This window comes from Uloborus diversus, chromosome 6 (genome assembly GCF_026930045.1).
Source record: "Uloborus diversus isolate 005 chromosome 6, Udiv.v.3.1, whole genome shotgun sequence".
NCBI lineage: Eukaryota > Metazoa > Arthropoda > Arachnida > Araneae > Uloboridae > Uloborus > Uloborus diversus.
In genome coordinates this window covers 876,307-930,984 of record NC_072736.1, presented here as the reverse complement: position 1 = coordinate 930,984, position 54,678 = coordinate 876,307, and the positions used below count along the sequence as shown (strand labels likewise).

Here is a 54,678-nt window from a genome sequence, read left to right as displayed (position 1 = left end):
TGACCGCCCTGTATTATTCAACTTAAATTCATAGAAATAATTAAGATTAAAAATGAACTTACGTGTGCTTATAAAATGACATTAATGTACACTGGAACCTCAATTTTAAGTTTTCTGTCAGACTAGTGATAAGACTTACCAAGCGGGAAACCGTTAATTTTGGGACAGGATTAGATATCGAAGTATATTGTTTAAAAATAGACATTTACACAGTGCACTAGTGTTGATTGATTCTTTGTTTTTGTTTGTTAATGGGTTTCTTGGTTGGGGGGCATTTGCAAATAAAAATTGAGAGATTTTATGCTTTGAATCATTTGATCAGCTGTGGCATTATTCCTTTGTCTATCCTCAGTAGGTTCCTTCAATAAGGTATTATATCCAATATCGAAGGAATTCGTGAGGTATTGAGATAATACATGCGTTATATCAATTTCTGGGAGATTTTCAAGAAGAATATTAGCAGTTCTGTTCCTCAATTCGCATGAAGTAAGATTGCCCGTGAGGGGAGTTCCCTCTGATTGTTCAAAGGATACTAAGACAGAACAAAAAATATGCCACAGTGCCTTTAAACAGCTGTACAACAAATCTACCTTCAAAAAATTGTAAAAAAAGTTTGTGATTCTCATTGATTGAAAATGTTTTTGATCTGTTTATAAAGAAAGAAATTAAACAGAATTTTTGAAAAAGGGTAATGTAAAATCTGAAAATTTTTACTATTATCAGTATATAGCAGAGTTTCCCAAACTGACATTTTAACTCAAACGACATTTTAACTCAAAAAGAAAGCTCATTTATATGGAATAAAACAGTTCTTGCTTAAGTACATGCAGGGAGCGCCCCCCCCCCCCCTCGCTTCCCTGGAACTCGTGGTACTAAACACACTACACATTAATTAATTTTGTGTACATGACGAAATTCATATTGTTACAAAACTATATTAAGTAAAATGCAAATATTAAGGCACATTTTTACAGCTGGGATATCACTTTGAATAAAACTTTTGCTCAAAAATTTTCAAGGCTAAATTAAATAGTCAACATTCAAAATTTCAAGCGAAGGCTGAGATAGATCAAATACTACAGTAACATGTAAATTAATAGGAATACCATATAAATTAATAGTAATGTATAAATTAATAGTAATGCATAAATTTAAAGGAAAAAAGGCGTAAAAATATATTACAAAAACATAGATTTAACTGTGTCAAATTATTTATGTTTTTCTTTTCTTTTTGCTTATGCCGGGGTGGAGGGGTCCGCGGAGGTCTGAAGTTTGGGAACCTCTGGTACATAGTAACTACTAGCTGCGTCACCTGGCTTTGCACGGTCTACCTCAAAAATAAAAGTTATGTCAAGTGACGCAAGTTCAACACTCATGCTTGAACCAAAAAAAACATCAGTAAAAGTTTGCAGCAAATTGCGGAGATATAACCAAAGAGTAAACATTTGAAATTCCCCCGATTACAGGAAAAGCCTTTAAAACAAAAACATGAATTTTATTTGTTTATATTCGAGGAAAAAAATGGCAACAGATCTTTCATCTCGATGATTTTCTTCACGCTATAAATTTTAGTAAAAGCATTGTTGCGGAAAGTTGAGATGAAGCACTGAATAATAATTTGAATGAAAGAAAGCCGTCGAAAAATAGGGATTTTATGTCGAAATCTAAGTGTCATAATTAAGAGTTTTTAATTGATATCTCCGCTAGTTATTATCGGAAGATTATGTTAAATAGCCAAACATAAAGACGGGAAGATTACGAATTCATCAATACCTGGTTCGATGGTCAGTTGACTGTTGTTTGGGAGAAGAAACTTGGACATAGATACATAGATACTTTACGCTCAGTTTTTAATTATATAAGATGACTGACCAACAGAGAATGAATGGTGTCGTTAGCGAGATAAGGTATGAAACGGACAACATAAAATTGGGGTTCCACTGTATTTATATTTCTGGCATCAACCTCATTGTTTTTCACTATATTAGGCAGCGATAAACAATGGGGGGCGAGCATCCCCATACCAAAGTTCATTTTTAATCTTAGTTATATCTGTGTATGTAAGTTAAAAACCCGGGAAGGTTCTTTACTGAAGATCTGCTCTGCACTTCTGACTGTGCTACACATGTGGGTCATTGGAGTTATACGTCATACCCTGGTTTTACGCCAAAAAATAAATGAAATGTTTGTAAAGCAAACCCCCAGGGAAAAAAATGATTCTGACGACTGTTTAAATATTGAGGAGGGAGGAGGAGGGGACTATCCCCATAAGTCTCCCGACTTGCTCCAAATATTCATGCTTTTGAACTTTGCACCTCTCAAGCCCCTCAGAAGAATGTTAATGGTTAATACAATACTCCCTTCTTTTACAAAAAAAAAAAAAAAAAAAGGCTATGTAACTCAAAAACGGAAAGAAAAAAAAATTAGTCGCTATTTCCAAAAAGTGGGGTGAGGTAAAACATAGGTCATATTTGGATTTCACAGGGAGTTCATTTTGCTTAAACATCGGCAAGAAAGGTGTTGGAAGTATTTTTAAGGGTTTTTTTTCTGTACAGTGATTTTTGTTGCAGTGGTCTAGTTGCAAAAGTGTATGATCTTTAAAAAAAAAAAATTTAAACGTTTATTTTCTAAACAATTTCTAGTTTTTCTTTCACAAGACTTTCTTTTCTTGAGTAATCAAACTAGTTTAACTTAATTTCCTTCATATATAGATATTTATTTACTACTTTATACATGTAGAATGTTTTCTGTAATTAAAACCTTTTTTCCCCCCAGGTGTGCAAAATGTGCCGGTTTATTACGGCCTCACGTCGTCTGGTTCGGTGAATCTTTAGATCCTGATATTTTGATGGCTGCCCAGCACGAATTGGACCAGTGTGATTTATGTTTAGTTGTAAGTTGTTTACCATTGTCACCATGAATAATGTGCAGGGCATAATGCATACAAAAAAGTAAATTTATTTTACATGTATTACAAAATTCTTTCATATTTTCCAATTTCACTGTGTATACATACTAGCTTTATCATTGTATCGAAATGTGAAACCATTGTGCAAATTTAATTTTATACTGTGTGACACAATTTTCATAATATTAATAATGTTACGTGCAATGAATGTGCTAATCATATGTGTGATCATCGAAGGAAAAACTTATTTGATAAGAAAAAATCTGTTTTTTCTAATGGTATTAATGAAAAGAATATTCGAGGTGACAAACTTGAGCTACGGCACTTTGAAAATATGAGCGGTTTTGATAGCCACTTTGGATGACAAAATCTTTTAGAAAATAGAGATTTAAGCTCTGAAACTGTAACCCATTATAAACAAGTATTTTTACAAAAAATCACGTAGTACGAGCCTTTGAATTATTTTTGTTCAGATTTTATGACAACTTTAAATCCATGAAAAAATTTCCCTGCCCTACTTTTCCACGAGTTTACAAGCGGGCTATAAAAATTCTAAGGAGGATTTGGGTCTCGGAAGCTAAAAATTTGCATAGTTTAGTTTCAAAGGCATCTCTACACCTCTATAAAAATTTTATCTAATTCAGAAATGGTTGAGCTGGGACGATTTGAAAAATTAGGTCAGTTGACACGGAATAATAACAGCATCTCATAAAAAAACTGACTATACTGTAAGCTAATGTGAGCAATTGATGGTGTGTTTTTCTCTTCTCCTTCCTTGCTCTTTTTCTCCCAATTAATGTCTTTGATTTGTCACATCATGAGCAAATTTCATTTTAATTCAACTTAAATTGCAAAGGAATGTATAACTGTTAAAAATGTATAGTTTAATTTATTCCTGGTAATTTCGTAGTCTTAATAACCCCGTATAAGGTCTCGAATTTTATGCTTATTTTTCAAAAAAATTTCCATGGGATAAACCCACGTACCCCCTGAAATTTGAACACTCTATACCTCACTTAACCCGTTCGGGATGGCAGCCCGCAGAAGATAGCTCTTCCTTCGGAAAGTACGCATTACATAATCATGGATAAAATGTACACTTTTCAAAGAATCAAAACCAATTTTTAATATATGATAAAATATATCATAATTTCAATCATAAAAAAAAAATTTATGAAAATAATTGATATTTAACAATAAAATTATAAAATATACTATTTTACTATAACTAAAAGTACCAAACTTAAATAATATTGTGTTGCAAAATAGGAAAAATATTTCCGCTTAATATTATGAAATACTTGAAGAATTTTGTGACAGTTAATATTTCAAAGCTGCATGAAAAATTTCAAAGCATGGGTCAATGCGCATCAAGCATTTTACACTCATAGGTAGCGTTAGGTCTTTTATTGTGCTTTGAGCAAACTACACATCTCCTTCTAAATTCTTAGCCTTCTTTTTCAGCGTATGATTTTGGAAAGTAACTACTGTATGAAAAACTCCAATAATTCATAGTTGTTTCACTGTCGGCCAAAAGATCCATAGATAAATCGGTCATAAATTTAGATATTTCCTCCTCAGAAAGGTAGCATGTTCACCACAGCTACACAAATGAATATAAAAGTAAAATCCCTTGCTGGAATATCTCCCATTAAATCCCATTATAAATGGAAACAAAACTACAAACAACCGCTTCAAAATAAGTTTGCGTTTCCCTTTTCACTTGCTAGCATGCTGTCTGATAGTAAACATTTCATTCCGAAAGCAAGACGCAAACTAGCGATGTTCACATGGCTTGTTAGATAAAAATGCTATATTATGTTTTTCACCGATTCCTAATCGGAAATTTATCGGATGTTATCTTGTTCTCTTTTCGTCCGCACGTTTGAAGGTCATTGAAGGGGAGTGGCACGAGTGTGACGCTGAAGAAGGAGTGGCTTATCTTGTCATTACTGACTCGAGCCAATAGCGTTATCCACGTGTAGTGGGCGTTGGCATCTAGTCATACGCGGCTTTAGTGAATGATATGGTAATTAGGTGGAAGATAAAAGAATCTGGTCTTCGTCTCTTCGCCACTTGCACTCCGCGATCTAATTCACGATGTTTGGGTAGTCGAAAGACTTCGCTCTTTTTCCCTCCCACTGGGATTGTATTAGAAGATAGTTTTTACAGAGTTAGTCTATTGGATAATAGGGAAAATGATTATTACCGGTGATATTCATTTTATCCCGGCAACTCATATTAATAGTGCAATAGTTTTATAAAGCTTTTTACTTCGGATTCAATTGGTCATCGTAGAAATATTTCTTTAAAATGATTATGTTTTTATTTTAAGTGTTGATAGCAAATAAAGCTATTTCTTCTTTTACAAAAGTTTAAAGTCATTTATTATACTCTGCTTATTTACGAATTTATTAGAGATGGGTTTCATCCCATCATCATGGCTGCGTAGTATTTGCTGTAACACAGGGAAGCGTCTTTCATCTTTGAAGAGCATCTAGCGCTGATGCAGAAATGTGTCGTTCGTCCCGAACAGGTTAAAGCGGTCGCTGCATCATTCTCCTAATTTGAGGAGCATCTGTGGTGATCTTGAGGAGCATTTTGAAATTTTTCGGAGAAACTCTGTATTTTGCATAAAATTCAGTAAAAAACTAAAACCACTTATCTAAAATTGTTTTTGAGCTTTGATAATCACTTTAAGCACTAGCATAAAAATGAAAAACAGCTTTAACCCTTTAAGCGGTCAATTGTTTTACCAGAAATGCTTCCAAAAAAGGCATATTTTTTTATTGCAGTTTAGCATATTTATTTGTCTCTTCCACAATTTTACTCATGAGTGAAAAATTAATGAATGTTTCATAAAATTGTAGAACAATCAGAAGTGTCGCACAGAGGGAATACCAGAAAATTTATATTGAGGACACGGAAAACAGGTGGATTTTTCACAGCAACCTCTGTAAAAATTCTTGCACAACTCAAATCTTCATTAGAGCTGAGCTCACTGCACGAGTCATCTGAGGAATAATCCAAATAGTTAGAAGAAATATCTGTATCAGAATGTAGTTCATCATCTAACAAGAAAGTATTTTCGTCGTCTATTCCATCCATAATTTCCATAAGATTCACAAGCATGGCATACAGTCAAACAAAAATTTCCTGCTACATAGAAAACCCCCGATGAAAAGCATTTCATTTACATGGACAAGCCACGCCATCTGTTGAAAAATAATAATATTAGAGTCTCTTTCAATAATGAAAAATGCGGGCAAACCAGAAAAGAAAAGGAGAAAAAATTGATGCCCGTACGCCGTACGGGCAAACCACATGAGGCCACTTTCGGGTAGCATTTACACTATACGGGCAAGCTGCTTAAAGGGTTAAACATTGTCAGCAACTTTGTCATGCTTGAAAACGCTCAACCAGGACATGTGGAGCAAAACAACTTTTTTGCGGAGCTGCAGAGTTTCGCTATTTTTGAGGAGCAACTCTGCAAAATGCGGAGCAGTTGGCAACTCTGTAATACCCATCCCAATCCGAGATCAATGGAAAAAATGGAGGCTTTAAAAAAGGGAGAAAACAAAGGTTTCTCTTTCTGTATCAGCAAAAAATACATTTAAAAAATGGATTTCATGTAAATTTCGAGACTCTAGTTCTTGAAATAGCTTAGGGCTCCATTAGATCTAAATCCGGCCCTGTGTGTGTCTTGTGGACTCACTCATTAAGAATTTTAAAAAGAATTCACCCCAAAATACTGATCTAGTATTTATACGCAGGCATGTATAATAATTTTTTATAAACTAAATCTTTTCTCATCAAAAAAATCTTTCAGCTGTGCCTTGCTCACATCGAGGCAATTTATCAAACAAATGATTTTTGTGTACAGAAATAAATTATGTATGTTTCATTTCGTTTGTTTATTGATTGCACATTTTTTTTACATTACTTATTGATTTATTTCATCTAGACATGCTTTCCCATGTATAAGACCATTTTTTAATTTTCAGATCGGTACTTCATCTGTCGTTTACCCAGCCGCCATGTTTGCTCCAGCCGTGGCGGACAGGGGTGTTCCAGTAGCAGAATTCAACATTGAATCCACGCCAGGAACTGAAAATTTTGGGTTTGTTTTTGTGATACTTTAGCTCACTGTCATTTTAAACCATTTGATCTAATATTTGTTTCTTTCCTTTCTTTTAAAAAGTTAAATTACAGCTATCACTCATTCATGCATATATTAAAATGATGAACCAATTGAAAAGAATAAAAGATGCATAAATAGAATTTTTCTTAACGAATTTAGAAACAGCAGCAGTGTTCTGAATTGGATTATTCATCAAAATTCTTTTTAAAGGGTTCCTAGGAGTTCTTAATTACAAAGAGCTATTGATTTTAAATTGAAATGTTCCAATTATTACTGCATAATAATTTCTTCTTCTATTATTTGTATTTTCCTGTATAAGTCCTTAAAAAGGAAATATAATCAAAATGCATTTTCTCCCCTTTTTTCTCAATCATATCTCTCTCCTTTTATTTTTAATTTTAAAAACTTATTGTTCAATATCATTTGCAAAATTTAGCGTTTTTACCAGGCTTATTAAAGATATTGTTTATGAAGGTTTTAATAAAATTAGTTTTATCCTATGAGTATTAAAATGTTTAAGATTGTATTAGATTTTGGAAGTAGAAGAATTCTATTGTTCTGGAAAAAATTAGGTTGAAGACTGAAAATTTTCTGAGTTATTCAAATGCAGGAATTATTTTTAGCCTTTCTTTAAAAAGTCTCTTTTTAAATTTAGTATACAAATATTCTACACACTAGAGATGAGTTCGGGCATCATTTGACCGAGCCTGAGTGATAATGTCTCGAACCAAAATCCGAGCCCGAAGGAAACTTTCTTGTATCAAAAACCGAGCCTTCTACAGTCTGACATGATCTCTCTGTTAATGAAAAATGTTACGTCAAATGTTCTTCATTAACAGAGAGAAGTTTAAATTTTCTTAAAATGCTCCACGTCAAATGCATTACTGTATTACATATTGCAGTAGCAATCGCAAGAAAACACTATCAATAAGAGTTTTTTTTTTGGGGGGGGGGGAATTTGACATTGATTGAACTGATTTAAATGTTCCTTTCATTTTCTCACAGTTAGGAAAATGTTTATTTGCTTTGAATTTGTATGGAGATTGACGATTGAATATCTGCTTGAACCCAAGCCCGAAACCTATTTTCAGTTCTAGAGCCCGGGTTGAGTCCGTCTCATCTCTACTACACACAGTTCATAAATTTTCTAAAACTGAGTTATGCGTTTGTTATTGAATCATAAGTATTTTACGCTTTGAGATTTTCTCAAGTTGACAAGTAATTAACATTTTTGTCTTTAATTAAAATGCATCAAATGATTATTTTTATATTTATTTCAAAAATGGATGTGCAAATATTTACACTTTCAAGACCACAAAATAAATTTTGTGCAACATTGATTCACAAAGGGGCATTGTTTAAACGGAAAAAAATATTTCTTTTTTTTTCCTAATTGTGTGTCAGCTTACATTTTGACTTCATTTGTTTTATCTCCCAGATTCCACTTTGAGGGCTTCTGCGGCAGCACATTACCCAAGGCGCTGGCAGTTTAGCCGAGAACACCCGCCACCATGCTAACACAGCTATAGGACAATGTAGCAATCTCCAACCCAGACTGGCATCCGGTCCGGCCGGGAAAATTCCTGCCAGTCGAAAGACTAGACTATCTCATGGTGCCTACGTGGATCGAGCTTGCTAGCATTCACAACACTCGCGCCGATTCGTCGAAAAACGCGAGCGGTCGTTTTCTCGAGTTTTAGGAAGGTATTTTGGAGAAGAATAAAAAAAAAACTTTTGCAGTTCAAAATTTTAATGCCTAAGACTTGTGCCTGAAGAAAAGATTCAAAAAGAAATTTTTGTTTTTATTTTACAAGACTATGTCAAGAGAACATGCCTTCGTTGCAAGAAAAAAGGATGCAGTTATTTCCACTAGTCGCCAGAAGTCGGTTGGTGTGTGTTTATGTAGATAATGTTTCTTTAGTCAGCAATATATGATCTATTTGAAATAAAATACAGCTTTCATTTCATAGCATTCTCTTGTTTATGTTCTGTGGTCTGTGTTATTATAAAATGCGACTCAGCCGTAAGTGGAAGAAACATTGTAATCTCATTTACATTTTTTTCTTCTCTCACGAATTTGTAATTAGTTTTCAAAAAATATTTCTCTTGAAAGATTGAGAAACTGGGTTTTTGTGTTTGTAAAACAATGATATGAAAAGACAATTTGAAACAGGGGTTCTCAACCTTTCAGGCTCTGCACCCCCCTTTAAGTAATACTGGCATTAGGTCATGCCCCCTTCCCCATCATATGTTGTTAATACAATAAGAAACTGAAGCTGATAGCTAGAACTAGTTCATGAGTAATATGTAATCCAGATTCACACACTAAATTTAACACTACTACACAAAACTTTAATTTGAACATATTGTTACTAGAATATATAAAATCCAAGAAGCAAAGAAATAAATTCAATTTTTTTAAAGGTTATTTAAGTTCTAGGCGAGGTTGGAGTATACAATAGTCACTTTTCACAACATTAATGAGAGTGCGGCCACAAAATTGGATTAAATTATTGTTTGTTTCATTTTTATTTTATCAGACATATCCTCTTGCCCCTTTGAAAATCTTCTACCCCTCCCCCCCCCCCCTCCTAAGCTGAGAACTGCTGATCTAAGACACGATAGTTGGGGCAAATTTAACCTGGCAGCATTGTGAAGGCTATGCAGATCATATCGCAGCATTATGACGCTATCAGGTCAGGTTTGCTTTAACTATAGTCTTGTTGGAAATCATTTATGCCAATAGGATGTAATAGCCGAAATCATACATTAAAAGGCCATTATTTTTAACGCTAAAGACTAATTTTAGAAAAAAGTATATTTAATAATGAACTGGCTATATTTAAGAATGAACTTTCACTTCTAGTCAGGGTTTGATAAAACCTAGCCCACCTGGGTTTTTGATCAAATACCCCGATTTTTTCAGGTTTTTTAATGAAAAGCCCAAGTTTTTTTTTTTTTTTTTCAAAACCTGATTTATTGAAACATTGTACTAAACTATTGCTTTGATGCTTTTACTTTTCATAGAGCTGTGTATAATTTTCAACTGTGCATTTATTTTCACCCAAATTTAATGTAAAAAATGATACATTCGCTATGGGCATATGCATCTTGCGATAATCGTTCAAATTCTTACTGTTTACTTCTAATTTGTTTTAAACTGATATTATTTAATTAATTTGTAAAAGTTATAGATAGTATATGCGCAAGCGCGTAATAGATAGTATATGCGCAAGCGCGTAAGATGGATACTTTCGCTGCTGTGCAGATACATTCACTGCGGAGATGCGATAATCGTTCAAGTTCTTAACTGATATTATTTAATTTGTAAAAATTATTAATAGATAGTATATACACGAGCTCGTAAGGTGAATATATTCGCTGTTGTATGGATAGGATACATTCGTTAGGACCAATTTAGAACAGTTTTGAAATTTAGCTTGGGTCTTTGCATCCATTGGCTCATATAATCGGCATGAAAATTAGTTCCTTGTAACCTCAAAGCATATACCTCTAAGTACTAATTTCTTATAATTAAATTTTTTTTTGGAATCTGAACAATTGCCCCCCCCCCCCCCCTTCCCTTTTTTTAAAAAATTTGTAACGTGATAGATAATGATTAGCTTGCCGATACTTTTGAGTTGCGTGCGCAGATACTTTATATTTTTCTCTGACTCTGCTTATAAATATTCAGATATGGTTCAAGTTCAAGGAATGGATTGCACTCATCACATAAGTTGGCTACTTTTGGCTGATTTCATGTGATTATTACTGTCTCACTTGGCAACCTTGCATTTTTAGCTATTGTTAAAAAAGACACTCCCTGTTTATCAAAGCATTTTTCCCAACAATGCATAAAAATAATTTTTAAAAAATCACAATGAATTTAAATATTTGCATATTTTGGTCTCCTAAATATTTGAAAAAATAACAATGGGGTTGTTTCCTTCAGTCAAGAGTACTACTTTTAGTCACTGAAATTGATAGAATAAGCAAAAAAAAAAACATACACCCAGAAAATATTTTTAATTTCCAAAAAAATGTTTTTTAATTTATTTTTTTTAAATGTCCGATTTTTCAAACAAAGCACGGTCTTGATGTCGTCACAAATGATGCATTTCGGCGCATCTTTCTACCACGTTATGATAATCAAGAAGCGAATTAAAATTGTGCTCTACGCTTGCTATCAACCATATTGTTGCCAATACATGTGAGTAAAGATGCGAAATTAAATACTTTAGTCTGTGAATGGCAACACTAAATGGCATTTCATCATTTGTGATGTCATCGGGCAGAAACATAAACAATGAAAGCACACCGATTTAAGTAATTTTTCCAAAATATTAAACTTAAACAAATTATTTTAAGAATGGTCATATCCCATGTTTTTAAGCATACTCTTTCAGAAAAAAAATACTTTTAAAATTTTCATAAACGACCCCATTGTGAACTTCATGCATTACAACATGCATTCAACATTAATTTCTAATTCTAATAAATTAAGCCCAAAAAGAAATATGGTAATTTTTAGACCTAGTTTAACCAATATAGTTTTATTACTTAGTTTGTTTCTGAAGTAAATGTATTTAATATTCAGTAAATTTTGAAAAAAACCCACTTTACCAAGATGGCGAGTTTTTTCTGTCAAAAGTAGCATGAAACAAAGACCTATCTACACACCCCTCAACCCCAGATTCCTTATGAGTTTCGTAGCAACCTGTAGTGAACATAATTTTCTCCCCTAACCTTTATTTTTCATGAGAGTCTAAAATGGAAAAAAAATCTACTAATGTCTAGAAAAAAAATTCGATATATAGAGAGTTTTTCGATATATAGAAACAATTTTTCTATGTAATGAACAAAGAAATTTACTGGGATTTCGATATGTAGAAAATTTTGAAATGTGGAAGTTCGATATATGGAGGTTCGACTGTATATATTTATTAAAATATTTGCCTTCAATTTAAATGTTAAATGCAAGAGTTATTTTAACTTCTATAGAATAAGTTAGAAATATCTTGTTTTATGTAAATATGGTCATAATTTCAGTCATCACAGCTCATGTTTGATCAAAAGTTTCAAAAAAATATCTTGACTATAAGAATTCAGCTGGCATTTTTTACTTTAGGAGAATCTTTCATTTTTTTCTGTGATTTGCTTGTTCCACTAGAAGTTTTCTGGAAGAAAAGAGATTTTTAATGTAAGGTTAAAAGAATTAATTATATTCAACTTTCAATCATAATTCACACCATTTAAAAAATAAAATTGCATTAAAAAAATACAAAAAGATAGAGGGCACTAACTGTGCATAAATTACGCAGTTAAAGCTAACTCCAAAATATGTACCAACCATAGACTAATAATAAGAATAGACTAGTGATGGGCATAATCGAGTTCTCATAATCGAATCACTCGATTATTCAAGATCATTCGAGAACTCGATTACCACGAGTTCTCGATTATCACTTCTCGAGTTCTCGAGCGATGAACTTCTCGAGTACTCGATTATCACTTTTCGAGTTCTCGAGCGATGAGCTTCTCGAGTTCTCGATTATCACTTTTCGAGTTCTCGAGAGATGAACTTCTCGAGTTCTCGATTATCACTTTCTGAGAACTCGAGCGATCAACTGCTCGAGTTCTCGCTTTGAACTTCTCGAGATGTTGAGTTCTCGAGATGTTGAGTTCTCGAGATATTGAGTTCTCGAGATGTCAATCACTCGAGCAGTGTAATCTTCGATCGATTTGATAATCGAATGAACCTCTCAATATAGTTGACTTCTGACAAGGGTGCCCACCTATGGAGGGGGGGGGGGTCATGGCGCAGACTGCGCTATTGACATTTGGGGGGGGGGGGTGTTTTAAGGGGTATTTTTCTCATTTGTTGGGTGGAGGTCTCTGCGATATTGAGGGTGGGGGGCTTGACCTCAGGGCGGGTGGGCAACCTTGCTTCTGAAGTGTTTTAGTTACAGGGGCGGATACGTCATTTAGGCGGTCAAAGTTAATGATTTTACTTATGAATGAGCATGGTTTTTTCCTGTCTTCCGAAAAAATTTGCATTGAAACCTTTTAACCCTTCCCCCAGAAAGACGGGCTGCGCTGAGGAGCCCACAGGGGAGGTGGGTCATTGCGCAGACTGCGCCATTGAAATTCCTAATGGACGTTAGACTTTTTTATGGAGTGTCCTTCTTGAGGGGGAAAGAGGATCCCTAATTTTAAAAAGTGTGCCAGCACACTTGAGGAATAGATACCCTTGCGATCTAAATGGTATTACAATCAAATAATTGTCTTTCTAATGTTTCATTCGAATAGTGTTATAATTGAATGTATACTGTTGAATGCTTGATTATCAAATGATTCTTTGGGGATGCTTGGTAGTCTAATGATATGTTTTTAGCGAAAGGTGTTAATGAATGAACACATGGACGGGTCTGTGGGAGACATGTGTTGTGTGTCCCGGTGGTGGAAGTAAAAGTTGGAGGCGCTTATAAGGTTCTAACTTGAGAGGCATTAAAATTATAGTTCAGGTAAAAAGGGGAATACTAAAGTTGAAAACCTGAGGGGACGTCTTCCCCCTTAAGTTCACCTTCGACTATACTATTGGGTAATGATACAAGTGTAATAGGCAATAACAAACATTTTAGAGCCCAAATATACAGATCACTGCAGACACGTGTTTCGGGGTTTCAAGGAACCCTTTTTTCAACGCAAAATAGTGAGATTGTGGATGTAAGGACATTACTGGATGTCTTTCCGAACCATTCATTAATTACGTAAGGGTCCCGAGGGGGTGGGGTTGGAAAAATGTCTACATACTTTGAGAGGGGGGAGGGGTTCAAACGCATTCTTACGCAGTATTTTCCAAGCCGATGTTTCATTTGCGTCTGGAAAATAAAAACGTATTAGGATGACTGTTTTTTATTTGTTTTACGAAGAATTAATTATGTAAAACATAATAAAAGAATTGCACTATGTATGGCATGTTTTATTTTTAACTACTATCGCATCATATACAAAAAAATGTCGAAAACACATTCAGTCTAGATTCCAACTTTTTAGTAAATATTGCTTCACACAAAAAGGTTTAATTTAATAATAGTGATTCCAGTGATATTAGATTAGTTATTTCATTATTTCGAAAAACGAAATGGAATCTTACGTAAGAATACGGGGAGGGGTTTGAAAAACCTTACGTACCCTTACATGGGGGGAAGGGGTCAATAATGGACAAAATCATCCATACGTAACAAAGGAATGGCCCCCTATATGTAAGAGCTTACTATTTTGTTGAAAAAAGGGTACCTTAAAACTCCAAAACACGTTTCTGCAGTACTCTGTACATTTGGGATACAAAACGTTTGTTATTTCATGTTACTTCTCGGCACAAAGGTACTTAGTTATTTCTTACTAAAACAAGTGGTTAACTTCTCGTGTAATTCATTCCTATGGGTGCAAATAAGAGGGGAGGTGGGGGGGGGGAGTTTTGACGTAAACTGCGGGATTGTAATTTTTAGGGGATTTTGTCTCTTTTGGGGATATTGCTCTTGGGGGAAGAGCTTCATAGGTGGTGATCTTTGCTCTTGGAATGGATAGATTTGGAATGATTTTTAAAATCGAATGATTGCTTTTCTCTTGCTTTATTCGAATGGGGTAATAGTTGAATGTTTGGCTTCGAATTTTCGATAATTTTGAGATTCCTTAATAATCGAACGATATTTTTAGAACGAAAATTGTTAATTATCATATGAGCAGATTTATGGAGGGGCATGTGTTGTGTGAGTGGCGGATACAGTGGAGGGTCGTGGGGGTCATGACCCCCTCCCCCTGAACTCTCGAGAACAGTATCCGTACACATTGTGTTCAAATAATTTATGCATAAAATGCAAACGATGACAGTATCTTATCTTTTCAATACATCAATTATTTTTCAAAGAAAATATTTGAACAACTACTTTGTTTTATTGCTTATGAAATTAATTTGCAACGTTTATCCCCAATTATGTGCCTTATTCCTGACCGATTTGGGGCTTTTTATTGACCCCCAAAAAGTTTCAGAATTTTTTCGTACTTAAAACGGGAATTTCGTTCACGGGGGAGGGCTTTCTTCATCATGATCCCCATCCCCCTTCAAATGGTTTTCTGTATCCGCCCCTGGTGAGATCCGGTGGTGAAATTTTGAAACAAAGGATAGAGAAACGCTTTCCATATTGTTTTGAACTTGACAGTTATTAAGATTAAATACGTACGTATGTACAATTTTTATTAAAAAGTGAGGGATAATGATAATATGGGCAAGTCGTTGGGCGACACTAGCAGGTTTAAAATTGAGAGTTGTTAAACTTAAAAATATATTAAACCGGTATCAAGGGCTTCCATATAGAGGGGGGGGGGGCAAGTGGGGGCTCAAGCCCCCTCCCTCTTCTTTGAAATTAGGACAACCTTGCTTTTAGTACTTTTTTTTTTGCGAAAATGTAAAATCATTTCTTCCCCAGCAATTAATCAATAAGTTATTAAAATTGTCAAATTTTAATAACTCTAATCTGTACTGAAATCGGTTTCTATGGGGAAAATATCCTATTAAACCATGGGGAAAATATCTGAGCCCCCCCCCCCCCTTTAAAATTTTGCATATGGGCGCTCTTGACTGCTATGGTACAAACCGTGTAATTGAAAATTTAATGTAGTCTTAGCCTTTTCGGATTATCGTTTCTTGGGGGAGGGGGGATTGTCATAAAAAGCGCGCCATTGCTCACAGGGACGGACGGACACCCCTGTCATTCTATAAGGTTTTAAAATCAAATAATAGCTTCTCAAATGTGTCACCCCAGCACACTTCGTTGAGTAAACGTTTTAAAGCGATTGTTAACGCTGTGGCAGCTATGTTAAAACGTTTATGAAATGTTTAAACGCAAGGTTTTATAATGCAGTGGTGCCCCCCCCCCCCATGGCGATGACACTCATCCTTCAAATGCGACATTGAACCCCCTAAAATAAATTAAAGCCCGCTTAAGTTACCCTCTCCTCTTCAAAACTTCAATGGCGCGGTCTGCGCCATTTACCCCCCTCTCCCGCGCTCTCTCTTGTATAATATGTTGTTTGTTGTGGTATGCTCGGTTATCGAGCATCTCGGATGATTTGAAAACAGAATACATAATCTGCTTTTCAGAGAAACTTGACCAATTTTAACCTTTTTGAGGACCAGCGTACGGAAAATGAAACGTAGCTACGGAACCTTAAGTTCCCAAATGGACCATTGCGAGCCTAAGCATTTTCAGCAGTATTGCCTCAACTTTACAAAAAAAAAAAAAAAAAAAAACCCCATAAAATCAGCACATTAATTGACTGAAAATTTTTAAGTTGAGTAAATAATATACTAATCAACATTTACGAAACTATAAGGAATATGACATAAACAGAAGCAAGTAAAACAAGCAAAATACTTAAATTTAACTACCCACGCGAAAATAAATGCTACGCACACAAGAAGTCACAAATATCTTGCGTATGGAATTTCAAAAAAAAAAAAAAAAGCAATCTGTATAAAATGTAATTTTTATTTAAAAATTGGGCCGAAGAGTGGAAGCTAATCCTACCAATCCCACACGACAAGCTTCAATATTTTTTTTTAATGCACTCAGAAACATTTCAACTTCACTCCCAACACTTTTACTGTTATTGCATATTCCTAAAGTCGATGAATGAAAAATAAAAAAAAAAAGAGCGGATCAAGAAAGAAAAAAAATAATCATGAACTTCAATGCACTTCAAGCTACACTTGTACACTTTTCAATGGCTCGGGAATCCCAATCCTCTGGAAAACGTAATCAGAAATATTTTACCCTCCCTCCTCATATATTAGTCAGATAAATATACTTAATTACTCTCAACAAGAACATCAAAAAAAAAAAAAAAGCAAAGCTATAAACTAGGAAAGAATGAGTACTTTTGCGCAGAGCAACTATTCCCCTACTTGTTTACATTATTAACTTCGTGTTTGCGAGTCCGAAACCATTCGAAATAATCACGTGATAACTGAAAATCATTAGTTTAAATGCATAACCGTTCGAATAAATCACTCAGTCGCCCAAATGCCGAGCTCCTAGTTTCTGACAAGCTAACAGGGAATCTAGTCGAACCTGCATCCCCCAAGGATTGCGACCCCAAAATGAAGACTAAAATCTATCGAATCGACCCCCTAAAACAAGCTTGCATTTCGAACTTTACCGGAGGGTAAGGGGACAAAAGGTGTATCTGCTCATTTTATCGGAAAACAACAAAAAACTAAACCCACTTAAATGTAAAAACTAGAATTTTTCATGGAATTTGGGGGGAGTGGTATTGATCCCCCTTCTAAATGGGGGGTGTCAATGCCCCCCCCCCCAACTTAACCTAAAACTTCTAAAAGCCAGGAGGGTTCACCCCTTATTATACCCCTCAATGGTAGGCTAAATGTCACATTCCTATCTCGAGCGCACCCCTGCCAAACCAACTCGGGAATTCAACTGAAGTCAAGGGAGTCCACCTCCCCCCTTTCGCAATGCGATGGCGCACCCTCTCAAATGTTACGGAGCATCTGTCTAGAAAGAGCTCTCCCCCCCCCCCTCCCAAAATGAGATTTAAAAAAAATCTCAAAAAACCGCTTCTAAGAATTTCGGTTTCGCAGGCTGCGCCATGGACCCCCTCCCCCCTTCCGAAAATGAGATTAAAAAAACCCTCTTAAAAAACCGGCTCTAAAAAGTTTAGTTGCACAGGCTGCGCCATGCCCCACCCCCTTTTAGTGGGCACCCCCGTAGCAGTCAACTCAATTTTGGAAAAGCTCAGAAAATGAACTACTCGAGTACTCGATTCAAACGTCTCGAGATCTCGATTTAAAACATCTCGAGATCTCGATTTAAAACATCTCGAGATCTCGATTCAAAAGATCTCGAGAAGTCAATCGCTCGAGTACTCGATTCAAAAGATCTCGAGAAGTCAATCGCTCGAGTACTCGATTTCAAAGATCTCGAGAAGTCAATCGCTCGAGTACTCGATTCGGAAGATCTCGAGAAGTCAATCGCTCGAGTTCTCGATTTCAAAAGATCTCGATTATCAATCACTCGAGTGATCGACTTAAAAAGATCTCGATTATTAATCACTCGATTATCAGAAGCACTCGATTCCCGAGATCTCGATTATCAAAAGATCTCGATTATGCCCATCACTAGAATAGACCGAGCTATGGCAACCCTTTTGCTGCTCACAAACCAAACCATGTGACCATGGGCGCCTATATGCAAAGTTGCAAGGGGGGGGGCTCAAACATTTTCCCCGTGGAAACTGATTTCAGGACATATTAGAGTCATTAAAATATGACATTTTTAATAACTTATTCATTAATGGCTGGAGGAGAAATGTTTTTACATTTTTGCAAAGAAAAAAGTACTAAAAGCAAGGAAGTTCTAACTTCAAAGGGGGGGACTCGAGCCCCCCCCCCTTGCCCCCCTATATGGCACCCTTGCATGTGACTGGTGGATATCCTAGCAACAGCGGGCGTGGATAGTAGCAGATGATCAACGCCCGCGAGAAATAAAATAAATAGAATTGATAGAACACGGAAGAATGATCTTTCATGGAGTCTGATTTGTAAATCTGTTATTCTAGGGTGTAAATATTTTGTTAATATAGTGAGTTTTTCGTTTAGATAGTACTGTGCATTTTCTATAGTCAATTTCAATAACTCTCTAAGCAATTAAAGATGCAAGCGCCCAAAAAAAATCGGCAAACGGTAAGATTTTTACCTACAATTTCAATTTAAGATACCGATTAGTACATTTTTGCGTTAACGCAAAACGTTTACGCCATTACGTTTACGCAACACGCTGACGTAGCAGTTCCCAATGCAATAAAAGTTACTGAAAACTGATCAAAAACTGATTACTAATGTCAAAATAATGCATAACTAAAAGAAAAACAGTTCAATCTCTGCACCTGGAAAAAAAAAATATAATAAAAACACACTACGTCTTAAAATACATGTCCAGTGCCAAACTATAGATAATGTTGCCATCTAGCAACCATGCTGCCAAAGTTTTCGCCAAGCCTCCCACCAGTCACATGATGTATCCATGAACCAATTTTTTCGTCAGCAAGTCTGGGAAAACTCGGTCTTACTCTTATTATTAGTCTATGGTACCAACGAAAAATTGCATTCAACTCTCTTAAATTTCAAGTCTGAACCTCACAGACACTGAACCTTTTCTCTGTGTAGCTAAATGTTAGGAAACTCATTCTAATAACTTAGATGTCTACTAGACATTCTCTCGGGTTCAAAGAAACAAATCTACTACTCTGATTGAAATCTTTTACATGTTTGTTTGCGGCTAAGAAATCTATAAAAAAAAGGAAGACTTATCCAACCTATGCTCTGGTTGATTTTGCCATGCTAAATTTAATATGGAACGAATTCTTGTAGGCTTGGAATGAGGAACAAACAACTTTGAAAAGTATTATATATTTTTCAAATACATGTTAGTACAATACATCTAAAGTAATAAAAGCATTATACAGGGCTTGCATCGACGTTTTTAGCATTCTAAATTAACTTGAAAGCAATATCTACCGTCAACTGAAAACATAACATTAGCCGGGGATAGAGATGTAAAATTTCCAGAAATTTTGAAGTGGTGGAAAAAAAAAACGTTTTTTTTCGGGAAAAATTGAAAAAAAAAAATAGAAAGCTTGATTTTTTTTTATGAATAAAAATAGGGTTTCTTAATAGCTCTGTGTTTCTTGGAACATATAAAGGGTTAAGCATTGAAACATATATGCAATCCACACATCTTCTTTTTCTGCTTGACAGAAATACACATAAAGGGAAGTTTAATTAGAAAAAAAAAACTTTTTTCTTATAACTGAGAGTTTTCTTGATCAAACACCAGAAAAGTCATGTCGTCGTTCAACCAATAATATTGAGTAAGGTGTGTCTAATCATAACAATTACATTTTCTATTTTAGATTGGTTTTGAAACTTGAAATAACAATTAAAATTTTTGACTTTTTCAAACATGATTGTTTGAAAGAAAAATAAGTATGATTTCCCTTCCATACAATGTAACTTTTCTATCTGAAAATGAAAGCTATTGAGTTTTAATTTTTTCCAATCCAGTCTAGGTTCAAACCAAAACTGCGTAATGGTTTCTAAAGCTGAACCAAAATTTAAACCGGAGTTTCAGTTTATTCAAACGGCCATGCTAAGCACAGTGGTAAAAGTAGTTATGTGCACTTTTGAAATAAACTGAGTTATTATAACCAAGTTTTCTCTATTTCGTAATTTTTTTAATAGATAAAATGCTTTAGGGTCATTTGATCAGGAACTATTTTTTTACAAAATTCTGGGGAAAAAAAGAAAGGTCTGAATCGATATGGAAAAGCCAAACATTAAAACACAATATCTCAGCTTGAGCTCAACTGCAGATTCCACTTTTGTGCTTAGCACTGCAGTATACAGGGTGTGGCAAAAAAAAAAATCTCACAAAGATTGCATCATCAAATGGAAGTAATTTCCTTTTAATGAGTGTTATTTTTGTCTCTCACTTTATTCGAAAATAATTTACACTATCTCTCCTAGTTTATGTATTGTTTTTCGGTTTTCTTACAAGTTTAAGCAAAAGACCTGCTATTTTAAACTTGTTTATGTTATATATGCGTTGTTGAATTAATATGGTTATGGAATAAAGAGATAGATGTGATTAAACCAGATTATGTTTATTCGTGCTACGTTGTAAGCACGCACGGCATGATGGATGATGTAAACAACCGAACATCTCAGTCAGGGAGCGGTTGCAGTTACAGTGGTACAAAGCGATTACGATTAAGATACATGATATCTCCCCCTTTTTTTTTACGCATATATAATGAACAGATACAAAGTACATTTTATAGAAAAGAAAATAAAAGAAAAAATTATCTAAATATGACAAGGTTAATCTATGAAAAGAGAGAGAGAAAAAAAAAGAAATGTCCATATTGACTTAGTCCTTAAATCTTGATGGGGGTTTAATTATTCGGCCCGTGCGGGTCGTTAAGGCTATAGCAGACGGAGGAGTATGACTTGGAGCCACTGGAGCAGAGCTAGTTGTTGGAATAATGGGTTGTTGGTTTGTGATGTTCTTGCTAGTTGGAACCATGAAAAGATCCTCTGCTGTTGATTTATTGTTGACAGGCTGTGTAGAATTGAAAATTTTAATATGAAAAGGATTCCTACGATATACTCTACCGTTTTTAGCTCTTATGCAGTAAGACCTAGGCTGAGGTCCAACCTGGCAAATTTTCCCATTACACCACTTTTTATTAAGCCGAAACACTACTTCTTGATTATTTTGCAATGGCTCTAATAGATGTGTGTGCAGGTCATATTTATGTTGACGTTGCTGTACGATTTTGGACAGCACTGCAATCGTAATGAGGTGTAAGCAGTGATGGTAGGACAGGAATCAGGGTGCGAATTCGGCGACCCATTAAAATCTCAGCTGGAGAAGGCAAGCCATCCATGGGAGTGTTTCTGTACTCCATCAAAACTAGATGAGGATCCTTCTTGTCTTGAGCAGCTTTGTTGAGGCTTGATTTGATGGTTTGAACACATCTTTCAACCTGTCCATTTGATTGGGGGTATCCTGGGCTAGATGGGTTGTGGAATATATCCCAGCTTGTACAGAATTCACTGAAATCCTTGGAATCAAATGGTGGTCCATTGTCTCCGACTATTTCTTCAGGAACTCCAAAACGAGCAAAACAAGTTTTCAAAGCATTAATAACTGTGCTAGCTGTTGTGTGGTGCAAATGTTGCAATTCAATATATTTGGAAAAATAATCAACAATTAAAAGATATGTTACTGATGAGAGATGAAAAAAATCAATTGCGGCCTTTTGCCATGGTCGCTCAGCAAGTTTTCTGTCCAACAGTGGTTCTTTGATGTTAGACCTTTGGTTTTGTTGGCAGATGGTACAGTGTGAAACCATATTTTCGATGTCAGTGTTCATACCTGGCCAGTAGAGAGATTGACGAGCAAGATTTTTGCATGAGACTATGCCTCTGTGCCCAACATGGAGATGTTGCAAAATATCTTCACGACAAGACTTAGGAATCAGCAATCGCTGTCCACGACAGATGAGGCCATTCTCTATATGCAGTTCAGATTGGCAATGCCAATATGGTTGTGCTTGTAGAGTCACACTGTGTTTATTCTGAGGCCATCCATTTGTGATGTAATTTCTTACACTTTGAAGTTCTGCATCATTCTGCGATTCTAGACTGATTTTATCGAGCTTGGATTGTGATGCTTGTACCAGTAAGGAAACCATTAGCTGAGCAGAGTCAATATCCAATGTTGAGACAGGATGTGCTGGCAAGGGTGCTCTGGACAAGGCATCAGCGACAGCCAAATATTTCCCAGGAACGTGTGTTAGTTTGAAAGAATATCTCTGAAGCCTCAATAACAGTCTTTGCAGTCTAGGTGATATGTTCTCAAATGGTTTGTGGATTAACCCTAGGAGGGGCTTGTGGTCGGTTTCAATTTCTACATGCTGACCGAAAACAAAATAATGAAAATGTTCACAAGCATGAACAATAGCAAGGAGTTCTTTCTCGATTTGAGAATACCTTGACTGAGCCTCGGAAAGGGTTGCAGAAGTATATGCAACTGCTTGGCGATTCTGGAGAAGAACTCCACCAATCCCAAAAGAACTTGCATCTACAGAGAGCACTATGGGTTTATCTCTGTCAAAAAATTGGAGAATTGTAGGCGACTGTAGCAAGTCTTTAACTTTTGAGAATGCTTAATCGTGATGAGAGTCCCAAATCCAATTTGTGTCTTTTTTCAGCAGATCCCTTAAGATAGAAGTTTCCTGGGAGAACTTAGGCACGAATTTCATAAGATATGTGGCCATACCTAAGAATCTCATTAATTCTTGTTTGTTAGTAGGTACAGGAAAGTCGGATATTGCTGAAACTTTTTTAGGATCGGGAGAAATACCATCTGGTGAAATGATGTGGCCTAGATATTGTAACTTAGAAACAGCAATCTGGGTCTTATCTTGGTTTAGTTTCAAACCACTTTGCCTAGCAATTTGAAATACCTTTCTTACCTTTTCACAATGGTCTTCTAGGTTTGCACTATACACCATAATATCATCAAAATATGGAGCGATGTCTGGACAACCTTCAAAAATATTGTCCATGGCCATTTGGTACACTTCCGGCGCACAAGATAGACCAAAAGGCATTACAAGAAAACGGAATCGACCAAATGGTGTTATGAAGGTACAAAGATTGGAGCTTTCTTCATCTAGCTGAATATGATAAAAAGCATTTTTGGCATCAATAAGGGAAAAGATTTTGGAACCCTTGATTTTGGACAACAGTTGGTCTTGGGTTGGTATCTGATAGTGCTGTCTTTTGATGAACTTGTTAAGGGGACGAGGATCAAGACAAACTCTCAATGAGCCGTCTTTCTTGGGAACTACAACGATTGGATATACCCAATCAGTAGGTTTTGTAACTTTCTCGATGATTCCATTTTCTTCCATTCTTAACAGTTCATCTTTAAGTTTTTTTTCTAACGCTAAAGGTATTTTGCGTGAAGCAGCTATGACAGGTGTTGCATTATCGTGTAAAACTATTTTGTGTTTGCCAGGTAGACGTCCTACACCCTCAAATATGTCGCTGTATTCTTCAATAATTTTAGACAACTTAGGATCATCAACATTATCAGATTTGTTAGGGCAAGCACTAATAGATGAATTTTTATTTACAGGATGAACATTAATAGATGAATTGACACTTGCACAAAAATTGGTATTTACAGTATTGACACACCTTTCGCTAACTTGTATGCGGGTATCCAATCTTTTTATAAGATTGTGCAGGCAGCTGCACCTAACATAAGTTGAACATTAAGATTTACAATGTGAAACTTTAAATCATAACTGCGATTGTTCACTACACACTGTAAAATGCTCTCACCCACAACTGGTAAGGCATCACCAGTATAGGTGCACACTTGAAGGGATGTTGGCAGAAGTGCTGGTGAATTTTTCAGATATTTAAATGAATTAAAAGGAAGCACATTTACTTGGGCACCAGTATCCAACTTGAAGATAACTGGGCAGCTATTGACACAAATCTCTTGTAGCCAATCACACTCGGTTGATGTTGAAATTGACCCAATGTATACTGTGTTGGGGTTGCAATCGATAGCAGAAACCTGATGTTGTTTTGGTTTTCTTGGTTGTCTACAAACACTAGAGAAGTGGTTTTGCATTTGGCAATTATGACAGGTTTTCCCAAAGGCTGGGCAATTCCTAGGTGGGTGTTGACAACCACATCTGGAGCATGGTCGCTTACGTTGTAGTTGTAGAGATGATGATGAATTCTTGTTTGTAGGAGTTTGTTTACTGCTGATTTGGTGTTTGCCTGAGTTTCCCTTGATCCTGAATTTCTTTGAATTTTTGGTGGCTAATTGCATCGACTTGCATAGATGATGGTGATGATGGTTGAGACATTGCAAGAGAATGTAATTTGGACAGTTCAGCTGACTTGCATATCTCCACAGTTTTCTTCAATGACAGTTCAGGTTCTCTGAGGAGGCGTTCGCGCAAGACATCATCGAGTAGCCCTTGGATGATACGATCTTTAATGTTGCGATCATAAGCAGCATTGAATTCACACTGATCGGCTTGTAACTTTATTTCGGTGACGAAGGAATCGAAGTTTTGTCCCGGCTTTTGTTGCATGTTGTTGAACACAAATGTTGCAAGAGTGATATTACGATAAGGTTTGTAATGTTCGTCAAATTTGTCCAAAACGTGTTTAATGGTTCTGGTCTGCCCTGTTGCAAGAGTGGGAAAGTCAAACGTCAGATAGTCCTTGTAAGATAATTTACCAATTACGCTCAGCAACAACGCGATACGCGTTTCGTCATCTTCTTTGTTGTACTTGACGGCAGTTTCAAAAAGTTCATACTTTTGTCTCCAGTCGTTCCATGCTTCAGCTGGGTTGTCACCAGGAACAAACGTTTCCATCTGGAGAAATTGATGGGCCATGCTGTATAGATGTTAGATGGTCAAAAAACTAATAATATGGAAAAATTACTGCGCTTCCGGAAAAATATGCGTTCGAAATACTTCTGACACCATGTTATATATGCGTTGTTGAATTAAAATGGTTATGGAATAAAGAGATAGATGCGATTAAACCAGATTATGTTTATTCGTGCTACGTTGTAAGCACGGCATGATGGATGATGTAAACAACCGAACATCTCAGCCAGGGAGCGGTTGCAGTTGTACAAAGCGATTACGATTAAGATACATGACAGTTTAATCAAGTAACCCCCCGTCTCTGTTACAGTGTTTAAGTATCCAGAAGGATATTGTATACATAATTAGTTCATAAATAGAAGATTCATTAATGTTTAAAAAAGGTTTTTTTCATAGAAACACATAAGACAGTAATAAAACATGTCTCACCTCATCGTTAGTCAATCCTAATTCACATAACAGAATTCTTGCTGCATTATTGATATGTTTGAATCTGTCAGGACCCAAGTGAATGCCTCCATACCATCGAGATACAACCACCAAAACATTGACAACATTCAAAATCTGAGCAGATCAAATAAATAAATATTAGAGTTTTTTTTTTTTTTTTTTAATTTGAAAATATGATATTTTCAAACTTAAGCTAAATTAAGACTGATATTTTTTTCTTGATTAAGGCTCAACTGTTCCCTGGTTTGTATTTTTAATGTTATTCCTACAAAAATTATGTGGGTCAGGGGCGGATGCAGACTACCATTCGAGAGGTGGGGTCATGCAGAGGAATGACTCCCGCTCCTCCCCTAGGAACGAACCAAAAGTTGTGGATGCAAAAATTTTTTTAAATTACTTGGGTGTCAATTAAAAGCACCAAATCGACCAGGAATATTGCACTAATAGGGCAGAGACGTTACTAATTAATTTCAAAAGCAATGAAAAGAAGTAGTATTTCAAATGTTTAATGAATTAAAAAGATTATTGCAATTGTTTATCTTTTATTCATAAATTTTTTGAATACAATGAGGATGTATATTAGTGTCAAGAGTTTAGGGGGAGTTATGACTCCAATGACCCTCCCCCAATATCCGAACCCGATGGATGTGGGGATATGTTATAACTTGTGATTGTACACCACATACAATTCTGCATAAAGACTTATAAATAAGTATTGGCAGGAAAGATTACTGCATGACTAAATTTTACTTGGCTTTCATTTTATATGTGGATTATTTTATGTGTCATGCAGTTATGATATTGAATATCATTTTAAAAGACGGGCAATAAATTTGTTAATGTATCAATTTTATAAGCCAAACTTTAGATATTCAGGGAAGAAGACAGTTTAGAAGGACTGCTAGCAAATGAGTATAGTAAAAAGTTTAAATTCATACCTATTTTCCCATGAACAAATGATTTTAAAAGTTTTTTTGAGCAATCACGATTGCTTATTGCTTTCATTTGACTGTTTTTTGGCGTCCTATCATTTTATTTTTTCCCCGCCTCCCTCTGCAGCATCACCGTCGACCGACTCCTCACGATGCTGCTCCTCTAGCGAAAACCGTCTCTAGGTTGCGTGAATATCCTACACACACACACTCATGCACACAAGTACCCATACATTCATGCCTGCATACAGACACAAACACATATGCCTACACACACATACACATTCCCCACCACACACAAACAATCATACACACAACTACCCACACACTCATACCTGCACACAGGACACAAACACACATGCCTACACACACATACACATACCCCCTACACACAAACACATACCCCCCACACACACAAACACACATGCCTACATACACACACTCGTGATTGCGAAAAACATAATTTAAATTCAAGAGGTCAAAATTCAAATTATTTTTTTTTTTCTAATTTTAAAGAAGGTTTTAGATATTGAACCTGCAGTAAATGTAAAAGAATGGATCCTGCTTTTGGTTTCTACCGTCATCTTCACAATCTTGAAGAAATGTTCCTTTTTTCTCTTGCTATCCTGAAAGAAAATGAAAGAATTTTGTAAAATGGCACACGAAACTTTTGTAAAAAAAAAAAAAAATCTAACAGAAATTGGCCTCTACTTCACACTTTTGCCTTTTTTTGCCAAAATTTAGCAATAATAGGCAAGAAAATTTTGCTTGAGGGTTGCTTCTATTTTCCTTGTTTGAAATATTTATCATAAATATTTCAGTTGTCTAAAACGAGCATGACAAAAGTACTGAATCTACTTGCATAAAACATATTCAGAACTGCATTTTAGGTATTTAATTATTTGTAAGACTGTTTCTAATGGTGGAATTATATGCAACAGATGACTTTTCCAATATGTTCTTGGAGTTATATTAATTATATTACAGTAGAGTCTCGAAAATCCGAGTCCCAAAAGTCCGAGGTTTCGCTTAATTTGAGGCGTTTGGGTTGAAAATTTTAGGGTATACTTTTTACAGACAAAGCATACTTTAATCTGAAAATCGAAATATTTTGCGATGTAGAACTTTTCTAACAACATACAATAAGGTAATAACATGATATTGAAAGGTTTATGTCAATAACAGTCGCCAAGGAAATATTCATTGACTGTTAGAGATGGATTAAGAAATGCCTTGGAGAAAATAAGAAGTTGGTTGATTCAAAAAATAACTTGAAATCAAAACATTGTTTTGGCTCAAAGAATGAACAAACATCTCTTTTAGAATATCCGATTGCAATTAAAAAGGGAAGTGCAAAACTTGGCGCTGTACGATTCGTATATACGAAATTTTCTCCTTCTATGCCTAACGTTTTTGTATTATGCGAGCAGGGCCGATCCTAGGGTGTCGGCCGCCCGTGTGCAAAGACCTAATGTGCCGCCCCTGAAGAGCAATTTGCATGTTTTGACTAATACTTAACGCCCATATAAATCTTTCTTCAAATTTCTGTATCAAGTTCTAATTTAAAAGAAAAAAAAACAGAAGAAGGATGAATTTATGTAAAAAGATAGAAACTCCTTAGGTACAATTTATATCTTTGAAGAAAGTAACAGGTACCGAAATTTACTAGTCATAAAAACACATTTTATAGTCTGTCTTTGGTGACATCAGAGGAAGGGGAGGGAGGGATCGCCCCCAGAAAATATACGAAATTGGCATATGAAACATTGCTGTAATTAATCTTTGGTTGTAAATACAAAAGAGTCGGGAACATTCAAGGTCCATGAAGAAATTTTCAATATTGACGTCAAAAATTGCAATTTTAGGAAATTTTTCGAAACTTGAGGGGAAAGTAATGTTGGAGGTCTTTCCTGAAATTCTTTCAAAATTGATGTCAAATTGCAGCTATTTTTTGTGGCCTTAGTTTAGGAAGGATTGGCGCTCTTCCCGAAAATTTTCTGAAACAGAAGTTTTAAACACGCAATTTCGGGTTATCTTTGTTGAAATTGCTGGAGGGAGGAAGATTTGGTCGTCTCCAATCGAAAGCTTTCGAAATTGAAGTTTAAAACTCAAATTTAGGCTGTCTTTGGTGACGTTAGGGGGTCTGGCATCTTTCTTCCGGTAATTTATCGGCACTATTGTTTCAAAAACACATTTTTGGCTAGATTTGGACACGATAGGGAAAACGGGAAAGTATTCCAAACTGAAATATTTTTCGGAATTAAAATCAATTTTTGGCTATTTTTGTGAAGGAATGATTTTATGGCTTAAAAAAGCAAAATTTTGTGTTATCTTTAGTGACTTTAAGGAAACCGGGAAGCTTCAGCAGATCTTTCTGAATATTTTTCGATATTAATATCTGAAAAATACAACTAAAGACATTTCTCCACTTCACCTCGGCGATTGATGGGGGGTGCCGGATGCCCTAGCGCCGTGAAAATTTACATAAGTCATCCGGATTTTTTTAGAAATGGAAGTCCCAAAATCATATTTTAGGCATTGTTTGATAACGATGGGACAAAGAGCGGGCAGGGGTTCCGTGTGCCCCCAAGAATTGTTTTTTGAAACTGAAGTCAATTTCAGGCTAGTTTAGGCACGAAGGGTTTGGTGGCTCCACGGAACCGTCTAAAAACGAAATTTTGAGCTATAGTGATTACGTTTGAGAAAATGGGGATTCGGAGTATTTCCCTCAAAGTTCTTCGAAACTGATGATTGAAAAACACAATTTTAGTTTGTTTTGAATACGTTAAGTGAGAGGGGGTGGGATTGGAGGCCTCTCTAGATACGCTAATTCAGACTATCTTTGGTAGTAATGTTAGGGAATCGATTGCAGGGCCCTCTACTGCAAAAAATTCGAAAACGAAATTCGAAAAATGCCATTGAGCAATTTTTGATGACGTTAGGGCGGGCTGTCTACAGAAAAGACATTTTGGAGCCATCATTTTTAGGCTATGTTTGATTACATTAAGGAAGGAAGGGTGAATAAGAGACTTAATTGGATCCTTAAAATCGGTGGTTCAACCAGCGAAATTTTCCAAAATTAAAGTCCTAAAAACGCAATTTGAAGCCTTCTTTAGTCTCGTCAAGGCATCCTTTTGATCTTCGTTTTGGAGCCACACTTAAAATTTGTAACCCCGGGCAAAGGCCCTGTCCTCCTACCTGATCTGAAGCAGGGCAGTTCATTCATGATTTTAATTAGAAAAAATTGCTGTAAAGGGGGAAAATTAAAAGTTTTAGTTCGTTGATTATATATGTTTGACTCTCAGGGGAGTTGCAATTTTCCATTGTCTCTCCAGTCTCTACGCATCCATGACTGCTGAACACAGAATTTGTTGTTTGAAATACTTGCAAGAGTATCCTATCAGCATAGTTTTTTTTACCCAAAATATGTCTTCATTGTTTAGGGTCAATAAAAACTTGGGAAGCTGGGTGAAGCATTAGTGGCCTTTAGAAGGCACCCTTTCATGCTTTGGGGGGGGGGGAGGATTGTGTCATTGCCCCTCCCCTGTATTCATGCCTGATTACCGGTTCTCTCACAAATTTTGCAACCAAATGAAGCATGTGTGTAAAGAGTTGATATTAATGGATAATGGAGCAACACACAATGTGCTCTAACATTCCATTTTTCTTAATATGTATGCTATGCTGTTGGGAAATTGGCAAATTGAACACTTGAAATTCAGCATATTTATTTGACTTATTATGTTATCTTGTGAGAAATTCTTGAGGAATTTTGCTTGATTAAAAGAACTATATGATGCGGCCTGCGGCCGCCCCTTGCTTTGGCCGCCCTCGTGCGGTCTACACTCAGCACACCTGCTAGGATCGGCCCTGTATGTGAGGTACCTATGCACGCTCCTCACACATAGATACAAATGTCACGACAAAACTCATCAAACGTTATTTGAGGACGATCAAAGGGCACTTTTTGGTTTCCTGCAAATTTACACACAAGCACGTGCAGACATCAAGAAAAAAAAAACAATCAAAACTCGTTTAGGGTCAATTAAAACATAAATTTTTCTTGAAATTTGAGTGATAAATTTTTCAAGGAGACAATATTTCCTTTTCACAGTGGAAAAAGTAAACAGCGCAGGTCCTTATGTAGTCTATAGAATTTTTCGGATAATCCGAGTTTTCAGTAATCCGAGGTGGCGTGAGCTCCAATTACCTCGGATTTTCGAGACTCTACCGTATTCGTTAATGAACCTTAGTGTCTAATCGAATCCATTGGAAGGGACTTGTGGGCCTATTGTAGGCTGTAGTGCAGTGTAAGAAAAAGAAATTTGCAGAGATCGCTGCTCTAGACTAGTGATGTTTGTAAAATGCTTCAAATTTGATGAATTTTAACTGCAAATGATGCAATGTTCTAATGCACAGAAACCTTTACAACTCATTAGAATAAGGTTAAAACTTAATTGTGATTGTGGTGTTATTTTCGACACCGTTTCCAAAAAAAAAAAAACTTGAATTAATTTTTGAGGTGTTCATGAATTAAGATGGAACTTGGTTATTATTAACTAGTGGTACCCGCACGGCTTTTTCGTAATAGAAAAATTAAAAGGTCTTTTGGTTTGCCTGTATATTTACAAATAATGTATGGTGAATTTTCTCGCCAATTGGTTTGTACCCATGTTACGGTTCCACATTATGATAATTTCGTATCTCGCCAATTGGCTAGTGCCCATGTTACGGTTCCACGTTATGATGATTTCGTAATTTACTCGTCCATCTTATGATAATTTTGTTCTTAAAATTGGAATAGAAAAAGAACCACATCGAATTTTCAAAAAATTGCTTCGAGGTGCACACCCCCATGCTACAAATTAACTTTGTGCCAAATTTCATGAAAATCGGCCGAACGGTCTAGGCACTATGCGCGTCACAGAGATCCAGACATCCTCCGGATAGAGAGACTTTCAGCTTTATTATTAGTAAAGATAAGGAAAGAACAAGCAAACTGGTTTATTTTTAATTTCTCAAAGAATTGGTTTTCAATGCAGGATATTAATTTTTTCTATTGTCCAACAAAGAGGATATCTTACCTATATGCGTAAATATTGTGAGTGGCTGAAGCAATTTTTCTGTTTTGTTTCAACTCATCCAAAACCTGTTTCACCTGAAAATTCAAGATAAGAACATTAAGATTTATCTCTGTAAAATGCAAAAAGGATGAAACAAATGAAAAAATTACATCTTTTCATTTTCAAGCAAGTGTTTAATATACTATGAGTATTATTTTTTTGTTTAGTTTAACTAGAGATTTTTATGCTTCTATTCTAAATAAGACTGCAGCTTAGTTTAAATTAGACATGTCATCTAAATGTTAGTGAATTCGGGGAGAATCTTATTATTGTGGGAAAAATAGGAGAAATTTTATCGGACACCTCTAGAAACTCATCCGTATAGTCTAAATGTATCACTCTGTGAGTACCATTTGTTTGGACTGCCTGAAAAAGACCTAGGAGGAACACAGTTTGATGATGATGATGCAAGTGTAGAGGAGTTTGTGCCCAACTGGCTCTGCTTTTTATCATAATAGCTTCAAAAGCTTGGGAATTCGGCAGAGAAAATGAGTATCAAAGGAAAGACGCAATGTAGAAAACGAATCTCTTTTTTTTAAGCACTTTTATTATATTTGGCCTGATTGTCACGGAGTAATCTGAGGCCGGTTTTTGCTTATATCTCAGCAACTAGACCAATTAGAGACTTCAGATTTCACTTAATGATTTGCTTAATCTTAAGGTACAACTTAATGCTGAAAAATTAAAATTCTAAAATAAAATTATTATTTCAGTTAGGATGGGAAACAGCAAATTTCATGTAATTTCCCTCTTAAATGTTAAAAGCAATCATAATGAAAATTTTGAATCAAGGCTTCTCTGAAGCAAGCATGAAATTGGCAAGCATAAATCCTAGAGAGAAACAAGGCTTGATTTTTAGTGCCAACTGCTTCAAGTTTTAGACACGTATATAGGTTTTTTTCCCTTTTAGTGCCGAGCATTTATATGAAAAAATAAGGTGAAGTTTCGTTATCGTAAAATTATTCTACTTCTGAAATACATTTACACTAAAAAGAATAAAATAACAGAACTTTTTTAAAAATACTAAGCACTTTTCATAACACACTCACTCAAAAGGACAAAATAACTTTCCTGGGTCAGAAAGGACATTTTAAGAATTCCTGTAGTTTTCGAAAATTCCAAGAAAATGACACCACAAACGAAGAAAAGTGCGGTTCTAGTCATTTCAAACCATAGTTTCTCAATAAGAAGAAATTGCATGTTTCAACACTCAAAGTTATGATTGAAAGCTAGATAATTTGTCCGTATGAGAGTATTACAAAAAGTGCTTAGTATTTTTTTAAAAATTCTGTAATTTGGTTGATGCAATAAATTTCTTCAAAAGAAATTCCAGTTTATGTTTCATCTGCCTTTGTATCACAGCAAAATCGTGGTACACCAAACATGAAACTAAAAATTTAATGCATTTACTTGATACAATGAAAGCATTATGTCGCATTTTAAGCTAAGCTTCGCTGATTCATGCCATTTTGAACAAAAATGGCTGAATGCTTACCTGCTGTACAGTCAGGACTTTAGCAGCATGAGCTTGAAATACACTTTTCCGATCAGTAATTGGTTCACCATGAGCGATTGGGGGCAGTTCATCAGTTTCTGTAAAAAGTGTTTTGCATTGTAAATAACCAAGGCAGAATGAAAAAAGGTGAGATGTTTGAAAACAACCCGTAAAATTACATTTCAAACAAAATAGAAGAATGCGATAGACAAACAATTAAAACAGGGATGTAAAAACATTTAAGTCTAGTAATGTTGTTGTTGTCGTGTGCCAGCTAGGCTGGCAATTTGGGGTGCGTTGCTTCACTTTTCCAACTGTACCGTAATTTGGTGTGAAGTCCGACTTCTACAGTACACACAGGCCATAAGGACCCGTTTATAGGGTAGGCAACCATTCACAGAATAACATCACATTCACACAAAGAAAGGACAAGGACAGGAGAGAGAAAGTACGTCCATGCCCGAGCCAGGATTCGAACACGGACTTTCCTGTCAGAGTCAGACTTCTCTGACCACTAGAAAAGACAGGCGGCAAGTCTAGTAATACGAGGGAGGACCCAAAAGAAACCGGACTAATGGTGCGATGCCAGTCCTAGATGTAGTAGAGTGTTCTCCAGCTAGATGGCTCAAGTAGAGACCTTCACAAACCAGCTGTGCAAGTGGCGTCAGTTTAGTTAATAATGTCTTATCATAGTGTTGGTTTTTTTCAGGTGTTGTTGCTTTCCGCTTGCGAACTCATTATGGCAAATTGGAAAGAACAAACAGTAAGCTTGAAATTTTGCTTCCTGCATGAAAAGACGGCAACGGAATAGCTTACCAAATGGTTCGACAAACCTTCAAGGACAATGCTATGAGCTGTACACAAGTTTTCGAGGGGTTTGGGCGCTTTAAACGTGGTATCATGAGTGTTAAAGATCATGCTTGTTCTGTTCGCCCTTCAACGTCTCGAAATGATGAAAACGTTGGAAAAATCTGCCAAAAAATCAACCAGAGTCGTCGTCTTACGATTTGCGAAACTTTAGAAGAAACAAGAGTAAGTTGGTGCTCACGCGGGCGATCAGAAAAATGATTCCTTCACCATGATAACGCTATCGTACACTTAGCCTTCACTATTAACCACTACTTGGTCTCTCAGGGGTGGCCAGTCGTTCCTCGACCCCCCCTATTCGCCAGATCTAGTCCCCTGTGAACTTTTTCTGTTCCCGAGAATGAAAAAAATTCTGAAATCGAAGCGTTTTGATGATGTAGAAGCTGTTAAAACTGCTTCGCAACGGGCACTGAACATGGTCAATGCTAAAGAGTTCCAGGGGAGCTTTTAACAGTCGAAAAAAGCATTAACAAGTGTATTTCATCTAAGGGTAAACATTTTGAAAGATACAAAAGAAATTTTGTGAATCAACTAATATATAAATATTTTAGAACAAAAATCCGGTTACTTTTGGGTCCCCCTCGTATGTTAAAGAATAACTTGTTAATTGTTATGCAAAATGGTAGCGTAATATCCAGATAAACATACATAACATACATGTTGTGTATGTAGTTGTGAGAATTAGTAATGTATTTTTTTCAAAACCTTGATAGAGTTCGAAAGCTCAATATCTCATATTTCTTTCTCTTCTCGACAGATTTGATAGATTGAGGTTTTGCTCTTGTAAAATGCGTATACGTCCTGGCATAATGAGTTGACTTGTATTATAAATAGCACTTGGTGTCAAATATAAGACAGTAGATTGTTAATCCCCAATGGAGTCGTTTCTGAAATTTTAAAAGTATTTTTTTCTGAAAGAGCATACTTAAAAACATGGGATATGACCATTTTTTAAATAATTTGTTTAAGTTTAATATTTTTCAAAAATTACTTAAATCGGTGCGCTTTCATTGTTTATGTTTCTGCCCGATGACATCACAAATGATGAAATGCCATTCAGTGTTGCCATTCTCAGACCAAAATATTTAATTCGCATCTTTACTCACGTGTATTGGCAATGATATGGTTGATAGCAAGCGTAGAGCACAATTTTAATTCGCTTGTTGATTATCATAACGTGGAACCGTGGTAGAAAGATGTGCCAAAGTGCATCAATTGTGACGTCATGAAGACCACGCCTTGTTTGAAAAATTGGACATTTAACAAAATTAATTAAAAAACAATTGTTGGGAAAATAAAAATATTTTCTGGGTCTATGTTATATATATATATATATATTTTTTTTTTTTGCTTATTCTATTAATTTCAGTGACTAAAAGTAGTACTTTTGACTGAAGGAAATTTTAACCCCAATTAGTTTTATTTTCTACTTTAGAAAGAACTAGTACTATCAAGACTCTTGATTTATTCTGTAGCCCTTATCAATACTTCCTGAGACCCTAGGTTTAGGGGAATCTGTGTTGGGAAATGCTCTCAAAAAATAGCATGAATTATTGATAAGTGAATAAATTTAAAATAATTGTGAATTAAAATTCTAGTCTTTCTTTTTGCCTGAAAACTAAGAAATCGTTGATTTCTTATGAATTCTGATTGAATTTTGTAAGTTACTTTGAGAATAAAAATTACCTATTTCTAGGATTTCTTGTTCTGTAGAATTTAAGGCTGCCGACGGTTCGGCATCATTATCTTCTTCTATTACTTCATCAGCAGCAGTGTTTTGAGGGTGCAAAAATGACATTGGATAAGCAAAATCTTTCAGCTTTTCAATCCACAAGTAAATGATACTTTCACCTGCATTTGAACTGTAAAATAAATAGAATTATTTATTAGAACCGACTTGAATTCTCAATTTATGCACATACAAATCTGATACATTGGGAGCAGATATTTTACACTCTTTTCTCCTGAAAAGCAAGAAAAACAGGTTCAGCATTTGTGATTATTTAAAGGATTTTGTGTTTGCAATGCTTCCTTTTGCCTCTAATATTTCTTAATTGGGCTTAAAGTAAGCTTTGTGATAAAGTTAGAAATAACTTTAAATATTTGAGGCCAGGAGTGCTGAAATATGTCCAAATGTTTATTCAGTAAATTACCGCCCAATAGCCAGGGCTAAAGCAGAAATACATGAAGTACACTGCCAGCTCAGTCATTTCCAGCCGAGGACTGCAGTTTCGTGCTTATTAGCGCTCATCAGCCCGGTATACTGGTAGCTAATATAGAATTAGCGCAGACCAGACGAGTGACTGAAGTAATTGTTCGGTTCAACTCGAAGATTGAAGGCAAGGCATGGGGCGCTATTGGGCAGTAATTTACTGAATATACCATGCCTTGCCTTCAAACCTCGAGTTGAACCGAACCATTGCTTCGGTCACTCGTCTGATCTGCGCTAATTCTATATTAACTGCCAGTTTGTTTGGCACTCTTGGCTTCCTTAAGAGGTTTTCCATCTCCAGCTCAGTCACTTTCCTGTGGCGGGCTGACGAGTGCTAATAAGCACGAAACTGCAGCCCTCAACTGGAAATGACTGAGCTGGCGGTGTACTTCATGTATGTCCAAATGCTTGAAATAAAGGTTCAGGGGAAATGTGCAATCTGGGGGGGGGGGGATGTTCATTATTACAATAAAAAAATGATTTTTTCCTGTTAAATTTTGGTGTCAATTACAATTCTACTATTTTCTCAAATTATTTCTTTTTTTTAAACATTAAAGCTTTTCAGTTTTTATAGATTGGCCTTACATGAAAAAAAATGTTGCAACTGATATTGATAGCATATGGTATCAAACACATCTGGATAGTATGTGAGATTGCTAGTAGTACTAACTTTTAACACAATGTTAAGACAGTATGGGGAATTTGGGGGCAAAAATTTTATGTTTTGGGGAAATTTGAAGTTTGGAAGGTTAACAGTGCCTCTGTTTGAAGTCCACTTAATAGTTTCAAAATGGCCTTTTATAGAATCTGTTAAGCAGAATTAAACTTTATTAACTGTATCATTAATAATTGTCTTAGAGTTGAACAATTGTAATTCTGACTGCTGAAAACTACTATTCACTAAATGGGTTAAACTATATGTAGCATAGTAAAATATAAATATCCCTTTTAAAAGAAAACACACATATATATCATGCAATATTTAAAGACCTTGAAACTATTTCCGGCAGGAGTATCTGATTGGTAATACATACAGAAAAAATACAGTTGGCTCTCTGTTTAACGACTTTCAAGGGACCGCAAAAAATCGTCCTTAAGTAGAATACTTTTAACACTATAATGGAGCATCTGGGACCATGAAGAGCCGACGTTAAATAGAGAAAGTCGTTAAATAGAGCATCGTTAAACAGAGAGTCAACTGTATGTACATAAATCATGGACGAAATAATATCTTTACTAATAATAAAGCGGAAAGTCTCTCTGTCTGGATGTCTGTGACGCGCATAGCGGCTAGACCATTCGGCCGATTTCCATGAAATTTGACACAAAGTTAGTTTGTAGCGTTAGGGTGTGCACCTAGAAGCGATTTTTCGAAAATTTGATTTTATTCTTTTTCTATGTCAATTTTAAGAACATTTTCCGGAGCAAAATTATCATAAGATATACGAGTAAATTCCAAAATTATCATGACATGGAGTGGGGGAGCGAATAAACATAGCCAATTGGCAAGAAATTCGTCATCCATTATTTGTAAATATACAAGCGAACCGAATGAGCTTTTAATTTTCAACTACGGGCAAAACCATGCGGGCACCACTAGTTTATAATAAAATATTTTCTATATTTTCATAGATACTGTACATATTCAAGGGTGCCCATGAGGTAGGGTTCATAGCTGAGGTATTGAATTGTTTAAAGGTGGGGGGGGGGGGGTATTTTACAGGACTTTAATCTTATTTTGGGGTAGGTCTTGTTCTGTGCGTGGGTGTTCTGTAGAATTAGGAGGGTGATGCCATCAACTTTGGGGGCGGGAGGAAGGGCATCTCTGTTATAATGTTTACTTTAAAATATTGTACTGCAACTTTACCAGTAAATGTCTTCAATTTCAGAACAAAGAGATGCTTTTCCTTCTCGACTCATCCAAGGTGCACTGTTGAATCAAAGTTGAGACTTAATATTAGATTTTGTGATACATTTTTGATGTATTTAAACAAAAGTATATCAAAAATATGAACTTACCTTATTTGATAAATAGGAGGTCCATCTAATGGGTAGTTTTCTGGTAAAGTAACCTGAGCAGTTAAATTTTTTCATTAGGTTAACATCTACTTTTATGTACAGTCATTGAGGGCAACTCTGAGTCATGTAGGTAGATTAACTTTGTGCTACTTAATGAGAGTTTTCATTTCAAGTAGAGACGTACCGAGTACTCGGTACTCGGCCAATTTGCCGAGTACTCAGTACTCGGCCAAATTCTGATCAGATACTCGGCCAATACCGAGTAGTTGCAAAAAATTGAATATTGTCCAAGACAGATACTAAAATTTATTTTAAAAAAAAGAGCAAGCATTATATTCTGCAATCATTTACAATTAAAATTTATAAGTCAAATTTAAATTTTGAGAATAATGAAGTTTGTAATGCTTTAATGGAATAAATCTTTATTTTAATGTCCCCAAAGTTAATAAAACTTATTTATTAAAAATTACGCAAAAAAGGTAAGTATAGAAAATATGGAATTTTTATATTAAAAATGGATTTTTGCTACAAATAAAAATTAGTTATAAAAAATGTAAAAATACCTTTGCTTAAAAAATAAAAGGAAATAAAACAACGTTAAAAGCACAGTGCAGGAACACTGCAGACACGTGTTTTGGCATTGCAAGGAATTCCTTTTTCAATGCACAAAATGGGAGCTCGTAGATTTAAAGGCATCCGACAAAAGTCGGATTTTTTTGTTGAATGTCTTTATGTTCTTTAGCTCACATGTTATGCACTGAAAAAGACATTCCTTGTAACGGGGGGTGGGTGGAGGGTGTAGAAACACTTGTCTGCAGTGTTCCTGCACATATGTTTTATCTGCTTTTAAAAATTATTTATGTTTGACGGACTAGAACTATAATTGATTGGTATACAGTGAAACCCCTCCTAACGGACACCCCTCTTATGCGGACAATTTTTAATTCCACAGTTCCAATGCAAATAACATTATTAAACCTCTGTCTTGCGGACACCTCTATATTGTGGACAAAAAAATTTGCCCCGTTAGTGTCCGCATTAGAGGGATTTTACTGTAATTTGTTTTAATTCCAACTTGATTAATCATACCTTTTATTTATTTATTTTTAATTTTAAAAATATTTTTCTTTGTAAAATTTTTGACACAAACAAAATTGTATATATAATGCATAATTAAATTTCAGCAGGAATTTAGTTTTAAAAACTATTATATGGACAAGGAGGTCTATACTACTATTCCAATAAGTTCAAAATTCATCACATGTGTGTCGGTGGTTCTTCTTAAAGCATAATTGATACTTGGTGACTCAGCCGAGTACTCGGTAACTCGGTACTCGGCGGAGTAGTGAAAGGCCGAGTACTCGGTACTCGGCCAAAGTGCTACTCGGTACGTCTCTAATTTCAAGAATTATAGAAGGCTGAGGCTACAAAATAAAAATGGAGAGTTTTTAAGAGTTCTTAAATTTGATTTTTCTGGTTCAAAGTAGCAATAATTTAACTTCCAAACATTTCACATATAGTTCAAAGAGGCTACAAGTGGACCTTGAACCAGGTCAATGGAAGTTTTTTAATGGTTTTATAATTCTTTTTTCTTATTTTACATGACTATTGCAGGAATTTTTTTTCTATATAATCCCAATATGTATAATAACACTATCGTATAATACAAGTAGGGCAGGGCACTTCAAAATAGACAGTTGTGGAAACAAAGTTGCCTTGAATGACTGTAAATGATATACAAAAAAGATAAACAATACAACATACTATTATTATTTTTTTTTTCAAAGATCTAACACTGAAATAAAACTCTTCGATAATTTTACCACCAAAGTTTCATTTTGAATGTGAATATTTTGTTTAAAGAAATATGTTTTTTACTTGTATTTTAACTGCATATTTATTGAAAACTAATTCATAAACTCTCATCAATCACAGTGGATGATTTCTCGCTCTTTTAATAAACAAAAAGATTTCTTGCTTGGGGCAAATTCTTTCTTTGATTCTATCACAGGCAAATGATAATATTGCCGCAATACCATAACGAAAATCTGGCATACATGTGGGTGCATATAAATAAATTGTGCTAGGGCAGTGGTTCCCGACTTTTTCTCCTATGCGAACCCCTTCCCAACTCCTAAAGAAGTCGGCGAACCCCTTGGGTACTAGGTAATGTTGTAAAATGGTTCAGTGGGTAAACTTGCCACATCGAATTCAAAAATCGACAAACGCTTATTGAAGGTTAGAAAAAACATTTTAATTAAGAACTGTTAGTTGAAACGTATATACAGTGCACATAAGTTATATACAGTAGCCCCTCGTTATATCGCTCATTCGGATATATCGCTCTTTTCTTCTGTCTCCCGAAATATTAAAGCCTAAAATTGGAAATAAACTTTGCTTTAAGTTTGAAACCATTTCTGAAAACATATGGTATTGCACAGAGAAGGTCTCTTTCTTCTCTCTTTTGTCAATGAACAAAAGGAAGCAATTCTTCTGAATTCGCTGGAAAAGAAGCAGCAATTCCTGTCATCCAAATGTACATACCCACACAGTATATTTCAGTTTAAGATGGTCTGTAAACTACTTGACATCTTCTTCTGAATTGATACATTGCCTTTACAAGGAGTGAGAGACATCAAGCGTCATAGTAGTCCATGTAGAAGAGAACATACGCCCTTCTTTTAGTACAGAAAAGATTTGTACTTGGTTGCACAAACCAGGATTTGCATCAAAGAAGGGAATAATGATCTGGACGGGCGAAATAGTTTCCTGGAAACAATCTGGTTTCTTTTACTTTTCACATCCTTTCTATAGCAAGTAAAACGGATTAAAAAACCTACTCGGAATAAGAGGGTATTGGAATGCTCATTCTTATCTCGCGGCAGTTCAGAAAGATCGTCTTCATTCGCCATTTGATGATTTTAACTTTCTGTCGGTGAAAATTTACTTAAATTTCAATCTTGTTTAAATTTTAATAGGTGTGATAGTACCCACATCGAAACCATTAGAAACTAATGTCAAAAAGAACGAATGCCAATTTACTTGTGGTATTAGACATAACTATTTTTAATGCCCTCCGTTATATCGCACTTTCGGATATATCGCTCTTTTTCTTTGTCCCCCGAAAAGCGCGATATAACGAGGGGTTACTGTATATCGAAGATTGGGAGCACAGGTCGCATCAAAAGGGGTGACTTTCATCACATCAAAATATTGAAATTCTACATTCATCGATGGTATTTCAGTGGCGACTGAACACTTGATTCTAGTTCATACTAGGAAGCGCTGAATTGACTGTTGCCATTCCAAATCAAATAATTTTCCACAATAATAAGTAACAAGCAAAAAAAAAAAAAAAAAAACGCACACACATAGACAATAAAATTTGGGAGATTTTTTTAAAGTTTGTTGCTGCTTCATAGTTTTTAACAAGAGTGAAAACATAATTGCAAAATATAGAATTACAAATATTGCTATGAACTAAAATTATTGCTAAAAAATGAATGCAAAACAAATTCACCAAAAAATAAACACAGTGATTGTTCTGCGTTAAGCATCTATCAACTTTAAAAAACATTTGAAAATGGATGGAACAAAGAGGTCAAGGAGAGAGAGAGAGAGAGTTTGGCTGAAATTTTTCTGACACAAGGGTACATTTATCTCTATTATCACTTAATCAGAAGTCAAATAAAGAATGATCTTTAAAATACCTTTCAGGGAACTGTCTCAGTAAATGAACTGTTTTCTTACAGTAAAATGAGAAAGATCTCTAGGTTTAAGTCTTCTTGAAAAGGACTACAAGCCTAGCTGTTTGATAAAGATATCTTGAGTGCATTAATCGTTTGATTGCTGAAGAATTTTTTTGTAATTATGCTTTAAGTGCAGAGTAAAATCCATATATTGAAAAATAATAGAAACGTCCATGTTCAAAATATGCATTTCCTCTAATTGTTACACAAAAGGTAGTAATTTTTAACAAAACAAATATTTTTTTGCTTACTTATCACAAAAGATTTTCTTCACAAATTTCATAAATTCCTTATTTACATGGTGTGCAAATTAAGTTGCATGGTTAATTTCTGCTGATTTTTTTTTTAGTGCGTAAAATTCACACTGCAAAACTTTCACCCACAAAAACTTTTTATAGTAATTAATTTTTGATACTTCCTGTGGTATTTTTGAGTTGCTAGCTATTATTTTCCTTTTTCGACTGCAAAGCTTGAGGTAAATTGTAGAATATGTAGTGTGAAAACTATAGCAACAATCAACAGCCTGACCTCGCTTCTATGCATTTTTGACTCAACACAAGAGCAGAGCGATAGCTCTTCCTTGTACTCAAAATAATGGTAAAGAAACTAAACATCAAAATATTTTAGACACTTGCATATGCTCGATGTAATGTCTTCATCAAGTTTAATCAATCTTTCCGATCAAAAGCTTCAGAAGAAATGAACGCTTTCAAATTATTTCATCTGAAGACATTGTATTTATAAGTAGAGCTTTTTCAGCATGGCTTCAGGGCTATCATTCTCAATGGAAGCGCTAAAACCATCACTTTGCAATGACAGACTAAATTATTTCAATGTAAAATATGTCAGGAAGTACGCAAATATGTTAATGATAAACGTATCAGATGTGCAAGCAAAAAAGGAGCAAAATTTGCTTGAAACCGTTTGAACATGAGACTTTATCAGAAACAGGCATGTTAAAACTCCACCATTACTATATTTTTTTCGTGAACCCCCAGGGGTTTGAGAACCACCGGTTGGGAACCGCTGTACTAGGGCAATTCCACAGGTAACTGACTGACATTTTAAAAACAAAACAGGAAGCATTTCATAATATTTAACGCAAACTTTACACTATACTACCTATACAGAAGAACTTTTCCCCTAGATTATTGCACTTTTTTAAGCTGAATTCAATGGTACAGTACTAGGCACTTATTAAAATCCCATTCATTCTGAGGAGGCGCGATTTTATAAAGCAGTCGATTTTATAAACCAGCATACCTACCTTTTGAAATAAGTTTTTGAAGTTAAAATAGTTTTAAAAAAAGAATGAACTACTTTATTTACTTTTAGTTTAAGTGTTTCAACTTACAGTTGGTATATAAACTAGCCATACCCTGATACATAGAGAAAGTTCATTTTGACCTTTTTTTTTAAAATCATTTTTATGTCTATTAATGTAGAATCCAACACGAAAGACCAAAATCTTAATTTAAAAGTAACAATTATGTTTATAATATCAAACAGATCTCACTTGAAGATATATACTGTTCCCTGTACTGTTGGCCACATTGATGCTATATACTCTATGTTCAGCATCTTCTTCGAGCCAATCATCTCCGAAAATAGCAGATAATGCTTCTACTTCATCAACCTGCAAATTGCAAATCACTTTAAATGATAGTGATCATAATGATGACAAGAAAAGCTACTTCTGACTGGTATTTACTTTCCTTCGACATTCACATTTTCGATTGAGTGGGGAAGAACTTAAGCTAATAAATTGTTCAATCTAGCTATGTATCATACCTGACATACAAATCAGTCAGTCATTTAGACTATGATTCCAGGCTTAGAAGGCTAAAAATGTAGTCTTGAGCAAAGAAGAGACCGAGAGGACATGATTCAGTTGTTTAAATTTATTAAAATGAAAGATGTTAACGGGGCTGAAGTTTAGCACTGAAAACAGGACAAGGGGTCATTGTTTTAAGCTATTTAAATCTCAGGCTAACATGGATATTAGGAAAAATTATTATTATAGCAGGGTAGTGGAACCTTGGAACAGCTTACCGGAAGAGGTGGTAATGAGCATGGGAGTAGATAGTTTTAAGAGGGTCATTGATCTTCACGGGGGATAGTAAATCGACTAGGACCAGTTTAGCTGGGTCCAGAGCCTGTTGCTGGTCATCACTTTTGTATTTGTATTTGTATTATATAACTATTAACAATGGACATGAAAGTAAATACAGTGAAGTACCGTTTATATGTTTCTCTTTTACACGTTTTTATAAATTATGCGTTTTTTAAATTGGTTATTGCAGAGTCTAATACACATTAACCTATACCTATCATACGTTTTTTTCATTTGTACGTTTTTTACATAGTCTCTTCAAAAACGTATAAACGGTGCTTCAATGTATGTATATTACTATCTAAAAAATCTTATGATGAGCACTATCTAAAATGCAACAAGAAGCTGATCTGTATAATGTCATATGAGGAAGACAAGTGGCAGTCATGACCTCAGGGTCCACCTAAATATATATTGAGGCACTGAATGTTGTAAAGGTGTTACAGTATCATTTAAGCAGAAAGTACATATTTCTTGCCAATTGATCGATTGTCTTGGACTTCCCAAGAACGTCTTTACTAATAATAAAGCTTAAAGTCTCTCTGTGTGTAGGATGTCTGGATCTCTGTGAAGCACATAGCACCTAGACGGTTCGGCCGATTTCCATGAAATTTGGCATAAAGTTAGTTTGTAGCACGGGGGTGTGCACCTCGAAGCGATTTTTTGAAAATTCGATTTTGTTCTTTTTCTATTTCAATTTTAAGAACATTTTAAGAAGCAAAATGCTCATAAGATGGACGAGTACATTATGAAATTATCATTACGTGGAATGGGAGAGCGAATGAACATAGCCAATTGGCGAGAAATTTATCATCCATTATTTGTAAATATACAGGCAAACCAAATGACCTTTTAATTTTCAACTACAGGCAAAGCCGTGTGGATATTACTAATATAAAATAGACTAGAATTAATATTTTCAGTAAGTTACCGCCCTATAGCCAGGGCTAAGGCAGAAATACATGAAATACACCGCCAGCTCAGTCAATTCCAGCCGAGGACTGCAATTTCGTGCTTATTAGCACTCATCAGCCCGGCATAGGAGTGACTGAGCTGGAGGTGGAAAACCTCTTAAGGAAGCCTAGAGTGCCAAACAAACTGGTAGCTAACACAGAATTAGAACTGACCAGACGAGGAACCGAAACAATGGTTTGGTTCAACTCGAATTTTGAAGGCAAGGCAGGTCAGTTCTAATTCTGTGTTAGCTACCAGTTTGTTTGGCACTCTTGGCTTCCTTAAGAGGTTTTCCACCTCCAGCTCGGTCACTCCTATGGCGGGCTGATGAGTGCTAATAAGCACGAAACTGCAGTCCTCGGCTGGAATTGACTGAGTTGGCGGTGTATTTTATGTAGAGATGCTAAAAGATTGCTGAATTGATGCAATTTATGGGATCAGCCTAGCCAGAAACTAGGAGCCCATCCCTTCAGGACCCAGCTTGGAATCAGAGTTATATAAATTTGACAAGTTGAGGAAGGTGGGCCTGGCGACCAATGAACTGATAACGGGCACAAATGCCTTAGCTCTCAGCAGCCCTTACTAAAACAAAGGAGAAAAAATTAGAAGTTGAAAAAAATAGAATTAATATTGAGATAAATTACATGGTGAATAAAAACTATAATTCATCTTTATAAGAAAAATACGTAAAATTAATAAGGATTAGTGATGTGGATCGGGTAAATACCCAGCGGGTAGGTAAATATTTTTTGGGTATTTACCCAAGGCCTGGGTAAATACCCAAAAACTGGGTATTTTACAAAAATTGCAAAAAAGTGAATGTGATTTTTTTTAAAAATCTAAATGTGAAATAATTGGTAAAACTGATAGATACATATATGTATTACACAGTTTATAATATTTTTTTATTGAAAGACTTGATGAAATCATGAAAGAAACATATGGTGAACCAAAGAATCTTTCTTTTCAATGTCATAATTGGAGAAGTATAAGCAATTCATTATAAACTTCAGGATTTCAAAATCACAATCTAGGTTAGTCATATCCAAAATGAAAAAAAAGGAAGCATGAGGGATGTTTGGAAGAATAAACTGAGAAGTTATTAAGACTATCGTGTTATTTATTTTATTGATATTTAAGTGATAACATGGAAAATATAGAAAAAGTTTTCACATTAATAAGCAAAAAAAAAGCAAAATATTCTTTTCTGTTGCCTTGCTCATTTGCATTTGCTCCCCTGTAGGGTGGGAAGGTAAATATTTTTTGGGTATTTTTCCGAAGGCAGGGTAAATCCCCTAATAATTGCGCATTTTGCAAAAAAATTTTAGGTGGTATTAAAAGGTGACTATTTTCTTTTTTAAACATAAGTCCTAAAATTAAAGATTAAAAATTTTAAATGTTTATGTATATTATGTGTGTGTGTATATGTGTGTGTGTGTGTGTGTGTGTGTGTGATACAGAATACACCTGAACAATTGAACTAAGTTTGGAGGAAATTTCTGCATAAGATATAGGTAAATAAATAGTAATAATAAATTGAGCGACATTTCGTTACATTTTGATGTCATGCAGGGACATATTACTGCGTTATAAAAGACTAGGACCTTAAAAAATTGATGTTTGCTTTTTTTGTAACCAGTTAATCTTTTTACTTTTTGTAGAATGGCTTTTTATATCTGAAATTTAGCTATCGACATTGATCAGGCATATCCAACACATTTAATGTGAATATCATATTAGATTGCTAAGCTGTTTCACACAATAATTCTTTAAATATGTGATCAAAATACAATTTTTGGGCAAAAATTTATTGTTTTGTATATTGTTGGCTGTATACAGAAAAGTATTTTAGTTGAATATAAATTTTTGAAATAAATACCCGGGTATTTACCCATTTTGGGTATTTACCCGGGTATATACCCTGGGTATTTACCCCTAAAAATAAATACCCGGGTATTTTACATCACTAATAAGGATTGAAATAAAATATGATAAATGTATTCACAGACGGTTTTACAAAAAATTATTATTATAAAAGTACTGCATATACTCGCTTTAAGTTGACTCCACTAATTTTAGGTGGAAAATTAGGCAAAATCGAAAACCCAAGTAAATCAAACCCAGGCTTTCTGAAAAAACCTGGAACGTCTTTCTGCAATGTTTGAAAATCATCATTTAAAAAAGAAGGTAAAGGAAATGTAATGAACATCCTTACGATCAAAACACACTTTTGCACTAAAAAGGTTTGTTTTAGCATCTACTTTTTTTCTTACTTGTTGCTCTTATTTTAAGTTAATATCAAGAATTTTTTTGCACTGTAGACATATTAAATTAATCTTTATAAATGAGCTTTAACTTCCACATGACCAACTTATAGAAAAATGTGAATGCGGCAATTCTGCACTTTTTGCATAATTGGTCTTTTACTGTAGTATTATTTGGTCTTTATTCAATAGTCAGACAATGTAAAATTCTAATCAGAATGTGTAAGTATTTACTCCTGCAGCGTTTTCTTTTGGGGAGGACGGGAGGGGGGGGGGGGTGAACTAAAATCAGGGAAATTGCTTAGGGGTTTTTTTTTTTGAAGAATTGTTTGGTAAAAATTTTGCCCCACTGATTAGTTGGTCCCCAACTTTTTTGTATTACATTTCTTGATTTATATGCAAGTATATAAGGTATTTTAATTACATAATTATCCTCAGTGGCGCACAAGGGAAAAGTCCAGGGGGTCCGAGCTCCTCCTATAGGTCTTGCTTTTTTTCCCAATTGATTACGATTCTTCGTATTTTGTACGAGAATAATTTGAAACAAAGGTAACATTTTCAGTTCTAATAATTGAAAAAATAAAATCCTAATGTTAAAAGAATTTTTAAAACATTGTGCACTTTTCCTATAGCAAATTGCCTTATAAGAAGCAGAATGGTGATTATAAATAAATATACAGTGATAACCATGTTTTTAGTTTTGCAATTACAGATTAAAATGAGATTCTATGAACTTGAACCCACCCATATTTAATTATAAGAAAAGTAAAAGCTCATATTCTTTCATTTTCTGGTAATTTATTTAAATATATTTGATTAAATTATACCTTATTATGTATTCAATAGTTAATTTTTTAATGTTTTTCGCTCTCGGGAATCGATAAAATCAAGTCAATACGTTTGACGGCATATTGGGGTACGATATGAGAATGAGGCTTTCGATCTTGGACTCTCCCCTTGCAAAATTCCTGTGTACGCCACTGATCATCCTTAATTTGAAAAGTTTCTGAAAGCAACTGGCGCACCTACCCTAAGTGATTCATTGGCATTTAATCTGTCTTGAGAAATTTCATCCATGGCTAAGGATCAATAAAAAACGAGAATTATATTTTGAAAAACCGACACATCTATTATCACCGTTCAAAGATTAAAATCCAACAGCTCTTGTTTTTATGCGATCTTCAATCGTAAAAATTAAATACCTAATCAAAAAAATTGACACATATCAAAATCGTTTTAAGATGCTTTCCTGAATCTTGGAGAATGAGGTTTTATGTTTGTTATCAATTCCTTTTTCGCAAAGCAATAACATTGCAATCCAATGTTTAAAAAATCAAGAATTAGTAATGTCAACAGCAAGAACAGCAGTTTTCTTTTCGCTACTTCTATGCGGCATCAATCCGCGACTTCGTCAAAAACTCGCACGTGGAAATTCAAAATGTAAACAAAACCTTACAAGTGTTGAGCTGTAGAGAACTCTTCTGTGGTTGCGTTCGACGAAACTCACCGGTCGAAACCTGTTACCACTGCGGTTACCATTCTAAGCAGTTGATTGGATGATTGGAGCACGTGATCATTAACTGTCAAGTGATTAACTAACCGGTTGCTCTCGGTCGAGCTCGTCGAACGCAACCTGTGTTTGCTGCTCTTTTTTCTGTTTTTTGAAAGAATTTTTATTAAACATAAGAAATCTTTTGAAAATGACTGTATACTTTCGAATTCTAAGAATCCTTTTTGATAAAGCTCTCATATTCCACTGAAAATTCTGTTCAGAGAAATAGAACTAGTCATGAGTTGAAGCAATTGACACTCAACTCTACAGCCTTGGTTTGTTTACGAAATGAAGGAGTTTCTGTCTTTTTTTGTGGAAATTTTATGGAAAAGAAGCGGTGATTCGAATGCATAAGTAAATGACCACTTACTGTATTATGCTGTACTTATGTTTGTGAATGTAAATAATATCTTCGTATGTTCTGTATGAAATTATTCTTAGGTAGTTCTCATGCGTTACCGTTTAAAAAAAGTATGCAATAGTACAAATACAAATGTGACGACCAGCAACAGGCTCTTGGCCCAGCTAGGCTGGTCCTAGCCAATTATTAGTCCCCAATGAAGATCAATGGCCATCTTAAAGCTATCCACCCCCTTGCTCATTACCACCTCTTCCGGTAAGTTGTTCCAAGTGCCCACAACCCTACTCAAGTAGTTTTTCCTTATTTCTAGGTTAGCCTGAGATTTGAATAGTGAAAAATAATGACCCCTTATCCTACGTTTAGTGCAAAAATTTAATCCATTAACATCATTCATTTTGTTTTGATAATGACTTTGTATTAAATGACTGAATCACGTTCCCTCTGATCCTCCTTTGCTCCAGACTATACATATTGTTAGATACGACATTAAGTGTACACCACTTTGCCCATTCATATACTTTTATTTCTTAATATTTCTTATAAAATTTCTTAATACACTGCTTAAAACATTTCGAATCGAAACTTAGCTGTTCTAACAAAACATATTCACTGTTGCCAAACAAAAACGTACAAATTCTTAAAGGGTGGGAAAATAAAGCAAAGGCTTGCAACATTCTCCCACCTTTTGATTTTTTTTTTACATACTTGACACATAAAATCAAAACTTATTAAAATATTAAAACTTTCATGTTAACAAATTGAACTTTGATAATAAAATTAATGTCTCTAAGTAGTTTAATCCTAAAATTATACCTCATAAACATGAAAACAAATTAAAATATAAATTGTAACTCAAATGTCAAAAATTTTTGGTTTCTTAACTTTTCTACCATATCTGGTTTGAATCAGTTCTGGGGTAACACCAATTCCTAGATCAATAGTGTCAGTTTTATCATCTATAGTCGGTTTCAAACCTTTTTCCCCTGCAGAGTGCTCGGCTTCTACATGTTTTAATATTTTACTGTTAAATAGTTCACTAGAGCAATCCAGTTCTAAAGGGTACAAACGTTGTACTGGACGAATTAATTCTCCGTGACTAGTTTTCACTTTTACGACTCGAACAAAATTATCTTTGCCTGGAAGCACTTCTACTACACGTCCCATTGGCCAATCTAGTCGTCGTTTGTCACAACCGATGAGGACTATGTCTCCAACCTTTATTCCGGTGACGAGGGCTTTGTTTGCCTGCTTGTGAACAAGCATACCAAGATATTCTTCCCGAAATCTCTTCCTTAGGTCTTTTCTCAACCTTTGTTGGTATCTGACCCTCTTAGAAAGATTGACGCTGTCTAAATTATCTAAGTCGGGCACTCCCACCGCTTGAACTTCTTGGATGAACATTGCTGGAGTTAATGGTGTCAAGTCCTCCGGATCTTCAGATAGATAGTTTAGTGGCCGTGAGTTGATAACTGCCTCGGCATCACATAGAATTGTACACAACTCTTCAAAATTTAAGGAAGCTCTTCCCAAAACTCTTCTTAAGATTTTCTTCACCATTTGGACTATACGTTCCCAAAACCCGCCCCACCAAGGGACTGTAGGAGGGCTGAACTCCCATTGAATTCTCAAAATTGAACTCTCTTGAAGTATTTTACTCCAATCAAGGGAGGCAAATTGATTAACCGCGCCAACAAAATTTGTTCCATTGTCACTATATATTTTTCGAGGTCTGCCTCTTCTTGCTATAAATCTTCTTAATCCAAGCAAAAATCCGTCAGTGGAGAGGCTCTGAATCAATTCTAAATGTACAGCCCGATACACGGCGCAAGTAAATAATAATATCCATGCTTTATCTCCCTTCTTCAGGTAAAGTGGTCCGGCCAGGTCAACCCCTGTCACCTCAAAAACCAGTGCATCTCGTACCCTTTCTTCCGGAAGGGGGGCAGGCATGGTTTCTAATTTCTTTGAAGCATATCTCTTACATCGAATGCATTGTTTCAAGACCCTTTGAACCGTCTTCCGGCCTCTAAGAATCCAAAATTTTTGTCGAAGATCTGCCAGGACAACTTGAGTTCCACTGTGGCATGAGACCAAATGCCTTTCGTAAATTAACTGTTCCACTAGAGGATGATCAGAGGGTAAAACTATGGGACATTTAAAATCTTCTTCATCTTTCTTTCTGAAAATCTTTGTCTTGACTCTCAAAATTCCTTCATCTTCAAACACACAGATGGACTTTAATTTTTCAATATCCTCAGATGAGAAGGAGTTATGTTGTATGAACTTTACTATTACTTTTTCAGCCTTTTCTAGCTCACGAACTTTAAGCTCTCCATGCTGTCTTTCTTCTCTTTTCTTACGGGAATTTTCTAAGAACCTTAATATCCATCCCATCATTCTTAGATTTTTCTTGTATGTCAAAAAGTAGCTGAAAACTTTTGAAGAAAAGTCCTTGACATTATTTAATGCCGTTGCAACTACCTTGCGTCTCTCACTGTCAGCTTTTTCTGTGTCATCAATTAAAGTAGAATGAGGCCATTCTTCTTTCGGCAACTTCAGCCAATGAGGACCCTCCCACCAACGAGATTCTATCAGTTTGTGCACTGAGCAACCTCTTGAAGGTAAGTCCGAAGGATTCTCTGAACCTAGCACATGTCGCCACTTTGTTTGGTCAGACAATTTCCTTATCTCCTTAACTCGATTTTTTACAAACACAGTCCATGTATCTTCATGAGTTATCCAATACAACACTGAAGTCGAGTCCGTCCAATAATATTCTTCAATGTCTTGGATACTTAAAGCTCTTTTTACTGTATCAGTGAGACGTACGCCTATTGTGCATGCCATTAATTCCAGCCTAGGGATTGACATCGTTTTCAATGGTGCAATTCTTGATTTAGCAAGCACCAATTGCACTGACACTTGATCTTTACTTTCGCTTCTTAAGAAAATGACTGTTGCGAAAGACAATTTAGATGCATCACAGAATGTATGAAGACTGATTGATACACAGTTGTCGATTGACATATATCTTGGAATTTCAACCACCTTCAAAAGATGAAGGTCCTTAAACCACTTCTTAAACTTTTCAGTTACATCTGTTGATAGTTCGTCATCCCATCCGAGTTTTGACTTCCAGCTTTCTTGAAGAAGTAATTTTGGATACAATGTTACAGGACAGCAAAACCCGATCGGATCAAATACTCTTTGTGCAACGGAAAGTAACTTTCTTCGAGTAAATGGCTCTATCATTTCAACTCCTAAATCAACATCACAAGATAAAGTGTCAGTTCCACGATTCCACAGCATTCCTAAGACTTGAGAGATTTTTTATTCAGAAGTTGAGACATTGAAATCAGTAAGCTCCCAGCCTCTCAATTCAAATTTTGCGCTTGCCATTAACTGTGTAGAGACTTCTTTAAAATGCTGAGCTTCACTTTCTGTGTCCAACGATGTAACGCAATTGTCAACGTAAAACGATTTCAACAACATTTCAGCAATTTCCTTATGTTCGATGCATGAGTTTTCCAGATGATGCCGAATAACTGATCCAAGAATAAACGGACTGCTCGTAAGACCGAAAACTAATCTGCGGTGCCTCAAAACTTATATTGTTTTACTTTCACTATCCTTCCACCACAGAAATCTAAGATAATCTCTATCTTCTACATTGATTCCTATCTGTAAAAAAGCCTTTCTTATGTCAGATATAATTCCAATTCTTTTTTCTCTAAATCTTACTAATATGACGGGATCAATTCCAAGGTGTTAGGACCTTTTTCAAGGTAATCATTGAGAGAAGGAAAGCCTTTTCTTTTGTTGGATGCGTCAAAAACTGGTCTGATCTTGGTTGTTGAATTTTCCTTGAAAATCCCTCTATGTGGCAAGTAGCAACCAGATTTTGGCAATTCTTCAAGTGGTACCTTTTCAATTATATCATCATTTAACCACTCCTCGAGTACCATATTATATGCATCATATTTTCCTTCCAATTTTAACTTTGTTGTTGTTCTTTCTAGTCTCTTTTCAGCTATATCTCTATACTCAGGAAGATTTTTGTCATGTACCCATGGCAATTTTACTTCATATCTTCCCTCGTCATCTTTTCTTAAATTTGCTATAAAATGATCGTTTACTGCCTTATCGATTTAACTTTTAGATTTCTGTTCGAAAGGATCTTTGATGCCAATAGCTTCCATCTCCCACAGGTTTCTGATATCTTGATTGTGTATTAAAAGAGAGGTAACTGCAGCAGCAATAGAATTTCTACCTCCACTTGTTATCGATTTTCCCATTAAAACCCATCCAAGCAACGTTTCCATGGCAAAAATACCTGTACTTAATTTTTGTATTTTTCCAGTATAAATATTTCCGGCAAAGTCTGAGCCTATCAAAAGATCAATCTGCGGATTGACCAAATTAACATCAGTGATATGAATTCCTTTTTCGGCTAGCTCGGTTATCCAAGGTCCTTTCTGTAGACTAGGTATGGATCCACAAATAATAGGCTGATCGAGAACAGGAACTTTGCAGCTATAACCAGTATGCAGATTCTCAACCTTGATATTATAACATTTATGATTCATATCAGATGTTCTCCCACCAAACACAACGTGTGTTAATTCTCTTTGAGATTCAGATTTTATTCCTAACGATTCTATTCTTGACTTCAAAATATAGGAAAATTTGGATCCAGTATCAATTAAAACTCTTAGATGAAGTTTCTTACCTTCGTGTTGAACGCCAACCACTAATGTTTGAAGTAAAACTCTCCCTGAAGTACATGTTGATGAAAGAGTGCTGCTTTCGGAATTTTCTTGTTTGCACTCTACCGTAACTTTTGATTTCTGCTTAAATTCTGGACAACAAACAAGGTAATGCTTTCTTCCACAAAACACACATTGAACTTTGTTCTTACAAGTTTTTGCTCGATGGCTTGTTTTCAAACACGCAAAACAACGATTTTTCTCTTTCATGATTTTCAATTTTTCATCATAACTTAAATTTTGTGCTTTGTAGCAATCTTTACTTTGGTGAGATTTTTCACAGAATATACAATGCATTACCTTACTGCTATTAATTTCTTTCACTCCTGAAAACAAGTTGCTCGCAGTAGGTATAATATCTTCCTTATCTTTCGAAAATTTTCTGTAGGAATCACTTTGCTTCATTCCCGACTTTGCAAGGGTGATCCGTTCTTCCCCCTCTACTTCAGTTCTTAAAAAGTTTAGAAGCTGGTTCAGTCTTGCACTGTATGATTTTTCTTCACTTGCAGAATTTCTTAGCCAAACTCTTAAAATGTCTTCTGGAACACACGATTCCACAAGTGGGAATAGCATAGCAGCATATTTGTCGGATGTCATCCCAATAGACTCTAATGATCTTAGGTGGGATTCAAGCTTATCATACAATTGAGTAATGTTTAGTTTCGATTTAGTAGCATTTTTAACAACTAAAGTCAAGTTC

The 54,678-nt window shown here is 35.3% G+C and overlaps 3 protein-coding genes across 3 annotated transcripts; 1 reads left to right on the top strand and 2 right to left on the bottom strand.

The window, feature by feature from the left end:
* Window positions 1–2,775: 2,775 nt before the first annotated feature.
* On the top strand, window positions 2,776–9,016 carry LOC129224037 (NAD-dependent protein deacylase sirtuin-5, mitochondrial-like; the record flags this gene model as incomplete). The annotated part of the gene is given in 3 exon segments (XM_054858435.1): window positions 2,776–2,893; window positions 6,913–7,028; window positions 8,488–9,016. Coding segments are annotated over 3 exon segments (289 nt in total), but the record flags the coding sequence as incomplete, so codon positions are not given.
* Window positions 9,017–12,120: 3,104 nt separating this feature from the next.
* LOC129224139 (protein IMPACT-like) lies at window positions 12,121–48,716 on the bottom strand. The gene is made up of 11 exons (XM_054858555.1): window positions 48,329–48,716; window positions 43,485–43,604; window positions 38,220–38,272; window positions 38,068–38,130; window positions 35,675–35,850; window positions 33,122–33,219; window positions 31,588–31,661; window positions 29,702–29,706; window positions 27,039–27,064; window positions 25,551–25,685; window positions 12,121–12,226 (listed from the first exon to the last, which is right to left on the bottom strand). The coding sequence occupies exons 1-11, from the start codon at window positions 48,374–48,376 to the stop codon at window positions 12,155–12,157; spliced, it is 870 nt and encodes a 289-aa protein (XP_054714530.1). The 5' UTR covers window positions 48,377–48,716; the 3' UTR covers window positions 12,121–12,154.
* Window positions 48,717–50,007: 1,291 nt separating this feature from the next.
* Window positions 50,008–52,521, bottom strand: LOC129224138 (uncharacterized). Its single transcript, XM_054858554.1, has 2 exons — window positions 51,508–52,521; window positions 50,008–50,013 (listed from the first exon to the last, which is right to left on the bottom strand). Exons 1-2 carry the CDS (start codon window positions 52,519–52,521, stop codon window positions 50,008–50,010), a joined length of 1,020 nt encoding a protein of 339 aa, XP_054714529.1.
* Window positions 52,522–54,678: the final 2,157 nt, after the last annotated feature.

Excerpts from the sequence above, each read along its gene's own strand:
- LOC129224139 (XM_054858555.1), bottom strand. The coding sequence starts at position 48,376 with ATGGATGAAATTTCTCAAGACAGATTAAATGCCAATGAATCACTTAGG. Across the intron at positions 35,851-38,067 it reads GAAATTGAAGACATTTACTG|TTCAAATGCAGGTGAAAGTA; the intron begins GTAAAGTTGCAG and ends TTTATTTTACAG. Across the intron at positions 12,227-25,550 it reads TAGGATTGACTAACGATGAG|AAAACTTCTAGTGGAACAAG; the intron begins GTGAGACATGTT and ends CTTTTCTTCCAG.
- LOC129224138 (XM_054858554.1), bottom strand. The coding sequence starts at position 52,521 with ATGCTGTGGAATCGTGGAACTGACACTTTATCTTGTGATGTTGATTTA.